The following is a 72089-nucleotide window of genomic DNA, read 5'->3' as shown; positions in this document are numbered from 1 at the left end:
AGGCAAGGGATTATTGTCTGACTGTATGTAAGACAAGTAACTATCGTCTGATTGTATTTGAGGCAAGCACTCATTTTCTGAGTAGGCGAGCATTTATTGTCTGACAGTATGTGGCTATATGTAAAAAAAAAGCATTTATTGTCTGACAGTATGCGAGGTAAGCATTCATTGTGTCATGATGTAAATTTTGAATTTACCCGGTGGCAGTAAATACAAAATTTACAACATGTCAACTAGTTGTCATGTTGTAAATTTTGTATTTACTGCCGTCCGGTAAATTCAAATATTTTGAATTTACCGGGTGGCAGTAAATAGAAAATTTACAACATGACAACTTGTTGTCATGAGTTGTCTTGTTGTAAATTTTGTATTTACTGCCACCCGGTAAATTCAAAATTTACAACATGACAATTGTCTTACTGTATGTGAGGTAAGCATTCATTGTTTTACTATATGTGAGGTAAGCATTCATTGTCTGACTGTATGTGAGATAAGCATTTAATTGCCTGACTGTATGTGGGGTTAACATACATTGTCTGACTGTATGTGAGTAAAGAATTCATTATCTAACTGTATGTAAGTTAAATATTCACTGTCTGACTGTATGTGACTGCATGTGGGGTAAGCATTCATTATTTAACTGTATGTGAGTAAAGCATTCATTATCTTACTTAATGAGTTAAGCATTTATTATCTTATCTAACTGTATGTAAGGTAAGCATTGATGTTCGTTTTTTGCAAGGTTAGCATTCATTGTCTGACTCCATGTGGGTTAAGCATTCATTGTCTAACTGTATGTGAGGTACACTCTGAGCATTCATTTTCTTACTGTATGTGACTGTATGTGAGGTAAGCATTCATTGTCTGACTGTATGTGAGGTAAGCATTCCTTTTCTGACTGTATGTGAGGTAAGCATTCACTGTCTAACTGTATGTTAGTTCAGCATTCATAGCCTGAATGTATGAAGTTCAGCATTCATTTTATTACTACGTGTATATGTAAGATAACTAAAGCATTGATATCTGTCTTTATGTGAGGTAAGAATTCATTATCTGACTGTATGGGAGGTAAACCTTCATAGCCTAACAATATGCAAGGTAAAAATTCAGTGTCTGACCGTATGTGAGGTAAGCATTCAGGTAGCAATGGACAGTTTCGAATAAAGTACCCGTCAATATTTTTGTAAAATTGAGAGTTGCTGTACTTGAAGGCTTATGAGTGTTGCTAAAATTCATGAAATGATTTTTAATGATTATCAATAGTTAGAGGGGTGTCTCTTGTTGAAATTGATATGCAATATGTAGGCCCCTTATGTTAGGTACATGAGAATTAGAAGTAAAATGCGAAACCTGCGGCTATGACTGTTGTGCTGACTTTACACAGTGAAATTGCAAGTTACAGACGGGAGGTAAAATAGCACGAAAAGTAGGTGGATGGGACATTGTAAACTATAATACACCAGTAAGTTTCTGACATGTGATAGTGCAACATGCACGCGGTACGGAAGGTCAACCCTCTGCAGGGAATTAGCGGGGGGGGGAGGTCTAAAAAGCTGAAAAATCATGAAAAATTAGCAAAATATGAAAGGGTCAGAATCTCATAAAAACCAGTATGTAGAGAATTTTACAGGTTTTGATTAGTAATTTTCTTCAGAAATTGGTGATTGGCCTTATAAAGAGTGAATTAAAGGTATTTGTGCTGAATGGGAACTGAGGAAATTCTAGTTACAGAGTTCCGAAGACATGCATCCCTTGGCTACAATGAATTGTATAAAAAAACTGTCCCCTGCCACCTCAGTGTCTGACCGTATGTGAGGTAAACATTCATTGTCTGACTGTATGTGAGGTAAGCATTCATTGTCTGACTGTATGTGAGGTAAGCATTCATTGTCTGAGGTAAACATTCATTGTCTGACCGTATGTGAGGTAAGCATTCATTGTCTGACTGTGTGTGAGGTAAACATTCATTGTCTGACCGTATGTGAGGTAAGCATTCATTGTCTGACTGTATGTGAGGTAAGAATTCATTGTCCGACTGTATGTGAGGTAAGCATACATTGAGTGACTTTATGTCAGGTATGCATTCATTATCTGACTGCATGTAAGGTAATCCTTCATAGCCTAACAATATGCAAGGTAAGCATTCAGTGTCTGACTGTTTGTGAGGTAAGCATTCATTGTGTAACGGTACATGTACAGTATGCAAGATAAATGGATTTGTGTTTGCCATTTTATACTATTTGTTTTAGAAAATCACTATACAAATATTTTCAACAACCATCACTGATTTGTCTGTTCACGTAGTTTAGAATAATGGATGATGATGAAAATGAATGAGACACATCTCGTTAAAATAGGTCATCTAGAAACAATATATTCCATTGTTTATTATGAAAATAAAATTAAAGATTTTTATTCCTTGGGATTCGTGACAAGTTTATTGTTTTCTCTCTTATCATAATCAATCTGCTTATTGCTGTAACTGGGGCTCCTCTGACGTTCTACTGAAGTCTGCTATGGCCTGTAAAAACTCATTGCTTCCCCAGAGTGCTTCGATCACCGCCTCGTATGACTGTCAATCGTATGTCATGCAAAAGCAAATTTTCGCTTAAGACATTTTTATTAGTTACAGGAAGCGTGATGTACCAATTTCAAAGACTCTTAAGTTTTGAAGAAGTCTCCTATGAAGTAAAATTTTGTATAAGTATTACGAATTTAAGTTCTCGCAATATCTATATAATCAGATTTTTATGCTAAAACTAGATAACCATCAAGGGGGTGGGATAAATCGAATGAATCCCCCTTCAGGCCTCTAGGGGCCTGTAAGTTGTGTTTGTGTAATCCATCAAACACTGACGGGTTAATGACGAGACGTTATCGTACATGTATATCAGCCACTAAGATAGCAATGTGTGAATGTTGTCCCTACAATTCTTAAGGTTTGTGCATAACTGTCTTTGATAAGAATCATCCAATTATTAATATGTAAAATATCTCAGATAAATTACTTGGTTCGCAATTTATAGCACAATGTAAACATGCAACGACATTATCTGTTGTTTTCTTCTTTTGTGGTATGTAAGTGTCAATCTTTATATGTCCTGTAACGTGTAATTTTAGTCCCATAAAAATACTCTTCCTGTTTTAAGGCGGTTAAAAATATAACACAGACTGCTGCATTTGTCATCGGTCAATGTAAATAGGCTTTCAAACATAATTTATAAAAATCACTTTGGAGTGTGTATGTTGCATACAAATCTGAATTAATCAATCCATACAATCGGGGAATGAAACCAAATGTTTTCTTGTTTGTTTACACTTCCAGAACGTATGTGTAATCCAACAGATATTATTTCCTTCGACTTTCTCTATCTTTCAGAAGTGACCGGTTATCATTTGCAGATGTAACTTGTTGAAAGTTTAATAACAACTTTCCAATTGTTGAAAATGATTAATATTCAATACATTTAAAACGGTATATCAAAAACGGATCAAAACGAATACGGCATGTGCTCATAGACAATTGTATGTTGAAATCATTGCACCGTTTTCCAACATCGACTTCGCCTGAAACTAGCGGTTTGTGAATGGAAAAGTGTAAACTGTGAATCGAACCCCCATCCATTCCCTTTCGAGATCGAATATGAGGAGTGTCATTTTTTTTTACACTCATGCACTTTTTATATAAACTGTAAAAGGGATAGATTATTAAGGATAGTTTTATACAGCGGTAAATTACATTTACTGATTTTTGAGAAATTTCCATTCGAAAAAATGATAGTAATTATGCAACATGTGAATATCCATCCGAAAACCAAGCTCTGAAAATTTGTGTGATCTGTTGATATCAAATTGTTATCATAACTGAATTGTGTGAATAAAACTTTTGTTGTATTCAAGGTTAGTTACAAAAAGGAAGCGTTCTGATTTAATCATATTAAGCAAATCCGTCTAAAGCGTTTTTCCCTTTGAAATTCCAAAATGTGAGACAAAAGAATTAGTTCACTTCGCACCATATGCAGTGTCAATTGGTTTAATAGTCCATCTTCTCGAGTTTTTTGTTATTTAATAAGTCATATAAAAATTTTCTTGCATTATATCCCCTTCAATGCTACCAGTTTTACCTATATGAACTGTGATGAAACGAAATAAGATCATATATATTTATATATTTCCCAGTATATTGATTTGTTGACTTCAAAACACTAATAACTAAAACAGTAAAGTTGCGTAAATGAAAATGTAAACTAAAATAATCTATGAAAAATGTAATCTCTTCCAAAGTTAGATCATTAAACATGAAAAACAGTGATATTACCGTGACACGGGGACTCGGTTCTAACACGATATTTTAAGTTCAATTTTCTCGTTAATACGATCTGAGAATCAAATTTTCCCCCAAAAGACTTTTTTTGGCAATTATTCAACGTAGATTCCACGATAAACTTATTTCATTGCTCTATCTGTTCATAAATCAATGCTGTCATGTCTTTTGATGTTCTTGCAGTATTGGAAAAAAAAAAAATGAAAATCGTCGATGGACCAACCGTGAAATTTTGCCATCACTTTTTTATTTCTCAGGATTCGTGAGGAATTATCATTTTATATCACATTCATTTTACCTCATATGTGTTCTGATTTAAAAAACTCATTTTTAAAAAGACCGCAATATTCATAAGAATTCTAAAGACTCAATCAATAAAGTAAAAAAATAGTAGGGCTAATTAGTAAAAAAGAGGAAGAACATATTGCAAAAGAATTCTTGTATTTGTTTAAACTGTTTTGGTTAAATTATTTTATTTAGTTTCTAAAATGTTTTTCAGGTTTCATAAAAAATCAATTTTTGTGAAATGAATTAATCCAACAAAACATACTTACTTGATATAATCCATTGCGTCCCATGGGGGACATAAGTCGACAATGTGTAAATGTGTAAATCTATATCAAGAAAAAGTATATACCGACACTATAAAAATCATTGCATTATTCAACACTATGAAGAACAATCCGATTCCTAATTTACGTAACTTTAAAACGTATGATGATGTTAAATTGAAAAAAAAGAAAGATTTGATTGATAAAATAATTAACTCTTTTTTCACCTTTTAGAAAACCTAACAGAAATCGACATGAAGATGTACAATGTAATAAGTAAATGAACTCTATATTAAGCTTCACACTGTCTTCAAAGAGAGTGGTCAAAAGAAGGACGTTAACGTTGTTAATGTTTGTTTAATGCAATCAGAAAACAAGGTCTTCCATTTTCATGGAGTAGCAATGGTCGAAAGAGAAAAATGAGGTGCTTGATGTAGTAAATATAAAGAAGATTGAGACACTTGGTGCTTCACTCTTAATCTGAATTAAGCCCTATACTCTGTCGAGATATCCCCGATTCACATTTTGCCTAATTACTCGATATTTATAAATATCTCAGGGTTCAAACGATGTTCATTCTAAAGTATGAAGATTTCTCAGTTAAAACTCCCCGTTAGCTTAAACCGTTTCAATACACGGTTAAAAATGCGATGTCTACGGGGATTTTATATTGCAGCAAGCCCGGATGATAACGTTGAAAAATTGCGCGAGATGTTTCGAGTGATTTCCGAATGAAGTAAAGATGTAAATATTCTCAATTATAAATCTCAGTAAGAAATCGTTTTCGTTCCTATGGATTTTTCGGAGTGAAAAATGATAATGTGTGAATGAAATCATCTTGGAAAATTTCCCTTTCATCTATTTCAAATGTACTTCTTTCACACGTATGCGTATTTTTATTAAAAATTGTCCAAACGTATTCGTACTGCATAAATATCACGGGACAGACTATAGATATTTTTACCTCGCAAATTTAGGAGAAAAAACAAATACATTTACGGTCTAATCAATTTTATGCTCATCGAGAGATTTTACTCAGGCTGCTTTGCATAAAACCGCTGCTAATTTTTTTTTTTTTTTATAAAACCAATCAACTTTGGTTATTGTAATTGGTAGTCTTATAACACTGACTTTAGTCGTGATAGTTGCAGATGAGTACATAGGATGTACCGCGTTAGCGGGTTATGTTAATTTTTCCTGCAATGATCGCTACCTTCAAAACCCGCATGAATCATCAAAGAAAGCATTTTATTGTTTATATTATAACATCTTTCTTTAACTAATTAATAAATTGATTATGAAAAGTTAGTAAAATTCACTAAATTACTTTTAATGTACATAAGTACGTTAGCTAAAAGATACTTTGAGTCTGGCATCATCATGATTATTTCGTGCAGTCCGTGAGTTTACTTAGGTCGCTGTAGGTTCAGACAATCGATAAACAGGGCATGTGAATTTTAGTCCTGTCAGTTTCAGCCGCTGTAGATTTCGACCAATCGATAAATGGGGCGTGTAAATTTCAGCCTGGCTGTTTCTATAACAGGATGAACGAAAGTAAGTTATTTTAGGAACTATGTAATTTGTAAGGTATCATAAAAACTCGATCTATTGCTTTTCACTCGACATCAGATGGAATAGTGGAGAGAAACCTTAACAACAGTGCCGACTGCCTATGTCTTCTGACCACCAGTATGGTTTTGATAAATATTTGTCATACGTTCTCATGGCATACATGTATCGGTCTTCAATGCACACCACAAATGATACTCCAACTGTGCTATGTTTGGACGTTAAGTAATAAATATGTATGAATTACCAAGTGACATAAAACCAAACTAAGTCGTCAACTGCGCCAAATATAAATAAGAAATGGATGTACATGTATTATGTAAGTAAGATTAATAAGCAATCTATGCATATGCAAAAATAGGCAAAAACAAAAGAAACATATAATAATGATGTATGAATTGGAACTTTTCTAATGTCAATGAGTCTTTGGTGTTGTCATTTTGTTGTGGAAAAATTCACCGAAACCACAATAAAAATAATGATGATGATGATGATAAACCCTCGTAGAGCGTATTTAGTTTGATAGATTACGTTCTTATGAGACGCAGGTCCAAAGGATAAATATAAACATCTGATTGATGCAATATAAGAATCTAAATGGCGAACAAAAAAAGTAAGGAAATGAAAAATAGATTTTCTGAAAATCTTTAAACTTTGTGAATAAGTAATGACATGTACCAATCGCAGATATCACTGAAGCCAAAACAAAGGACTATGTGCGGTATGGTCAAATATCTGCCCCGATTTCAACCAATTTTTAAATAGTATCGTATAAAAATCAAATCTTCACAAATCATTGTATAGAGGATGCCTATAACTTTATTCTTGATTTGAGTCATCATTGCTCATTCGCTGTTTATCTATGATGTCACCTATATGACCTAAATCCTGTAAGTTTGCAAATAAATGAAAATATTGTCATTTTTTGATTATATTTTGCATTCGGAAGTATAGAGCGCAGGTCTGCTCAAGTACGATTTGAACATATGTTTTTCTCGCATTATCACCGGTGTGAGATCGGTTTGTCCAGTGTGAGATAGCAGTGTGAGATTTTTCTGTCTTACACTGTGTATTACTACGCCGCTTTAAAACGAAAACAAACGTTTTTTGCTGTATGGAAATGCAAAATCATTGTTTGAGATTATTCATTTAGAAATTGTTTTGCTTAGTTAATTACAATTTATTATATTTTTATTAATAAAACTGTCGGGTGGTCTTATTTTGACTTGCACTATTTGAAGCACGCGGAGGGATAAATCGAAAGTAATCTTTTGAACGTCATGACAGAGAGTTGTCAGACATGGTTTTTTAATGTAAAATAATGCGAGAAAAATAATCATTCATTATATAAAAGCCTCGTCCTAGACCGTGAATCTTGGCCCCGAGGTGGAATTCCACTATCTCACACGAGTATATATATAATGAATGATTATTTTCGGGGCCAAGATTCACAGTCTAGGACTCGGCAAAGCCTCGTCCTAGACCGTGAATCTTGTCCCCTCGGTGGAATTTCACTATCCCACACTCGTAATAATGAATGATTCTATTATTCTTCAGATAGTTTTACACATTATACTAAAAATGGTACTTGAGCAAGCCTGCGCTCGATGTTTCCCAGTCGAAAAACCACCGGAAAACACCCATATTTTGTTACAAAACATCAATTTATCAAAAGAATGCAATCTTCATGACGTCACATCTACATTATGACGTCAGTGTGGTGATAACCTTTTACACCTTTATTTCCAATATGATTTTAACTATTTTTCATCTTATCTTTATAAAACTTTGATTTTGGGGGCAAAAATGCATAATACCCCACATAGTCCTTTCTTATGAGTATTATTGCACTCCTTAAGTTTTATTGCACTTTTGTAATGAAAGAAAATATTAAATGTAAAACAATGAGACAATTTAATTTATTTAATTTGTAGGATAGAACTAGGCATCGTTGAGATAACAAATATTGGACATTATGATGAAAATTTTACTTTGTACTTAAGCTATGCCCTAAGAAATTTTCCAGTTGGCATAAAAATGTGAATTCATGTCTACTACAAACCCCTTATCTAAACCATTCTTTTGGTTTAATATGAGCAAAAATTAGACCATCGTTACACATATCTGTTTCCTCTAACCCGACCCAAAACTGTAAAGATGGGTAGGTACATGTAAGAAGTTAATTTTTTTCCGCCAATTAGAATTAAAAAAACAATGAACATAGCAATCCCTTATTAATTACAAAACTAAGAAACATGACCGATTGTAAACAATTGTTATACTTTTACCAATGGAATGTTAAACAGATATAATATCAAATTTACAATTGAATATTGGTTGTTTTACATTTAGACATTTCAGTTTGAGTGACCAGATGTACATGAATAGATTCATTATTATTTCAATATTGATGTACATGTTAACCTATATTTTAATATCGTTTTAATAATAATGTACACGACTACAAAATATCAATTAATTTCTCAAATTTTGGTTTATAAATGTCTAAAAGTATATAAAAACAATTACAATATTTGATAAAGGTTAATGTAATATATGTAAATGATTTTTAAGTCATTTTTACGATTCTACAATATCAAGTTTACACAAAATCACTTCATGCATCTTCATACACTTTCAGAGAATATCTTTCTCTGACAAGGAAATATGTGTCTACACAAAGATATATGAAAGGTCAAATAAGATAAGATTACGCCAAAGAATAAAAAAAAATGTTTAGAAAATAAAGTTTTTGTTAATTTACCCAATTTCACTTCAAGTATAGTCATTACCAAAACCAACTCCTTCGTTTCGGTCTACTTAAAATTTGATGAATTCAAGAGAACTGTTATAAATTCTTCTCAACGCAATAAGTCCTTCATATCACAGGGACCAACCTAGGGCAAAATTTTAGGCAGACTTCACTTCTACCTAACGGAATAATAAGGAGAAGTTTGAGAAATCAGGGAGACTTCCATTATTTGACAATGACATAACGGTTACGTACTAGAATGATGATATGCCCAAATTCAACAAGCAAGTCAATAAAAACAAAAAACAAAAAAATTAACCTCTAAAAATTTTAAAAACTTATCCAATTTGTTAAATTCAATTTATTTCATTTCATTACAACCGTTATAAAGGGGATCTTTTTTATTTTGAAGAACTGTAGACAAACGCTTTTTTTATTTTTTTTAAACATTGATTTGTTGACATCAATTTTACAGAGTAATAAACTAATTACAAGATACCAAATATTAGTAATATTAACACCGAAAGTAATAAAGTTAACATGGTTGTAATTTTCAATGCACAGTATGTGATTGCATCACCCGTATTTGTAACCCCTTAAACAGCTAAAGATAAGACAATCGAGAGTTATTCAAAGTTGGATTAACTGAGACCGTGACAATGTCTTTTGAATGTAGATAATTTTTATATTATTGTCTTCTGGGTTTATTTACACGATCGTGAACTCAGAATACATGTATATGGCGACTTCAAATTCTCTCTCGGAGGAAATTCCGGCGAAATTATCAATCAGAAAGTGAGTATTTCGCCCATGTTGATGATCAAGGCTTACAAAAAAGATTATTGTATAAGACAAAACAAACAGATGTTGTTATGCTAAAAACGGATTCGGGTAAAATTAAGTTTTAGTAAAAAAAAAGAAATTGCCCCTTTTCAATCTGGTAAAAAAAATTCAGTCGACGGATTTAATAGAGTCGGTAATAGTCCAATCTACACTTTGCAAAAGTTGTTTCCCTTTGCGGGGTCAACCCAAATGTCAAAAGGGAAAAACCACACTTTTTCCTTCTTTATGCTACCAAATATTTGGGCGACCTGTGATAAAATCTCTTTGAATTTATTTTAATCCTTTGGTGTGTGGGTTGTCCCATCCTGCAATCAAATTTCAAAAAGGACACGGAATTTTATTGCAAAATGACAAAGTAACAAACCCCTAAACTTCAAAGGCTTCTGTGAGACACCTATGGGTCCCCCACCCCCAAGATGGCGGCCAAAGGACAAAACTTTTGTAAAGTGTGGATTGGTCTGTAGGAGAAACAAAGGTAGTTTTTATTTTGGCCTTAGTCAATGGAAAAGAATTTGTGGTCCAAAACTGAATATAATAAAGATCACTGCACATCAAATAGGGAAAGCATTTACCAAATAGGGATAAAAGGAAAGAATATAATAGTATGGATATGTTTGCATGCAGTTGACTGGAAAAAAACCTTTTTTGTTGTATTTATTTAAAACAAGTGAATAGGTATTTAGTGTATTTTTCTGTAAATTTGGTTCTTTAGGTCAATTTCAAATATAATTTCTATTACTCTCCCAAATAAGAATTTCAGATTAAAGACTGTTTTGATAAAAAATCTGGAATAAGTTATCAGTTTAAATCCAATTATACCTTACTGACAATATCTAATATGTGTTGAAATACCAAAGGTGTAAGCAAGTACTCTGGTGCAGGCATTTTGTAGTTTATTTGTAAAATGCCTTAATTTATAAGTAAAGATACTCAATCCATTTGTCTAAAGGCACTAAGTACGTGAAGTTCGCGCCAGATTGGATAAAGGAAAGAGAAAAAAATTATATGATCCGAACAAGAATATTCAACATTTTTTTGCTATGACCGAAAAACTTGGTGTTCAAGGCACTGCACACCCTTTACACAAAGGCACTCTTTGGGTGAAGTATGGAACGCCATGGCTGCCTTATAGCATAATACTATAGGTACATTATGTCAAATTATCATTACATTATGTCAAAGTCCATTACGTGGTGTGAATATATCTTTACGCTAGGTCAAATCGTTATTACGTGATGTCAAAAGCACGTTAGGTGAAGTAAACATGTCTTTTCATGATGTCAATTTTTTACGTTGTGATGTAAAATCATCCTTACGTTATGCCAACATTGTACAACCAAAGGTCAATACATCATGACATTATTTCGACACTGTATTACATGGGGCGAATGTATCCTTACATTATGTCAACATTTTATTACATGATATCAATATATCCTTACATTATATCAACACCGCAGTACGTATCGCGATTCTATCCTTACATTATGTCAACATTTTATTACATGATATCAATGCGTTTTTACATTTTATCAACACCTTAATACATGGTGTTAACTCATCCTTTCATTATGTCAACACTTTATCACTTTATGTCAAAAGTACATAACTTGATACGAAAATGTCTTGACTTTTTGTCTAAACTTTATTACGTGATGTAAATAAGTCTTTACATTAGGCAAATTCTCTATTCCGTGATGTATACGCTCTATTACTTTAAGTGGAAACATCATTCCGTTATACAAACACGAAATCCTTGGTCTTTGTATATTTGTCATGTTTTAAATACAAAATTTACTATATAGAAACGGTACGCCGATTTACCCAAATGGACCCAGAAAAACCCCAACAGTAGATACTAGTAAGAAGCAGTGATTTAATCATACAAGAATGAAAATATATATAGGCCTATATATAGGTCTTCTGAAAGCTGTAAAAGACTGAGTTGCTGACAATTTAATTTCTCGAGAGTGAATGAACATTTACGTATTTAAACATTGAATTTATAGTTTAGATAGACCTAAGTTATAAGAATAAGACTTAAAATCCAAGTTTTCTCGTGCTCATCGGCCCTTGAATATTTAAAATGAAATGGATATAAAATCTAAAAATAACCCCTTCATTGGTTTTTTTTTTTGGGGGGGGGTTAAAATTTTATTTTTGATTTATACTTTTTTTACTTCAATAATATTCAAATTACGTTCGTTACTACACACTCAGTCATTTAGCAGTCAGGGTTCTTTATCGTTCCAAAGCCTGTATGTCGTGGCGCAGACACCCAGTGCATATTTGATTTTCTAAAATTTAGTCTCAAAGTATTTAGTAGTTAAAATAAAGTATTTAGTAGTTAAAAGTAAACGTTGCTATTGCTATCTTAAATTAAGGATACTGACCCTAACTACACATGTAGGTATGACCGTTCTGCTACAAAATTATTATGCTATGAAAATGATTTTTTTTCTTATTGCTGCAGAGGGGGTGGGAATGGTGTTTGTGGAGGGGGTACGCTACGTTCCTCTGAATAAATTTTCTCCTTTTCATCCAAGAGGGCACTTGATAACTTATATGAAATAAAATCTACAAATAAATTACAAGAGATCTTTAACCCCTTTAAAGACCTTCTCCATCTTGATATAGATGTTTTTATGAAATGTTTGTTTTAGGTAATTGTTCAGACAGAGGGTATAAATCAGAAATATGTCATAATAAAAACGCACACAAATAAGAGAGGGGAACTGTATTCGCCGATTTCAGAATTATTATAAAGAAAGGCAAACACTTTTGGTAGAATCGGTACTGTCTTCAGGGTTTGCCCCATACATGTAACTTACTAATTTTTAATTAAATGAAATAATTCGACAGCATGAGTGTTGGTTTTTGTAAACAATTAAATGTATGATCATGTTACATATATTTTCGTTGTAAGTATAGATTAGGCGTGAAAATAGGTTGAGAAGGAAATTTACGCTCATTCCGTTCTGTTCCATTGAATACCAATATCCACAGGGGTAATAATATATTGCGGAACGTAACGGAACCAGAATCTTACAAATAAGTCAAGTACTGCTGACATTGTAATTTTAAAGATGGTATGCTTTGGAATGCGTTTCGTTTGTTTTAAATCTCTAACTAATAGAGAATATTTTTTGCTAGCTTAAACTAGATAGTAAGTTCTGCCGTGAAAATACTGTAATATGTTAATATTAGAGTAGTAAGTAATATAATTATGTATATTTTTCTTTAAACAACGAATTTAAACAATAAAGTTAAAGATCAATCTTATTTTGAAATGAAATGAATAAAAACAAAATAAATCATTATTTTTAAATTTCTATTTTCCCATTGGATGACCCTTTACTGGTTCCGTTCTGTTCCACAAAGTTTCAATAAACCCTGGATACATTTGGGTAAGCTTACCGTTTCCTTGTATATAGAAAGGCCGATGTATCCGTGTTCGCGTAACGAAATGATGTTTCACCTTAAAGTAATGGAGCATGTACATCATGAAATAGAGAACTGACCTACATCAAAGACTTATTCACATCACGTTATTAAGTTTAGACATAACGTCATAAACTTATGACATCAAGTTATAAAGGTTTGACATAATAAAACGATATATTTACACCATGTTATAAAGTGTTGATAAAATGTAAAAATGCATTGATATCATGTAATAAAATGTTGACATAATGTAAGGATAGAATCGCGATACGTACTGCGGTGTTGATATAATGTAAGGATATATTGATATCATGTAATAAAATGTTGACATAATGTAAGGATACATTCGCCCCATGTAATACAGTGTCGAAATAATGTCATGATGTATTGACCTTTGGTTGTACAATGTTGGCATAACGTAAGGGTGATTTTACATCACAACTTAAAAAGTTGACATAATGTAAAGACATGTTTACTTCACCTAACGTGCTTTTGACATCACGTAATAACGATTTGACCTAGCGTAAAGATATATTCACACCACGTAATGGACTTTGACATAATGTAATGATAATTTGACATAATGTACCTATAGTCTAATGCTATAAGGCAGCCATGGCGTTCCATAGTGAAGTATGAACTTGATTGGGTCAAGAGGAGAGAAAATTATCACCGGGGAAGTGATCTCGGACGGACGGACACGACGACTGAAGGCTGTCAAATGCATTACGTCACCTAAATGAATAAGGTGGCCTTAAAATGTTGTGTTTTTTTTTGTAGTTGTTGATTTATAATTCTTAAGTTCACAGACTTTAATGCATGATAATATACAAGATTAATTATTTACTTTAAGGACATTCATGATACTGCTAAAAATAAAAGAAATGGCAGTGACAAATTGGGTTACGGTCAATTAGCAATAACTTAATATGAAAGCAAACATAGCGCTTTGACTCGACCCAAATTGGTAGCACCGTGTTTCTTATTGATATTGGCGCTAACTGTAAGCGATCAATCTTTGTGGCTTTTTCCCATGATCAAAACTCCCTGCAAAGTAAGCAATCAGCTCCAAATTGATCATAAAAACTCTGATTGTCCTCCTTGGGAATACCCAGAGAGTTTAACAGGGAAACTCCCGATCAAGGTTATTAAGCTATAAAAAGGAGTTGGCATGACATTTTACAGAGAAATACATAATCGAAGTCAATTCCTATTTACATGCATGATCATGAATTGACAGCCAAGCCCATTGTTTTAGATTATGGCCTTAAGGGAGTAACCTTGATTTGTTTAATGCTATTGTTTCTAATTATACAGTTTTTATGCTAGCAATGATCCGTCAACATGGGGCATTTTACTTTATTCTTTGATTTTTTTTTTTATTTTGATACAGTTAGAAACGATTAAGAGAAGGTTAGCCCTTACAACCAATCCACAAACTGTAGACTTCCTTAACCAGGTCCAGGGCGGGTATTGCTAACAACGGCCCGGATAAAAGCTTGTTCAGCTATCAAGAAGACAATAATCATGGGTCTCCTCTAAGAGGAAAGCATTTTTTATTTATAAAAATATTGCTAATAACGACCCGGATGGAAGCTTGGTCAGCTATCAAGAAGACATCATGGATCTTCTCTAAGAGGAAAACATTTTTTTTTATAAAAATAAATGCCGGTCACACTTCAACCACCAATAGATAAAGATGAAACAGATTTCATACCTTTCTATAACTACGTAGCAATGCTTAATGTATCCGTTTTAAAACAATTTCTGTAACATTTACTATATTTATTTTACATGCAGTGTTTTCAGAAAATTCACCCTAAGTTTGGTCATTGAACTCATTTGTGTACCTCTAGGAGTCACCTGGGGATATTACTTATAAAAAAAACAGTTTCCCTAAAAATCCAAATTCGTTTTACAAAGTACACAATTTCATACCTTCATAAATATCAATTTAAAATAATCAAACATTGAAAAATGTCAAATTCGGGCAACAGAAAAAAAATATTCCTTTGAATGTTTGGAATTTATTTCGTTTATGCATATAATTTGATTTCGCATGTAATGTAACATGAAATGTGTATGCAAGATATAACCTCATACATATAACTATGTAATATATAGAAAAATACTCTGTTATGTACAGAAGTGATACATGATTGTTACTACACTATGTGTCATAGAGTGTGGAGAGTCATAATAACTGTAGCCTTTTATAGTTATGAAAAAGATCGCAAGATCACATTACTCAGTTTAACTTCGAACCCGAGGGGTTTTTCTATAAGCAGTGACCAGACTGCACGGCTCCTGAGTTCCTATAGTGCATTTTCACAAACGTAGTACGACCTTTTCTGTTTGCAAGAATAGATCACTTTCAAGGTTACAGATATGTAGAGACAACGAAATTGTCATATACCAAATTTGCCATACACTAGTATTTTTAATTTTTTTCTGGACGCAATCCAACTCCCTGAATTGTTCTTGTTTTCATGTACGTTTCATGCCTTGATCCGATTGACCATTTCGCACTTTTATAAATGGAATCTTTCGTGGCAAAGCTTTTACTTTTATTTATTTAAGGAATGAATTCAATATTTATTTGTTTTGTACGATATAAAATGGTTTAAGGCAGTTTCAAACCATATTAATCGTATAAAACTAATAAATATTGAATTCATTGCTTATAATTTAATTTTTTTACTCTTCATTGTAGATAAAATCGGTCATTTGAACTATAAAATGACGTGAAATTGTACAAAATTCAAACGTAACGTCAGGCGTATTGACACTTTTTTTTTACGTCAGTCTTACTATGACGTAGGCACCATTCTTTATACGATATAAAATAATTTTTTAGCCAATCAGAAAGCGCGTTAAAACCAGAATTAAATTATTAGTTTTTAGGTCACCTGAGTAAACTCAGGTGACCTATTGCTATCCGTTTTCGTCCGTCGCGGTGCGTCGTCCGTCGTGCGTTAACAGTTTAACATTTTTAACTTCTTCTAAAAATGAACAAGGTTAATTGTTACCATTTTTGGTGTGAGACATCTCTATGGTAAGAGGAATCTAATTTGTGAAATTCATGGCTTTACCACCCCCGGGGCACCACAGAATGATGGGTCCAAATATGCAAAAAAAAAGCAAAATTTTTCAAAAATCTTCTTCTCTACTCCCATACATGTGTGGATAAAACTCGTTGCATGGTCATGATGTCCGATGAAATTCATGGCCCCTTGGTCAGGGGTTCAGGCTATAGGGTGGGGCCAAATTGTACACAGTACATTATGCATAAGTAACGTACGTATTATATACGTATTATATATAATAAAACGCAAGGAATAAATATCCGCCTAAAATCTCTAGAAGCACATCTCGGAAACCTTAAAATCTCGCTTTTATTTTTCGGATACATATGTTAATTATAAGAAAATATGATAATAATTTGGCATTTGCGATTTTTTGTTCTCGCGATTTGATGGAAAGCGGTTGAAGTGCGGAATTAAGTCCTCGCGTAAAATAAGGAATTTACAGTAGTTAACATGTGTCTTCCTTAGACTTTGGTTAAAACCTAGTTTCATGTCGGCCGTTTTGACAAAATGTTAGCAGAAACGAAATTCTGTTTTGAACACTATCAAAAATACTAAACTTAATTTGTTTTTTTTAAGACGTGGTCGACAGACGTCAGTCATTACCAATGATCTATGACGTCACCATATGTAGGAGTAAGTGCGAGCAAGTGCGAGATTCGATCCCGTTGGTTGCACCATCGATACATGTATTGATGCGAGTGTTACAGATGCCATAACGATTTCAATCATTACACGTCAGTTTAATGATAAATGGTTATAATCTGAAAGTCATTTGGATGTAACTTTCCTATTTTTCTCAGTTTTGTGACATTACTACACTGAAAATCAATTACCTCTTTGCGCTCATCTCCTTTTTAATGAAACAGTTGATAGATTTGTTTTCAGCGTTTCGCTATAATAACTGATGTACAGCTGTTGCTTTACTATGCTATACGGATTTCTATGTTTATCATCATTTCCATATACCAAAACAATCTTTCATAATGAGACGTTGTCCTCTCTATAATCACTGAAGACCATCCTAACCAAGCGCTGACGCAGGAAGCTGGGGTCACATGCACTTTGGGTAACAATAAATGGTTTGGCCAGATCATGGCTTGACGCGTACGTTTACAACTTTCTTGTCATTGTTTTGACCATGTTTTATTGATTAGTTCAACAGAATTAGAAACAAGTTCTCTTGTATTTCGATTTTCGAATCATTCCTAAATCGGATCCAAAATATACGAAATGAATATAGGTCATACATGTTGAGCAAAGTTAGATTAACATACTACGCCTACATTTGTTGTTTAAAAAAGGTTTCATTTAAGGTTTTCATTTATACATTTATGGACTGCAGCAAAAATACTGTAACAGGTGTATTTGTGAAGGCACAATAGACATCATTTTCCGTTTAATTCATAGCATTTATTTGTATTTAATTGTGGATTTATTGTCCTATTTAGAACATTCATCACTATCTGTGTTCTCACCTTATGGTCATAACTTTTGTAGGGAGTGATCTGTATATGAACATCTACATTATATTTAAGTATCGAATGTATAAATCAAACAAATACTATAAATGTAGGTATATGTATACATTTATGTACATCGCAATTATATATACTTATGTTTATGTGCTATGCTTATACTCTGATGTCTGAATATGTGAAAGAAAGAAAAGAAAATGATGTCATTTAGAAATTGTCTTAAACTCCGTATTTGTTTGGGTTTAAATTAAAATAATTTAATTATGGTTATAACGCGGCATTTGATTGGATAGAAAAATTTAGTTAAATTTGTATTACCTGGTTTGCACGTCACAAGACACGTCACAATGCACCAACGTACTAATTCATTTGACGTTACGTTTGAATTTTGAACAGATTTATATCATTTTTAAAAGTAAAACGGACTCAATTTGTACAGCAAATTCCAGAAAATTAAATTATAAGGAATGAACTCAATATCTACCCAAGTTATACTCGTATAACCTGGGTTGGAGCAATTTACGCTTTTTTATAATCCGCTTCGCGGATTATAAAGCGTAAATTGCCCCAACCCAGGTTATACGAGTATAACTTGGGTAGACATTGAGTTCATTTCTTAAATATTTTGGTCTGTGAAATAATATATAATGTAATTATAATAACACATAAAACGTGTTTTAACGTAAGAATGTCTAATATATAATACTTTGTTCATGTTTGCTAGTTTGTTTACATGATCACTCGGGTCTGTCATTGTGACAAATACAAGGTTAATTTATTCTAACCGCTCACTCCTTATCTGGTTCGTCAATTCCATAAGCTAAAGACTCGTTATCTTAGGACTGCGATTGTTCTATGTCCTCTTCTCTTGTGTGATTGTGCCGTTATATTTTTGCGTCAATTATACACTGGCTTTTTTTTCAACCAAAATTATTCAAAATATAAGTAAATGTATAGAGCAACACACAAGGCTTAACATAAATAACTTTGCAAGGCGTTGTGCTTTGTTGCTACGGGTGATTATAATAATTAAAAAATCCCAAATCGGTCCAAGTTTTGCAATTACAATTTAACAAACGATTTTGGTTAAGGTTGTTAAATTAATGAACCAAATTTGTTATTGATTTATTTACATATTTATCTAAACTTTCTTTAAAGAGGCATGGTCACGACTTTGGTCAAATTCTATTTTTTCTGTTTTATTACTTACAATGTTTTAGGAATGCATATCTAATGATCAAATTAAATTTGAAGTCAGTCGTAGAGTTATAAGCAAGATACAGGGCTCACAATTCTTTGTCATGTAAACAAGGCTCGTGTTCTGTTTTTGTTTACATAGGTTCATTTATACATGTCCAGTACAAATCTTTTTAAAGCTGATTTGTCTACCTTCTTATTTTTTTAAGCATAAAAAACGGTTACTAAGTTTAACATATTCATTATAGGTCTAAAACTGGAATCATTACTTCAACATTCAAAATGTAAACAAAAAACACTGTGTCGGATAATTATGCCAGTGCCAAGGTGGCATTTTTGCACCCGCTTAGGATGCAGTTTCGGAAAAATCCATTTATATCTTATAATAGACTATTGTCTAGAGAGTATATAACCACTTTTGTTTTTAGTGTGTTTCACCTTACAGGTGAGATATTAACCTTTAGAAATTAATATCCCATAGGAAAATGATAATCCCCATAGGAGAATTGATTCTCTTACAGAAATTATTGACAGTCCTATAGGATTGTTTGAAAGTCCTTAGGAATTATTTCTCCTATAGGAGAATGATATTTCCTGTAGGAATATGATTCAGACATGTAATTTTCCTAAAGGATATTGAGATTTTCCATCGGATTTTATCAAATTCTATCGGAATTAAAACTCCTATAGGAAGTTCTTGTATTCCAATAGGAAATTTCAAATTACCTATAGGAATATTGTTTTTCCTATGGGAAAACTTATTTTATTATAGGAATTTATTGTTGAAAGGTAAATATCTCACCTGACAGGTGATATGCAATGATAACAAAGGTGGTTTGTAACTCTTAAAGCAATGGTCTATCATATGGCTCATTTGAATTTTTCGATATATGCAGCTTAGACGGGTGCAAAAATGCCACCTTGGCACTGGCATGATTATCCGGCACAATCTTATGTTAAAAGCTTTGTTTACATAGGAAAGAAATTGTAAGCTCTGGAACTCGCATATAACTCAACAAATGACACTCAAATTTTGGTTGCCAATTAAATTTGCCTTACTAAAGCATTGTACACATAAAAATCGGAAAAATAATTTTTGCCTAAAATCGGGACCATGCCTCTTTAATTGTCCAGAACAAGTTGGTCAAATGCAAAATACGTGAATTGACGATCAGCCGTAACAAGCCCATGCTCTCAATGTATTTAAACGTTTCGATTGATCACGAAATAGCCCACAATGCTGAAAGTAAATGAGCTTAACAGTACATTTGAAAACTTTTTTGAAGTTTCATTCGGACTTATAAGGTAGCGATAATTGCATTGAATACTTACATGCAGTGGATGCAAACATACATTTTATTGACAAAAATCCTCACCATGCCCCTTTAATAAAGAAAATTTCTGTTGTGGAACACAGAATATCAAATGCATTAAAATCTTTCGTCCCCCAATTGACTGTCTTTCTTCAACCCACATTTGATGCGTTGATTGTAAACATATTAAACTTGCAGTACTACTCCCAAAACTGTATCATTTCCTATAGATGTTCTGGAAAGGCATGATTTTTTACGTGCCACCTGTCTTGAGTAACACAGAGTGAATTATTCTTGTCCTCAAACAAAGCGTGCTTACAATAAGGTATAGTTCCGGTTGGTTCCTTTTACATGTGGTGAAGTCTTTAATTAAAAGGAAAAGGTGCATTTAAGGGAAGATATGGACAGGCAAATGCAACAGTTTATGCTCGGCACGATGTTTTTTCGTGGCACCTGTCTCGAGTAACACAGAGTGAATGATTTTTGTCCTCAAATTAAGCGTGCTTGCAGGGTATGGTTCCGGTTGGTTCCTTTTACATGTAGTTACATGTAATTATATACTTTTCCCATATTTCATTCGAAGAGCAAATGTGCATCTAAGGGATAATGTTGAAGTTAAATATTCAGAATGCACAATTTTGCATAAAAGAAAATAAAACGGTGATTATAATTGCCGTCAATTTTAAAGAAGAAAATGTACATGTGTGCCTCCAGATGGAATCGAACCAAGGCACAAAAACATCATATGTGACAGCCAGCGGCTTAACAGAGCTATCCAGAACTTACTATAGTGCACATCTTGGTGGAATATAGACCAGTATGATAGAAATCAGTTTTCGAAATTTGTGTCTTTTTTGTGCAAGATTCGACCCCAGGGCCGAGGTGCGCCTTAGAATTTATTATAATTTATTACTTAAAAAAAACCTTTCAAACTATCAAATAGTTTGTGGGTCCTGGAGAATATAGAGGTCAAAAACCATGCAGAAATATACCATTTTACTGAGAAAATGCTGTTTAAGCAAACTTTGAAGATAAATAATAAAATTGCAAGAGCAATATGAGGTTCAAAATGCAAAATTTTAATTAATTCGAAAAATTTAGAAATATATAGAAAAATAACCAAAAACACTTCGGTTTTCAAAAGTGATTTTTTCTGGGAAATGCCTCTATAGGTCAGTTCTTTTTATATTTGCAATACGTCCATTGTTTATGCTGAATGTCACTAAATGAAACTAAATTACTAAAGCATAAGTGTTTTGTTTATCTAAGAAAAGGGGGAGTGTACAGCCACGTAAATATACAGCACCCACCCAACAATGTATACATCAAACTGCTTGGATACTGCTTGGGGATAGGGACAAATGAGGTTTCATTAATTCGAAGTGGTTTTAAGAAGATAAATACTTGTGTCATGTTTACTCTGATTTAAGTTACATGTATATATGCATAATATACATGTACATGTATGCCCTGATTCTCCACAAAACAATATGGTCAATTAGATGTATATTCTTAAAAATTGCACCCCCCCCCCCCCCCCAAATATTTCATGTCGCGATTTCCCTTTGACCCAAATACATGTACACTGACTACGAAAATGATTTAACAAGACTGTATAATTATATTAGTTAATGTATTAATTCATTAAATGGTACATATATGTGTCCAGCCTATTGCAGTCACTTCCATGGGAGATCTTTATATATGGAAAACAATTATAAGCCTTAGGGTCAAGTTCAGATTCAAGTTCATTTATTTCACTCATAACATAAAATGTTACATGATGCGCAGAAGAATTATATACCAAAGTATAAGAAAAGCAGGATTTACAAAAAAGAAACAGAATAAAGTAAACGATGAATTTGTTATTAATAGTTGTTACGTAGGATGACCGACCAAATCAAATATTTTTCCAATTAAAGTACACATTTTCATAAGTATTACATGATTTGAAGATGACATAAGTGTTTTATTTAAGATGATAATTACTAAACAATTTTTTTTTACATGTGACAGTGCACTACATTCTAAAACATAATGAAATTCATAGCCAATTTGATTGTGACAGAACATTGTTTTAGACGCAATGGTACAATGTACTGTACTTTTATTTGATTATCTTCTTTTAAAATAAATCCAAAAAGACAGAATAAGGTTAATCATAAGAAGCTGATTACACGTCCTTCGCACACAAAAGAGTCTTCAAAGACTATTGATTATTGCTAAACTCATTAATGACATAAGGTTGAATTCTATCGGACTTTGGAAGATGTTGTCGGCTTTTATGAGTTCCAGCATAAAAAATAGTCGTCATTTATTTGACCAAGTTTTTGTCTGAGAGCGTATTTCAATACTATTAATCAAAATTGTGATTAATCAGAACATGAAGATAAGATAAAAAAAAAACCGACAATGCAAATTGCGGCTTTGTGTATTTCCAAATTAATCATACTGCTAAACATCTACGTTTGTGATCACCAATTTTCATCCAATGAATAAAGTAATTTACTAAACTATTTTATATGTGTAAGATTTGAGCCATATTCTTTTGGATTGACGTCTTTCTAAGAAAGAGTATATTAGAGCTAAAGTGTGGATACATGTATAGCTAACAAATTTAAATAAATTATAATCGATAAAATCAACTCCTGTCAGTACTTCAGTACTTTGATTATTATTTGCATTGCTTAAAGATTACATTTGTAATGATTACCTAACATTTTAGAGTCGGTTGTAAAGTTATAAGCAAGATACTATGTCCAGAAGTCTTTGTCATGTAAACAAGACTCGTGCCCTGTTTTTGTTTACATATGTTCAATATACTACTAAAAATCTTTTTCAACCTGATATATCTATCTTACTATTCATTTTAAGCGTGAATTAACAGTTTCTAACGTTTAAAACAATCATTTTATGTCTAAAACTGGAATTTTCTCTTCAACGGTCAAATTTAAACAAAAGCTTTGATTACATTGCAAAGAATTGTAAGCTCTGTAACTTGATTATGACTCAACAAATGGCACTCAAATTTTAGCTGCTTATTAAGAATGCCTTACTGAAGCATTGTTAACAATAAAATGGGAAAAATAATTTTTGACCAAAATCGTAACCATGTCCCTTTAAGGTATCCGATCCATAATAGCCCCAGATTTAATGAATATGAATGCATAGCAGATTTTCATGGACTATTTGAGTATCAGCATGTGAGAGCGGAGTACATGTATGTGTCCTTTTGATTTAATTCTATCAAAATCCTTCCTTAAAAATCTCTAACCGGGATTTTATTCTATCAAAATCCATCCTTGAAAATCTCTAACCGGAATAAAATTTGTTCTAAAAGTTTTTCTATTCCTTTTGATTAAATACAATGTCATCTTTCCACCAAGCATTTATTGATATTCTATAATTTACTTTTTCATTTTTAAAAATGTGCTTGGAATGTAGGCCTTAATGCAGTGTTTATTACTAGTAGTTAATTCCTGCTTAGGTAATAACATTTTTGAGAATTTTTCTTGGTAAATCCTTTTCTACTCTAAATTGGTTTGAATTAATAGAGTACCTATTATTTAATGCATAACGGATTTTAAAGGTTTAGATACCTTAATTTGCACTAAATATAATTTGTTACTGCTGTAAAACATTTTATTTCGATTGAATATGGTTCGTGGGATTGATATTTTATAGCTTCGCTTTTTGGTTCTAGGTCTATGAATACTAATTCTTAATTTGTTTGGAATGACAAAAGATTTCAAAGATACCCACCTAATCCACGAAGATGAACCACTGCACATTTAATTCATTCTACACCATCCGTGTTAACATTTTACTCTACATATGACCCCAACAAAAGTCGATACCTTACCTCTTTGCCATTAATTTAAAATTCATTTTAAAGTATTTGTATTGCATTGGACGGATGATGTAAATATTGATTTTTTTTTAAATAGACCATTAATTGCTTCCCTATTTATGTTATTCATGGGCTCTGGAATAAAGTTGCCTGGTCAATCTTATTATATTTGTCGTTGATATAAGGTGACCTCACGATAAGTCTCTGTCGCGCCATGCCAGTCCCATAAGTATTCTTGAAATTAATTCTGTAATAATTGCCTGAATATAATCAGATGTCTTCTCGTGGATTTAGTATTGATTTACACCATCTACCATTGTTCTATATTTCCTTCCTTACCACAGCTGGTGGTTTCAGTTCATTTTATTTTCTTCCAAATGACGGTGATCTATATATATGTATTGACTTTCTATCAAAAGTTATAACGTTTATGTATCATCATAAGCTGGTGTTCGTCCGCTCTTTCCGTCTTTTTGTCTCATTGGTATTCCGCCCAAATAAAACTAGCTTTGATGGGGTTTTTTCACCCATTTTCTATCAACTTATTACTTCGATTCATGTTTTGTTTCTATATTGGAAGCAATATGAAACGATTTTTTATTAGTTTATCCAGCCCCCCCCCCCTTTTTTTTTAAATCATGGCGTGAATCAAGTTAGAAAGCTTCTGATCTAGAAAAAAGTTTAAGAATCATGTGATGAATGTTGCAAGGATTCTGATCGTAAACAGGTCATGATTCCTTTGGGTAAAAATTGGTGTCATACTGCCAGTATTGACCACCCCCTTCTTCAGCTTAATAATACCCATTATTATTGTATATGGTTTTCGGGTCCGGAAAGCAATTACGTAGCTATCAGATCAAGCATGATAGCCTTGTAATTCAGGAACACTCAATTCTCTAGAGTTCTCCGCAAAATGCTTTCAATCAACCAATGACATCATCCACAAGATCACCACTGCGAGAGATTGGCGTGTGTGATGCTTGTGAAATATCACAACTTGCCGCGTAAACGAGTTTGTTGTCAATTTCTCGAAAACATTAAGTGTAATTTCGTTTGAAAAATAATACAACCGCTTCAGAATAAATCTATGTCATATTTCTAGTTAATATATTTCCCATTTTCCCTGAATTCGTGAAATTGACAAAATAGCGTATTCTTGTTAAAACAGAACTAGTATTTTTTTTTAATTTTAGATAAAAGGCAGTATCACAGAATACAACAAAGGCAAAGTCTATATTTCCCAGTGTATCAGTGTTTTGTTTTTTGTTTATGTAGACAATGGGTTACGCAATTTATTATTTCAAACTATACAAACACATATTGTACTGTCAACAAGAGATTTCAACAAATAATCATGCGTTGGATGAAATAGTCATCTGCAGTTGGTAACGATGCAATAACAGTCAATTATCCTTAGAATTCTCGAAAGATTGATTCTTTGTCATATGTTTATACCATATCCTGCATTGGCTGTCTGATCATAAGAAGAACTATAAATGGCCGTGTGGAGAATGCCAAATACAAAGTAAGTTGAGTTATAGTGTCGTCATTTTTAAAACCAATAAAGTTTTCAATAAAATTTTGCAGTGTAGTCAGTGAATCGACACACATGATGCTACGTGCCTGTTAAGAACACAAGAAGACGTTTTATTTTTTAAATAATATCACTGCGAAAAGTGTGAATGTAACAAAATATTTTGTTAAAAAAAATTGTTATTAACAAATAAATAAGAATACAGAAAAGGCTGAGTGATCTCCAAACCACCGGCTTATTTAAAGATGAGGTAATAATTCTGGTCGGGGCGCGGTCAAATCCATTGCAGCCGGAAGGATTTTTATAATAGATTTGATCACACCCCGACCGAATTTTTTACCTCATAATATTCAAAGAATGATTTTTTATTACTTATTTGTATATAATTTTCAGCAATACGATTAAATATTAGAATAGTAATTCATGTATGTGATTTTCATTTCTTTTGATAATGAAACCCCGCTTGTGCCCCAACAACACGTCATTTGAATTAATTGGATTGTACATTTTAAAATCAATTCGTAATGTTATCACAGACAAAGACACTAAAAACGTAAACATATACTAAGCATTGTTCGGTTGGTTTTAATTTTCTCTCTTGTGCGTTTTTAAATTCCAGAGATTTTTTTTCTGTTACTGTTTTGATTGCTGTTCAAAACCAGATGAAAATAAAATCTGTTTTAATCAGTAAATCATCAATTAAAATGGTGCATTCTAGTTTTTAGACTTCATAAATCTCTGCTAAGTGGTTTATGTTAACGCTTCGGCGATGATGAGTGGTTAAATCCATCAGCAAACGTTTTGGTTTGAAGCACCAGTTCAGCTGTTTCATTCCAATATGTCATTGTGCTCTAAATATTAGATCTACCAACTAACTATTGATCTATGAGTCGAAACGTTTTACAACCAAATCGAACTCATCGACAGAATTCAAAGAATGTCGTAAATGTTTTATTACAATTAAAAAAAAATCAGTAAACGTCACCGACAAAACAGTACATAAAACTCGGCTTATAAATCTATAGTGTTTATATTTTGTCTTGAGTTGTTGTTATGATTTATTTAGTCCAATGCATACAAATGCCCTGACCTCAGGATGTATAATGGAAGTGGTACAAATATATGTATACCTATGTAATCCTTTAAGTCGGAAAGCGTGGGAGAGCAACGAAACATGCTAAAGCAATATTTATTACTATTGTAATGATCCTGACCCCTAGTTTACTTCTGTGCATGTTGCGTAGAAAACAGACATCTGATTCATTTAGATTAGCATTTATTTATTTATTTATACGAACAAAGGATGGAAGTGTCCAATATTACATAGCAAAAACATAGGAAAGACCAGTTCCGTTGCAAATCAAAGTACTGAAACACTAAAAAGCACTACGCTTTACCGCCGTCATCTTCATCGTTGTTTTACAATTCTACGAAATAAATGTTGATCCTTTAAGTATAGTGATGTAAGTATTACATAATTTATTTCCTTAATAAATGAAACGAGTATTCATTTATCAGTGCAATATGCTCCGAGAATTTTCAAAATTGTAAACCTTGTTAAGAACAAATTCATTTTCTCATATGAAATGATTTTAATTGGGATATTCTCTGAAATTTTCAGTTACACATAGAGCCAAATACATTTACGATAACACAAAACTTTTGCTATTGTTTGGTCTACAATGAACATTTTATTTCAATTTAAAACTTATGACATATTGTGTTTATATTGTGTTTAATAAAAATGCCAAAAGTATTGAAAAATGCAATAAACAATGGTCACACTTGTCTTAAGGAAGCTGGGTGGTCAACAAATTAACCATCAATTCTGCCTTAAACTTTCTGCCACAAACTTGTAGATCTACATATGACATTTTGGACATTACTATTATTTTGTATTAATGTTTTAGTTTTAATAAATTTTGAACATTTTCCTATATATATATATCTTTGTCTAAAGGAAGAAAATATACCCTAAAAATTGTCTTCTATGGTATACCAATCTATCTTTGTCAACATAATGGATATGAAAGCATATAAACATATAATTGACTAGAAATTGCACAAAAGACATACAATTATCTTTTTTAAAAGTGCGGAGCACAACCATAACTACATGATCAGTAATTGACTAATTGGTTTGGTAGGGTACTATTAACTATAGCCTTTGAGAAAAAAAATAGCTGTTTATAAATTCACCTGAGAATGTATTTCAAGATAACTTTGAAATGGATATACTTCATGTATGTCAATGGTGTTTTGTTCACCTTCAAGTCTTTGAACTGTCAATCTGTATTGTATTTAATTATTGTTATTAATACATGTATGAACGGTGCTCCAAAGAAACTTGTCATCCACAGCGCAAAGCAATCATGACATTCAAACATGTTTTTATTAGAATTGTTTTTCTATAGAATCATTACAATAGAATACTAGTACTGAACGACCAGATGGTAGAGAAGTAGCCGTGGTTCAATATACTATTGGACAATTGAACACAGTGGAGGGTAGGTATATGACCGTGAACAGTGCATATTTGTTGCGCTATGCAGTCCACATATACATACATTGTACATGAATACACACGCATTTACTGGATATGCCAGGAATGCCAAGTTTATCGTTCTCAAAAATATTACATTAAAATAATAAAACGTTCTTTAGCATATACCGTATTTTAATTGAGGATGACATATTTACTAAGCGTAACATATTTGACGCTTGAATATCTATAAAAACTTTTAGATTTCAATCGGGGCCAAGTTTGAAAATATAAACACTTTTTGTACTAAAAATAAAGATAATATCATTGTACTGTTAAAAATATCATTTTAGTCGTTTTAAAAACACAACATACATGTAGTGTTTTCCATTAATAAGACACAAAAACAGTGTTTAAAAGGAAAACACTCTATTATCTTCCAGTCGTTTGTATATTATAATAGTATAACTACCGGTATATGATTTGTACAGTTTGATTGATACTTGCAATTTAAACCCACAGAGTTACGTATTAACCGGAAATCTGCAGGTTACTTTACATACAACCTTTTCAATGTTGCGAAAGGTGGATCGAGATCTAATTTATTGAGGGGTTTTCATCACTTCCCGACTGAGTGCATATGGGGCAAGCGTAGGAATTACAAATGTGCAATTGTTTATTTAATTTCACAACATTTAATTTCGCAACAAGATTGATAATATGCAATTTATCCTTTTAATGCATTACCTTTAATTCTGATAATATGTACAAAAACATCATATTCGTCTATAAATGATTAAATCACTTTGTGAAAAAAAAAATTACGTGTGAATTTATAAACTTGAATTCTTAAGTTCTTTTCACGATAAAAATATATTCAATATTTAAATATCGCTTTAACCCTTAACGTCAATTCTAAAATTTGATGGATGTTGTTTATGTCTCCGCGCTTAAATGATAATTAGCAAAGTCTGTGAGCCACAGAGCGTATAGATTGTTATGTGAGAATGAATCGTCAAACCCTGGCGTAAATACTGCCGATAGTGGTAGATCCTCTCAGTGTGCGATCGTTCATCTCCTTGCCTAAGCAGCTACTACTGGCTTAGGATTCAGATAGTCACTTGTCATCAAATCGTATAAATCGGAGCTTGAAGTGATGTCCGTGTTGTCCGACTTCAGAGAAACCTTAATTTGATGAACTTTACATGCAACCAGATTTATGCATTACTCTCAGGTAATCTTTATATTATAATTATATAAATCAGAATTCTGAACTTAAAAAAATAATTAATTCATTTTCATGGTTATGACAAGTAAAATGTCTAATTTTTTCTACCAAGATTTTCTTAAATAAAGGAGTAATTAAAGATTAATATACAATGGAACAGAATTATACTTGCTAAAAATGTTTACAAACATTTGTCTTAATTCAACGCCCATGAAGTTTATTATATGAGTGCGTTATTTCAATTTGTTGACAGTCACTCGGGGATGGCAATAATGCATATCAACTAGGAATTTGATTTGCTCTAAAAAAAATTACCCAACTCTTAAAATGTCAAAATTGATAGACCATATCAAAGCATGTATTTTGATTAAGTATTGAAACAAATTTTATTTCAGCTATTAGGCGTTAAAACATGACATTTATATTTTGTTGTATGACTTCCCCTGTTGAAAGTAAACAATATTTATTAAACATTGCCATGTTTTGTTGCATTAATATTTGAACGGATGTAAATATTTCCGTTCAGAGTACATGTCCCAAATAATATATATGTATATTCAAATGCAAGCTTTTTTCAGAATCGACACCATTTCCTATACATGTGGCTAAAGAGGATGTCTGAGACGGACGTTTCCTGAAATTCCACCAAGATGTACCTAATCACAGTAAAAGTTATTTTATCAGAACCAAAAATCATGAAGTCGTTTTCTGAAAGCCTTTGATTACCTTCATAGTAGAGTTCAAAGAAGAAGTAATTCCCTCATAATGAATGGATCTATAAACAATACAACGGAAGTTCGGGAAGATTTGTGTCCGCGCGTCGGCGTTGTTTCATGGTATTCTTGTATCTTTGAGTTGTATGCTCCTTCGGCTTTTTTTGTTGATAAATATGTTAGTCCGATCCTATACTTCATTGGTCTCGTTGGAAATCTTTTGACAATTAAAATATGGAGTCGAAGAATACGCAAGACGAACACTTCGGCATTGTACCTTACAGTTCTTGCAGTTTCGGACCTTGTGTTGCTGGCATTGCACAGCGTGATGGAACTACAGTTCACATGGAATGTGAGTACGTTGAACAAACCTGTCTGGTGTCCGACTTTCTTTGTGTTTTACATGTTTGCGCAGTATATGAGTCCACTACTTATAATGGGATTCACTCTAGAACGATTCATATCTATAGCAATCCCATTCAAAGGTGAGCGCTTTTCAAGGAGAAATCGGGGAGCTTTGGAGATTATTGCAATAATCATTCTCTCCCTCTTGCTAGCAGTGCCTCAGGTCTTTGGATGGACAGTGTTTCCAGATGGAGAATGCCAGGGCACAGGGATAAAGTTTTTTGAAATTTGGATCTGGGTCAGTGATATTCTGGTATTTGGCGCATTTCCGTTGGCGTCGTTGATACTGAATGTCTTAGTTATAAACGCAGTGTCACGCTCGATTAGGCTGCGAAGAGATACAGCTCCATCGTTCGAATTAAAGGGCTTCAGTAGAAAACTTTTGAAAACGAGGCCAAACGAACACACTAACCAACGAAGTTTACGAGTTTCCACGGTAACACTTTTATGTGTCTCTTTCTACAGACTCTTTACTGTTATTCCAGTTGCTATAATTTTTGCGCTACAATACAGAATCCCAACCGGCGACGAAACTCTATCCGTCAGTGAAATTGGGAAAGATTCCACATGGAAGACATTTTTTGACTATCTCATTGCAAAAAAGATAATTGACGAGGTCGGGCTATCACAATACTCCCTTAATTTTTTTCTCTATTATCTGACAGCAAATTATTTTCGGAACGAAGTATGTCGTCTTTTTCGGTCATTAACTGAATGCAGAGTTGGGATAACGGAGTTTCGAGGGCGAAGACGCGGTACGGAGAGTTCTACAAAAGGGACACTACTCAGTACGCGGAAGTCTTTCTACGACTAAACTGGCATTTGATTAGTGACGACATTTTTACTGGAGAGTTCTGTGATAATATGGAAATATTTTGTTGTCAATAATTGGCATTAATAACCATAAATGTTTTGTTCATATTTTGTTAATAATTTAAACGCCGATGTTGAAGGTAAAACTGTTTATTTATGAAAATATTTTGCTGTCAATAATTGGCATAAATAATTATGAATGTTTTGTTCGTATTTTGCTAATAATTTAAACGCCAATGTTGAAGGTTAAACTTTATCAACGGACTAATAAAGTAACACAAGTTGCTGTCCTTTAAAAAAGGACTACAATACGTGGACCATTTGCATGTGTTTCCAACGAAACGTGAAAGCCTTAAGATTATCAGAGATTCCACCGACTCTAGCCCTCTGCTTTTAACCACTAAATTTGTGCGTTGTATTACGTATACATGTATGTATAGCCCTGACTTTTTATCTCAGAATATAGAGGATTCATACTTCTAAAATAATTATGATCTATCTATGAATGAAGTTTGTGTGTATAGTATCAGGCATTCGGTGAATTCTAATATTTGTGCGCACATTACGATTCGCACTTCTTTGTTAACAATGCAGTGACAGCTTTGTGAAAATTAAAAATTTCATATTTTGATGCGTTTGTCTTGAGATTTAAATTTTCATATAGTGACATATTTATTCAATCATACTTAAATGCTTACAAAAATTTAATCGGGAAGTTTTCTAGTCTCGCCTACTATAAAAGTAAAGTTAAGTTACACGTGTATTCGGAAAACAACAAAACATTGCAAATTATGCTATTTGATGCATGTTGTAGTTTCGGCATAACATTAACTTATTTCATAATACTGATAGTCCATATCACATGTCAATCATTTCTTTAAAAGGAATACTTTGTTTCTGTACTGTTTACCGACAACTTTACAATTACAGCGCCTTTGAACTTATGTGTGCATACGGCACGGAATCCCGATCCCGATTCAGATAAACGTGTGCTAGCCTGGTTCCCTGAGCTACCCATTACGCACAGGAACCAGGCTAGCTCATGCGCAGGCTGAATTTTCCCCATAGCATCCGGTTTAACCTCGCTTATATATTTTCTGCGTGGACCTCAGGGTCCACGCAATAACCTCGCTTATATATTTTCTGCGTGGACCTCAGGGTCCACGCAATTACATTAGTTATCACATGTTCAGGTATACAATGTTATTTTCTCTTTTCTTTTATTTATCTATCAGAGCTGAAAGGTCAACAATTGAGCGAAATAAGCACATGTAAAATGAGTTTGCAAGCGAAAATAATTGCTGTAAAAGGGTGAAAGTCTATAACTTTTTTTAGATAATTTGTTTGTATGAAAAAATATTTGATACCGTAATAACCATAAATCGAACCAAGCAGCTTGAAACATTAGTTCCAATTGAATGCACCTCTATATAGGTATTGACATCATTGTTACCCACTACATTAATTAACCAATTACACATGTACCAGTCAACTTGTGAAGGGGATTGTACACCCCATACCTTGCCTTCCAGTGATCTCACAATTTTTAATTACTTCAAAAATGCTATCTAACTGCTTGGTATGATATTTATCAATAGGCTCACAATTGGAGGACATGGTGACGAGTAAGTACTACTAATATATAGTTACACCTACAGTCTTTAAATCGTTTGATTTTAAATAAGACCAAATTAAAACTGAACTTAATTCACATTGACATCGTCTGTAAAATGCCACTGTGCTGTACTTATTCCCATAACAACAGGTAAGCTAAAGGAATGAGATACATATTGTCACGTACATGTAAACCTTGTATAATGTAGGTGTGAATACGAGCATAAATTAGCACTCAATAACTAACTGTGTGGCATGACAGAAGTGATCAGTAACGTACAAATGAGCACTTCAGGAACACGGTGCCGAATAATAGTTCCTGTGCCACTGTTGTTTTTAGGCAGGCTTAATTTCCAAAAAAGATTATATATTTTTGCACATACCATTCTAAAAGAAATTTATCTCCCTGGAATATATCAGCCGGTAGACCTAAAGTTGCCAAGCCCATATCTTAGATCTAAACTAGATCAAACTTGAAACACTGAAAATTCTAAAATTAATGTCTCAGGTTTACTACCAATCTGTCATGGTATAAAGATGTATGAAGTTAAAAACGAAGGCATATTTAGTTGCATATTTTAAACCAAGGTTGTCAGATCAAAAGTATCTACTTGATGGTTACATGTAACTCGCTCTACACTTTCCGCCATGACGTTTATAAGTCAACCCGCGTACCTGGAGCATCCCGTTCTGAAGTGTTTTTTTTTTTTAAATCAAAACTGAAATTGCATCAAATTATTCTTTTTTATTTATTAACTTTTTTTCTATTAACCAGAGATTTCCAATCAGGCAGACTTTGTGTAGTTTATTCGCAAAATGTCTTAATTCATAAGTAAAGATGTAACCAGAAAGGTGGCTGGAGCTTTGTTTACATATGTTTAAATATGAGCTATATATTTCTTTAACAACGGATCTTTTTTAAAAAAAGATTAAGCATTTAAAATACCTTAGTACATGTACAGCAATTTAAACATTGAAATTAGAAAAAAAAAGTTAAATTTGGTCCTATATTTTACCCCATTTGAAAAAAAAGTGCGTTGTAAGACTGCACAGCGTTGTAAGACTGCACTGCGTTGTAAGTCTGCACTTTTTGTCAATATTTAAAGACCGGATGTGATCTGTCACATGTTAACAGGTCTATGCATTTGATAATGCAGTGATTGTAGAATCAAGGACCGGGAGTTGATTCCACTTATGACCGATCAATTCAGTAAATATTGGTAAGCATCATGATTGCTCGTCGTAGGAAAGTATAAAAAATATCAATAAGGCGAATTAATGCTCTTACAGAAACAAATTAATTAGTCAAATGAATAGACTGTGTTGCTTGTCTCTAAATCTAAATCAATTCTTGTCGTCCAGATATATATATATATATATATATATATATATATATATATATATATATATATATATATATATATATATATATATATATATATATATATATATGTGTGTGTGTATATATATATATATATATATATATATATATATATATATATATATATATATATATATATATATATATATATATATATATATATATATTGCTATATTTATCGAGAAAGTGATGATGTGTACCGTTTAGATAGTCCCTTTCACCTCGTATCTTGTGGTTTTCAGCATATGTCAATTACTATCAATCAAACCCACGTTGCCAAATAAACGATATAAGATTAATTAGCCAAGGTATGTGAACGGGATTTTTATATATTTCAACTACGATACAATATAGGTAAAGTGAAGTTATTCTCACAGATGTTTTTAGCTGCACTGTCTCTATAAGTTGATGAATGTAACAGGTTATTTTCATAGAAACCTTATGTTAGGCATACTAAGTCTTGTATTCTGTAGATTTTATTTTCAAATAATCATTTTTATAAGTTACTTACCCTTTTTATTTTTTACATGTAACTTTAAGCTCACGGTATGGCTAGTCGAAGATTTCGCTTGCCAATTATCAGGGTTTTTTCTGCTAATTATATCTAACATTGTCAGGAAATAATACTAATTAACCTGAAATAGCGCATTTATTGTTATACAACCTCTGGGTTATGCTATCCACAACAATGGGAATACAAAATCTATCTAAATTTTGTATATAAGATATCACCGCTTTGTGTGCCTTGACATACATTTATTACAGTGCCCAATGCCTACTTTAATTGTATAGTCGTGTGTACGGCATTACTGGACATTTTGTATTGAATAGTATGCCTCATAATTAAGTCAGTGCCAAGATAGCATTTTTGCACCCGTCGAATGATAGAACATTTTGTTATTTGGGTATCATTTAATATTTCTTAGTTTGAACGGATACTGACGCTTCTGATTGGTCGAAAGTTTCTTTGATACCTGCACTGCATCAATAAAATTTCCAAAATAAACACTGTCAACAAAATGTTAAGATGTGTCTGTTTAATTGTTAGTAAACAAAATAAAACTTAAAATGATGGACATTACACAATTATTAAGGTCTTCCATTTCCAACGGAAGACCTTGTTGTTATTGCTTCGTTTCTTTTCCTCTATTATTGTTTTTTTTCTGTAACGTTTTCTCAAAAACGATTCAGCCGATTTTGATTAAACTTTCATATCCTATTTATGACACAATTTGTAAGAAAATAACACGAGTTTGTTTTTGGTCGTCACTTCCGGTCCCGAGATATTCAAGGAAATGAAAAACTTTAATTTTTAAATTTTTTGACTTGAATTTTTTATAATGTTTCTATTCGATAGAAATGCTCTCAAAACTTCAGATTATGAAATTTGTTTTAAAATCGCTCCACGCATTCTCAAATAATAGAAAAGAACAACTATCCCTATAGTCTACTTTATGGTGCACTCAAACGAAAGACCTTTCGTTGCTCGCAACGAGCGTCTAGTTATTCAAGAAATAGAAAATTAAGTGTCCTTTCACGATTTCGTCTACTTGAGGCAACGATCAACATTTACGGTGAGGCTGGCTATTCCAAGAATAATTTTAATGAACTTAAAGGCATAAACACTTTCAAGGTAACACTGTTGTTCAAATTTGCTGACGATGAAATTTAAATTAACACACGTACATAATTCGTCATGAGAATAAAGCGCTGTAAAGCAAACTTTAAGCTCCTTCAGCGTATACCTAGCGGCAGATGTATCATTTAAGTACCTCACTCTAGATACAACAACATTTACAAAAGTCGAACGTGTATTACATATATTTTATTCTTTGTTGACGTATCAACTATTTTCGTCCACGATCGCGTCTCCTTGCATTATGGTTATGCCTAGTTTAATATTCCAGCGATCTAACTCGCATTAAATCATTTTTAACGAATGTTGCTTCAAAATGAAAAATATTACAACCCATTGCATGTGTTTCACTTTAGTTTTCAATTAAGCCTGTTCAGATTTCAAGTGTCTATTTGTGTTTTAAATTAATCCATGAAATTCAGCTTAATAGCTCTCCATCAGCTGGAGGCGCATCCATTTTGAATATTGTTTGATGGAGTTGTTGTGTATTCAAACGCGACGCTTCAGTTACATTATTTACGTTTTTGATGAGAGACATTTCATTTTTTCGATAGAAGATGTTTTATCGAATGATAAGAAATGAATTCAATAATTTTCTTTTGGTACACATATCAAAGTAAATTAGCCGGAAAACTTCGTGCGTAGCGCATTGATGAATAAGTGTATATCGTTAATAAGTAATAAGTAATGAATAATACTATTTATTATATGTCAATTTACATACGTATATTAAACGTTCTAGACATTTCTACTCAGCTAAAATATTAAATTGATATAAATATTGGTTTGAATTATTTGAAATCCAACACGTTTGCCTATTAGCTATAAGCTATCTCCATTTATTATTGTAGTTATAGTTAAAAGGGCACACAGTACTCGTATCAAAGCATGCCAAATATCCGCTTCAAATACTAATGCGATGAATGGAATTAATTCGGTTAAAACTAAATCAGCTTCAAAGTGCTAACACCAAAGACACTTGAATTATGAACATTATATTTTCCTTTTTATATTTTTTACTGTGTGGATATGTTTATCAAATCCATACTTGCGCATCGAAGCAATGATTCCCCTGTACGGTCGTATATTATAGCGGGAGGAGGTAATTATAAAACAAAATAGAAGTGAAAAAAGATTACATCAATTTAAATGTATATGGGACAAAAATTTTAAAAAAAATATTCACGCTTAAAAAGGAGAAAGTGTTGAAGTAGCATTCATGGTTCAACTGCCTAATACGAAATGTTTTAAAAAGGATATTTTAGGTTTTATGTATCGAACTGTAGCTCTATGGCCTGCCAACCCCTATTTCTGTAGATCTTAAGTTCTAAAGCCAAATTTAATATGAGACATCTTAGGGTCATTCTTCACTCTATTTAGATTTAATGAACCAGGTCTATTACTGTTCTTATTAAATTGAAAATTTGAAGAAAAAAAACCTCGAACAATTGATACTCTGCATTGGATCATTAGGTTCCTTTTTTGATAAATTTGACTGATTACTAGTATCTATGCTATAACACGATAGCTATCACTCCACTCCCTAATTAATAGTGAAAGGAGCTGAGAAGACATATAATCAGGTAATCAATATCTACAGAGATCTTACTCTCTTATTGATTGTTTAGAGATTTCTCACCTCACTTCATTAAATATCCCTACACGTCCAAGGAAATGGCCCTTGCTTTCTTTGTATTAGATTCTTTCTCCATAGCGAGCCGTTTGCTGATTTTTTTTCTGCAAACAAAACAGTTGTCTTACTAGCATTTCAAATAAGAGGGCATACTGTACTTTTTTTTATTTTATATGCCACCGAAAACAATGAGACATCTTTCTTTTATGTTGCGCATTTTCGAAACACAAAATATCCATCTAGTATATAAATGAAATATTCAAATCAAATTATTTTTTTCATAAATATCCGTCTTAATTGCATAGTATAGCATTCTCATAATAGTTGAGGACGAATTTGAAATTATGTTGAAAGGAGATTGTAAATATTTTTTTTCATCTATGAAAGAAACAAGCAATTATTCTTCTTTTTTCGTTTTGAAGAAAGCCAAAAAAGTTTAACTGATATTTTCTTTCAAATTTCTTAACATTTGAGTATCTTTGGTAACCCTAAAAATAGATAAATTTTACAATATAATACCTGTAAAGTTTAGCCTGTACTACAGTAACTTGTATATCGCAGCAAGTAACATGTTTGTGTATAACATGAGCTATGTCTTTTTAAGTTTAACCCATTTATAAAAGCGATTGAACACATTGTACCGACAGAAGAGCTAGCTTCAAGAGAACTACACATTTGAAACTTCCCCAACATGCTTTCGATCTGTTAACGAGGTGATATGGGCAGAGAAGCATAAGAAGATAGTTAGAACTGGAACTGACATGGTAGACACGTGCGATACGTACGTGACTATGGGTGCTTTCCATAAACGTTGCCTCGCCGGCGACGTTATATGGAAGCGGTGATCGTTAATCGAACGGTTTGAACTCACAATGCTCAGGACGATTGCAGTTTTTAAAACTGATATTTATCTCAAACTTTGGTCCAGACATTTCGGCTATTTGCAGTCTTAATGTTTTTCGATGTAGTAGGGCAAACTTTAGTTACAGACATCCAGTTTTGTAAAATATGGTAACCTAGAGGCCATATTGTTTCCTAATCGGCAATGATAAAATGCGTTGCCATTATCGCTCGCCGGCGACGCGCGTTCCAGCGATCGGCGACGAAAGCAACACCGGCAAATCCGGCGATGCCAGTTAAATGGAAAGCACCCTAAATAAGGAATCGGTCAAATTACTGTTGTGATTTTAATCAGGATATGTACGAGTTTAATGGATGTGTTTGCTCCTTTGACATATTTGAGATTATAAAGTTAGTAACGTACAGTATATAAATAGTGCCTGTTTGGGAGGGTAACTGTTGAAATTGACACCCCGAGGAAACCATTGTCAACCGACGCGAAGCGGAAGTTGACAATGGTTTTCGAGGGGTGTCAATTTCAACTGTTATCCTCCCAAACAGGCACTATTTTTTTTATTATACTGAATGTCTTAATTTTTTGGATTTTTTTACTGCTTTTATATAGAAATGACGTGAATTCCACGGGGAACCGTACGCGCATAATTTACGCGCATGTAACAATTCGTTGCTAAGTGTGTTGCTAACGGTGAGGGTAATAGAACAGATTATCAACTGCGTCTAAACCAATCAGATTTCAGTATTTGACATGAAAGTATAATAACAGGTGTTGTCGACTCAAAGGCATGATTTTTGTCTTTTATCTCTATGCTAAATCATTATGATTTTTGGGGGGGAATGAATAAAAGCTTAAGTTTATATAACATAGAAAAAGTCCTGATTAGTCCATGATTTCGAATTCATTTTAATATTTTTTTTCTTTAATTCATTCAGTTATAATTCATTTGTATAGGTAATTCAAAGCTACCAGAGAAAACTATGAATTCATACGGGCTACTACTGTGACCTCTTAAATTTGGACCAAACCTTCTGTCATGAAAAATGTTTTAAGTATGGAAAAAATGTAAGGTTGTGTGAAATGTTACTGAACAAATTATTGGTTTTTTTTTTTATTCCGAAAAAAAGAACAACTTTATAATTCAGTGGTTACGTATTTTAGTAAGTCATTACACGGAATTCGATTTTTTCGTAAATTTTATTTACGTAACATGTTTGTTTATGATGACAATCTCCCTTAAACCTGGCAGTAATGCGTATTTTATAATTCAAAAGCGGCTTTTAAACTACAACCATGCATTAAACCATGAAATAAACATCGATATGGAATTCAATATCAAATTGTAAAATTCACTTTCCATTTTTGATCAAAGAACTCTACTTACTCTGATCACTACGCTGATAATAAACATTACTGGTAGACAGGGAAAAATAGAAGGTTACACGTTCTGCCTCTACCCCTGCCTGTCTGATGCAGACAAGGTACAGAAAATTATGCTACTAAGAATATATCTATCCTGTTTTGAAAACATCAAAAGCAATTTGATATTATAAGCGGTTCACAGTTGCATAAATTCCCACCCATTTTTAATAAACATTTTACCTCCATGTTAACTACAAAGTTAGATGATTATATTTTGATTCTTAAATTGCATTGATTTATATAGGCTACATGTACTTGTACCTCATATAATATTCAGGAAAAGTAAACGCATGAATATATATTTTTTGTATTTCCTTGTTTCTTTTGCAATTAATTATGATACTACATGTATGCTAACAGGACACCTTGGCAACACTTTACATAATACCGGTATTTCTCGGTTGTAAACGGTTAGCTTATACGCTAAACGGTTTACGTCATGTAACCAAAACTATTATGTTACCCGGAAGCTTTGCCAAAGTGCTACCTATGATGAATCAAAGTATTGAAAGTACTGAAAGCCGATCTCCATTTAACGTAATTGTACACTTTTTTTGGAACAAAAATGACAAATTCACATTTTCTTTTATGAATCTGATATAATGGTTGTTCTTTTCTAATAAAGCAAGCAGTTTCTGAGTTTTGACAAGTTGTTAGAAAAAAAACACCATAATCCGGTATTACAGGAAGGGAAAGATATTAGCCAGTCATATTGTAAATAGCCTGGTTCTCGAGGCCTTCCGAAGAGGAATCATTACCCTTTGTGCTGCTTGCACTTTAGAAAGCATTGGGACCCTGGCTAATACCGTAAAATGTTGATTTTTTTCAGTTTTATGAAATTTTAATTGCAATTTCATGTATTCCAAACAAGCTTGCTATCCGCTTTCAAGTACTATTAGTACTTTGATTCAATGTCTTTCCTGAGTAGTTCCAGAGGAGTTAAGTTAGATATCTTGGGTTGGATTGATTGACTTGAACGCCATGCCAATTAATGATAAATAAATGACAGCTGAAGACGGTTTTGTGGCAAGCCTCTGTCCTTTGAAAAAGTCGCCAGTGACTGCAAACTAATTAGTGTCTGAAAAAAATAATCTTAGAAAAAACATATCTAATTTCCTTTGTGTATTATTGTAGAATATAATCATAGTTAAATTCATAGAAAAAACTTGCACCTGAGACCTTAACCGTAAAAAAGAAAGACGGGTTTCATATTAATACATTGAATCAAAATTGATTCAGTCACCACATAATAAGATTTTATAAAAGGGTTTCTTTTTATTAAAACTGAACGGTCACGATATTACTATACATTTTCTATTTATCGTGTTAATTTCCTCGAATGTCTGGGTTTTTGTACTTAAAAAGAATCACGTTTATCCTACCCTGGGCGAATTATGAGCCACCGCGATTTGTTTTGTCCTTGTCTTGAAAGTTTTGGAATTTTTCGCTTATTTTTTTTCTACACTATTAAGCATAAATTTGGTGCATATAATCTGTAATGCATGGTTATACAATCATGTACATCGTAGCCAGAATGACACAGATAAATTACATTAATTGTATAAAAATGTTCTAGTAGGCATCAATCAGACAAACTAGCTTTATGATTGTTGTGACCAAGAATAAAATTCATGGACCCAGAGTTAAAGTTCCTTGTAATAGAATGGGGTTCCATTGGCCACAGAGAGGTTTTCCTATCCCTTGTTGTGAGTGTATCAAAGCATACAAACTAATCAAATGGTTGGGATGAGCAAGAGTTCATCTTCCAAATGTATGACATTCATGGTCCCAAAATCATTTGTTCTGGCTTTAAAGCGTATACTAATGGCCATATTACGAGTTTGTAAATATATTGAACTATTTAATTTACTAGATTAAACAAATATGTTGACTTTTTTCAATTTTAATTTTTTTTTATATAACAAAGTTTTTCCGTGCATAAAAACTTTAACATTTTACCTTTCTATTTATCGTCTTTTTATCAATCTTTAATTACGCAATAATAATATTATTTGGTCATTTTCTACAAAACTTTTCCCCAGCAGTAAGCCAAAAAGCACTGTTTTGTTGACTTAAACGTCGAAAATTAAACTTCTTTGTTCACGTAAAAAAGAAGTTCAACACAAACAACTCAGTTCCAGGTTTTCGTATAATGTACGCTTCGCCTTTGTCATATGCCGCAATACCTTCAATTCAGAATGCTTGCTCAAGTTGCTTGTCACTTAGAGTATTCTGAAACACTAAAAAAGTATTCTGGGTCCCAGTAGTTTTCATACATGAATTTCTTGCTTCATCAAGTAAAAGAAATTACTTTTAATCTTTATCAAAGTGAACATATGGTAAAATAAGTTATTTTTTTAAAGATCATACCTGTATGTAAACTCACCCATGAACAATGTTATCTACCTTTGTTTATAATATTTTGGTAGTTTGCGTAAGACTTCTTTACAGAAAATAGCATTTACATATCACATTCAACCATTTAGTGTAAATTATTTTTGATATATTTCAACCTTTGCCAGTTAATCAGTTTCAATTCACATTTTTATTGTGTCTAAATTAAATATGAAACTGTCGCTTCATTGTTGCCATAAAAAATTGTACAAAGGTATTGTACTTTGATTTGTGAATTAGTTACAAATATGAGTTATATGACAGACAGATAGACACAGGAATTAACAATTTAAACCTTAAGAAAATATATTCGCTTTTGAGAATATATTGATTGTACCAATTGCATATGTTGAGTTTGACTGAGCTCCTACAAATCATACATTAATCGAGTACCCTATTCATCCATTTAAATGTGTTTTATGTAAATGTCACATGCCATCTTTTGGAAATATAGGTCCCCAAACAAAAACATTAAAATTGATAATTTGAAGAAATCAAACAAATATTTATAATTTGAACTATTATTTAGTTATGATTTTAATACGGTATGAAGTTGAACACATGCAGAGACTTTAAACATAGGTGTCGGAACGGGGGGGGGGGGGGGGGGGGGCTAAGCCACTTTTTGCAAAGTTAGACCTAACCATTAGGCACATAGCATCAGAGGGTTCACCACCCCCCCCCCCCCCCCCTTTTTCTCGCAGCAAAGATAATTGTTCCTAAATTTCCCTTGAAAAGATGGAAATAATGAGAAGTTGGAGTCATAGGTATACTACCAGCAACCCCCCACCCCCAGCCCCGGATAAGGATTTTCATTATTTTGGGAATAAGGTTTTTGGGTTTGTTTTTTTTGCTAGTCAAGATTTCAGAGGATTAGTCTAGCCCCCGCACTTTCAGTCTTTCAATTTGCTTCCGACGCTACTGCTATAAAAGTAAAATCTAGGTCAAAGTTTAAAAATTCTTGCTTTACTGGTGGCTTCAAAGGCCAGTACCTAATGAACACATAAACATATGTTACAAAATTTTGGATTTATAAAATTATAACGCAAATAAAAAAAATTATAGTAATGTCATCTTTTCAAAACTTTACATACAAATAGACATACATTTAATGTCTCATTTAAAAGTAAAACAAGTAGGAGTCACATCTCAAAAATTTAAGATAAAGCATGAAATAAGATGATTTTAGGCCAAAATAGGAGTTAATTGTTTTTAACTTCAATGAAATATAAGCTAAATATGCTAAAATATATCGATAGAAATATCAAAATAGTGTTTAAATGTGTTTAAAGAACATCGTGAATATTTTAGAAATAAACCCAATATCTATTCAAGTTATACTCGTATAACCTGGGTTGGGGCAGTATACGCTTTATGATCTGCGAAGCGGATTATAAAAAAGCGTAAATTGCTTCAACCCAGGTTATACGAGTATAATTTGGGTAGATATTGAGTTCATTCCTTATAATTTAATTTTCTATTATTTACCGTACACATTGAGTGCGTTTTAACTTTATGAATGATATTTATCTGTTCAAAATTCAAACGTTACGTCAGGCAGATTAGTACGTTTTTGACGTTAGTGCATTGTGACGTGTCCTGTGAAGTGCAAACCAGTTTATACAAATCTAATTAAATTTTTCTACCCAATCAGATGCTGCATTACAACCAGAATTAAATTATATCGTAATACACAAACTATCTAGAAGTTTGGTCTGCGCTGAAAATTAGAAAGCGAAATAAACAGTACTCTAAAACTAGTGAGTTTTGTAAATTGGTTTTTTTTTTCCTTCTTGAAAACCTTCCGCCACAAAATATAACCCTTCATTAAACTCTGTAGAAATGTAATTTGTTTTAAACAATTTATCCAGTAAAGTTTATTTGGCATAGTAAAATATAAATATACTACTAGAATCAATATGTGATGCAGAATTTCAGACTAGAGGTGGCCCAAAAGGGCTACCCAAAACCTAAGTAGCGAACCTCTTTAAGTGTGGTCCACAAAAGCTTTTTTGTATTTTAAAGGGGCATGGTCACGATTTTGGACAAAAATTATTTTTCCAATTTTAATACTTACAATGCTTCAGAAAGGCATTTTCAATAAGCAACCGAAATTTGAGTGTCATTTGTTGAGTTATAAGCGAGTTACAGAGCTTGAAATTCTTCGCTATTTAAACAAAGTGTTTGTTTACGTATATATTTTGAACGTTGAAGTAAAATTTATAGTTTTAAACCTAAAATGAATGTGTTAAACGTTAGAAAATGTATATGCTTTATATAAATGAAAAGATAGACAAATAAGCTAGAAAAATATTTTTTACTAGTATATTGAACCTATGTAAACAAAAACAGGGCACGAGCCTTGTTTACATGACAAAGGATTGTGAGCCCTGTATCTTGCTTATAACTTTACGAATGACTTCAAATTTAATTTGATAATTAGATATGCATTTCTAAAGCATAGTAAATAATAAAATCATAAAAATAAAAATTGACCAAAATCGTGACCATGCCCCTTTAATTGTCTAGACAACCCAACCGTGTCTAAAGGCGTATGATTGTAAGTCTTTGTGTTTTCATTACTAGCATACAGGTGGTTGATTTTTCTGTCCTTCTGATTTACAAATACTTAATAACAGCTGTGTACTCGAGGTGTAAATTTAAGATGTGAATACATGTATATGTTTATGAAGTATTGGACAGATAGAGTAACTTGTTGTATTTCTAAAAATGAAATGACTGAATGCTAAACCTTTGGTCAAGATGATTTTCAAAGAATCATAACAATACACACTAAATACATGTAAGAAATATTAATGACATCCATTTTTGTTTCACCATAACCATGATTTTATGGGAGTGACAGCTCACCAAGGGGTTTAAGACTAGCAATATATTTAAACCATTCCTGTGCGTGACAAGTGTGTATCCAGAACCTTATTATAGCTTAATTGGTATTATCTAAACATTGGTTTGAACTCTATTTTTAAATGACTACTAGTAGTTCTAGATCTAGTTAGCTGTAAACTTTTCCTAACCCATGCTACAACCTGCCTAGCCTTTTACTTTGACTATAGAAAATTTAAAATTCATTAGTCTAAAAACATTAAGTCCTGTGCGTTTTTAACATCTGATATTATAGTCTCTAAAATGAGAAGTATACATGTATTTAACTGATGTTGGTTTGTCTCAGGTGGATTGTGTGTGATACAGCTAAATGTATACGCAATAGGACTTTTAATAACGAACATATACAAACAATCATAGCACAACTTAAATATTCCAAATAAAAGTTTTACGATGGACAGGTTAACGAAGACATTCCTCATTTACCTTTATATTAGAATAGCGTAAAAGTTGTCACTGACAGGAGATTGAGATGGTAGGTTTGAGGGGATTTGGACAAAAAAGTGAGGGTATGATTTATCTCATACATTGTATACTTTCAGCTTTCGTTTCGAAGACGAAAATGTAAAAGTTGCCTTTAGGGACAATTTTGGCTTATCTGCTTTAACTAGCTTACGAAAGGAATGTGTTCGTCCGAAACATTTTCGAAATAATACGATGTATTAGTTTTTAACGCTGTTCATAGGTCATTGTCTTACATTTACTGTATCGCGTTACATTAGCCTAAAAAAATTAAGAAATACATTTTAAAGAAAACAATTACAGCTAGTATACAGGTGGAAAAAATCCAATGAACCACAAAACAATAAAGACTGAAGTCAAGGCACATATATGTAAAGTTCAAAATTTCTCGTTACAGAACGTCCATATGTATCACCTAGTTGTGTACATTTTGTATATCGCCGTACAAGCGAAAACCCTATACTAGTAGACATGACCGATAGAATCTGTGTTTGTTTTGAGAAACTTATTAAAAATGACCACACCTTATTAATATAGTACTTACTTGGACATGTTTTCGCTTATTTATTATATTGGATCGATTGTTAGGGACTACAAGAAATGCAAAGGTTTATGCACAGTGCAAAAATTGTACATGTGTTGGACGTGAATGCGAAGTAAGTCAATCGTTATTGAAATACTTCAGTTGTGAGAGTAATGAATTAATTCCACATGTATATTGTCTACCATTGACACTATCAGATGCAGCTCTTTGTTTCAAAGAAACTTAACTGTGCGTAAATCTCTATTTCCAAGTGTTAACCATCACAAATCAATTTGTTTTAATAGATAATTAATGTAACTCCCTTATCCACTGACCGGAAAGAAATTTGAAAACATTAATTATTTTAATATACTAGAAAAAATCTATCTTTCTTCAAATGCTCTTTATCCCATGTTTTCAAATTTGTTGAAATTCGCAAATAACACGGTGCCAGATAATTATGCCAGTGCCAAGGTGGCATTTTTGAACACGCTTAAGCAGCATATATCGAAAAATTCAAATATGCCATATGATAGACCATTGCTTAAAGAGTTATCAACCACCTTTGTTATCATTGTATCTCACCTTTCAGGTGAGATATTTACCTTTCGAAAATAAATTCCTTGGGAATTTCCTTAGAAAATCAATATTCCTATAGGTAATTTGAAATTTCCCTTCGGAATACAAGAATTTCTTATAGGGATTTCAATTCCGATAAAATCCGATAGGAAAACTTAATATCCTATAGGAAAACTACATGTCTGAATCAATTCCTACAGGAAATACCATTCTCCTATAGGAAATAAAATTCCTATCGGACATTTTAAAAAATACTATAGGATTGCCAATATTTCCTGTAGGAGAATCAATTGTCCTATGGGAATTATCATTTTCCGATGGGATATTAATTTTTAAAGGTAAATATCTCACCTGTCAGGTGAAAAACACTAAAAACAAAAGTGGTTATATACCTTCTAGACAATGGTCTATCATTTGGTATACATGGATTTTTCCGAAACTGCATCTTAAGCGGGTGCAAAAATGCCACCTTGGCACTGGCAAAATTATCCGGCACAGTGTTAAATGCACAAGCACGGTAGGGTCTTCTGGCAAAGAGAGGGGAATTGTTTTCTTCCTTTTTGTTGGGTTTAAGTGCTTGATCAGAACAAGATACATGTATAATGATGGGCGAATGGTTATTTTGTTGTTCTTTGCGAAAAAAAAAATATCAGGTACATACTGGCGCTGCACATATATGACATTTTATATTAAAATTGTATCTAACAATTAAAAAGATGTACAGCGTACATGAATACCGGAAACACTCACCTCTGAAAAAAATTATTGCAAATTTTATAATTCTAATTATAGGGTCTCAGTGTATTTGATGAATTTTTTTATTCCATTTGTCCATATTGCCTAAGGACAACAATTTGACCAGAGCTGTGCTACTAATTGCTTGATTTGTTACGGATCTCGGAAGTAGATGCAGAACCGCAATTTGAATGATAAGGTGAAAATAGGGCCAGGAATTAAAGAGAACTATCTCAATGGAATCGTCCCTATTTTTGATGTGTAAAGATAAGGTCTGATATATAAAATGAAGTTTAATTATGTCAACAATGTCAAGGAATCAAAATTTTATGTTGACAACAGAAATGTTGTTGTTAATGATGACATGTGGTGATAAAACCTGTTTAAATTCGAAAGTCCAAATAAAAAAATACAAAACAGGAGCAGAGCAAACACATAAAACATAATATTGATTGTACATAATATACATGTATAATTATGATTAAAAAAAAACCAAACAAAAAAACCCCCCAAAAACCCCCAAAAAACATTTACAGCATTACTGTAGAGTGGTTATTTACGCGTGGGGGAAATTTACACTAGTTACGCGGTTAGCTTAAATCCGCGTATAATAACCCTGCGCGTAAAAAAGTTAAAAGTTGCGTGTGGTATAATTCATGCATCCACGTATTTAATTCCCACGTGTATTGTTTGACTTCAGAAAACGCGTACTTTACCACCAGCGTAAATAACCACTTTTACTTATAGAAAACCAAAACAATCCAAACAAAGTTTACAGAACCTCTAGAAACAAGGGGCTGTTACATGTATAATCAGTGCTTTAATTCTCATTTTTGGAATAAATATTCTTATGAAAGAAGACCACTCCGAATTGGTTGCAATATATTATGCGCATTATTTCTTCTTTCGTCGGAACAATACATACGAATTTTCACGCTTTTTTTCTATCCGGACGAGATAGAATTAAAGACTTTTCCTTTTTACTTAGGATCACATCTGTATTGTAACCCCGGGGAGGCCATCATTTAATCACATATGTCGGAACAAAGGGATGTGTTATTGACATAATATTTCATAGTGAATCAAAATATTCTCTAGAACATAACATTATTAGATACAATGTAATCACTCATGGTATGGCAATTTGTCAAAGCTTGTTAACCAGATGGGAGACCCAATTTAACTCAATCAGAGATACCAATTAACCATATAATGATGCATTTTAGTTTCACAGTTAGTACGTAATTTTATACCTATAGAAATATATTAAACAGAAATTATATGCCCTCTAACATAGAATGTAATGTTGCGATTACATTACAGATTAAAGGTGGAATGTTTTAAAGTGATTATAGGGCATACTAATCAGAATGAGTGTAAACGAAACAAGCCAAAAATCATAAATCTGCATTTGTATTTTGTTGTTTTTTTTCATTTCTTAATTTTTTTTCGTCAAAAGATTTCGGGTCATCAACCGACAGAGTGCAAGCCTAGGAATTATAAATTATTTCATTTTACTACATTAATTTTTCTTTCCTCACAAGACCGATAATATGTAATTTATCCTTTTAAAGTTATATCTTTATCTGTAATAATATTTGTAACCAACATCCAATACATAATAAAAATCATTTTGAAAAACATTACCTGTCAATTCAGAAACTAAAAATCTGAACAAAATTTTCACGCTTTACAACTATCGAAATGTAGCTTTTAACTCAATATGTCAGTTCCTAAATCTAATGGATGGGGTGTATGCCTCTGCGCTTAAATGATAATTAGCATAGTCTGTGAACCACAGAGCGTATAGCTATATAGATTGTTATGTGAGAATGAATCGTCAAACCCTGGCGTAAATACTACTGTTAGTGGTAGATCCTCTCAGTGTGCGATCGTTCATCTCCTTGGCTAAGCAGCTACTACTGGCTTAGGATTCAGAGAGTCACTTGTCATCAAATCGTATTAATCGGAGCTTCAAGTGCTGTCCGTGTTGTCCGACTTCAGAGAAACATTAATTTGATGAGCCTTACTTGCAACCTGATTTATGAATACCGTTCAGGTAATTTTGTCGATCTTTACAAATTCAATTTCATATAGAGAGGTGTACATTACATTATTAGGTATGATAAGTATAATGTCTAAAAAGATACATTATTGGATTTTTATAATTAGGATTTTTTCTGTAAGGTACTTATATTTTTCAGTTTTGTTGTCTCATATGATAATGGCATTTCAATAAAAAAACTATTGACTTGCTATTCAGAACTTTTTCGATAACTGTGTAGTAAAGGCGTAAAATTAGATATACATTAATGATTCTCGCTGATGTATCTATAAAAACCCCTGTATTACGCACGCCTTACCGGTTTTTATAAGAGAGTATACATGTTTTAATTTGTTGACAGTAACTCGGGGAAAATACTTGTATAATGTATACTTGCATAATGCGTAACAACTTTAATTCAATTTGTTCTAAACCATTATCCAATCGTAACTTTCATTTTTTTAAATTTCAATATTAATAGACAATAAAAAATGTTTCAATTCACGTTTTTCTGGGGTCAATCAGACAGTAAAACAGTATTTTGTTGTATGACTTCCCCTGCTTGAGGTTAACAATATTTATAAAACACATCATTTCATTGTTACATTAATATTTCAAAGGGATGTAAATATTTCCGTTCAGAGTGCATGGATTTTTTATTTATACATTCAATTGAATTATATTTTGTTTTTCAGAATCGACGCATTTTCTTAAACATGTAGCTAAAGAAGTGTCTGAATCGGACAAGTTTTCTAAAATTCCACCCGCACATATCTGTTTATCGTAAAATCGTCAAAAGAACTGTATCAGAACCAAAACGCAGAAAGCTCATTTTGTGAGAGCCATTAATTACCTGCATAGTAGTGTTCGGAAAGGGAGCAATTTCCTCATAATGAATGGATCTATAAACAATACAACGGAAGTTCGGGGCGATTTGTGTCCGCGCGTTGGTGTGGTTTCATGGTATTCTTGCATCTTTGAGTTGTATGCTCCTTCGGCTTTTTTTGTTGATAAATATGTTAGTCCGATCCTATACTTCATTGGTCTCGTTGGAAATCTTTTGACAATTAAAATATGGAGTCGAAGAATACGCAAGACGAACACTTCGGCATTGTACCTTACAGTTCTTGCAGTTTCGGACCTTGTGTTGCTGGCATTGCACAGCGTGATGGAACTACAGTTCACGTGGAATGTGAGTACGTTGAACAAACTTGTCTGGTGTCCGACTTTCTTTGTGTTTTACATGTTTGCTCAGTATATGAGTCCACTACTTATAATGGGGTTCACTCTAGAACGATTCATATCTATCGCCATCCCATTCAAAGGTGAGCGCTTTTCAAGGAGAAATCGGGGAGCTTTGGAGATTGTTGCAATAATCATTCTCTCCCTCTTGCTAGCAGTGCCTCAGGTCTTTGGATGGACAGTGTTTCCAGATGGAGAATGCCAGGGCACAGGGATAAAGTTTTTCGAAATTTGGATCTGGGTCAGTGATATTCTTGTTTTTTGTGCATTTCCGTTGGCGTCGTTGATACTGAATATCCTGGTTATAAATGCTCTGTCCCGCTCCTTTAGGCTGCGAAGAGATACAGTTCCATCGTTCAAACTGAATAGTTTCAGTAGCAAACTTTTAAAAACGAGACGAAAGGAACAGACTAAGGTAGCAAGGGACAGTTTCGAATAAAGTACCCGTCAAAATTTTTGTAAAATTGAGAGTTGCTGCACTTGAAGGCTTATGATTGTTGCTAAAATTCATGAAATGATTTTTAATGATTATCATTAGTTAGAGGGGTGTCTGTTGTTGAAATTGATATGCAATATGTAGGCCCCTTATGTTAGGTACATGAGAATCAGAAGTAAAATGCGAAACCTGCGGCTATGACTGTTGTGCTGACTTTACACAGTGAAATTGCAAGTTACAGACGGGAGGTAAAATAACACGAAAAGTAGGTGGATGGGACATTGTAAACTATACACTGGTAAGTTTCTGACATGTGATAGTGCAACATGCACGCGGTACGGAAGGTCAACCCTCTGCAGGGAATTAGCTGGGGGAGGTCTAAAAAGGTGAAAAATCATGAAAAATAAGCAAAATATTAAAGGGTCAAAATCTCATAAAAACCAGTATGTAGAGAATTTTACAGGTTTTGACTAGTAATTTTCTTCAGAAATTGGTGATTGGCCTTATAAAGAGTGAATTAAAGGTATTTGTGCTGAATGGGAACTGAGGAAATTCTAGTTACAGAGTTCCGAAGACATGCATCTCTCGGCTACAGTGAATTGTATCAAAAAAACTGTCCCCTGCCACCTTCAAGACTACATGGTATTTTCATATTTCTCCTTTAACTGTAATTTTGAGGGGATTTTGTACCATAAGTAATACATTTTGTAAAAATGGATGATTTTCTTGGCTATAGATGTCAATACATGATTTATTAGCTAAAATATTGAAGGGGAGTAACTCCCTCTTAAATGTGTAGAATGACCACCACTAGAGTAAATTGGCTAAGAGAGTAGGTATTTCCTATCCTGATGACAATTAATAGGCTTAAGTTAATTACTGAGATAAGAATAGATACTTTAAAACAGTTTTTATCAATTAAATCATTAAATTTATGAATTTGCAGCCATTTTGCTGTCTGATTTTACGAAATAACATTAAGCCATTTGACTTATATCACCCAATTTTTTTAAAACAGCATATTTTTATTTTAAATGAACTTTACATGTAGACAAATGCAGTTATCAAAGTATACAATATGTCAAAAAACTCAAGTTTTTGCTCCTTCCTATCAAAAAATGGTATTTTTGATGTATTTTCAGAATTGAAAAAGCCACCCCCTCTTTCCAATGGACTTCATTACCATTACATGTAGGATATGTAAATGTACATTTGACCTTGAAATAACATCTGCTATGATAATTTCTCTTGAGATGAATAAAAAACAACATATTTTTACCCTTTTATTATATATATGCATCAAAAATGTAGAAAAACATGTAAAATTTGAATATTTTTCATGGAATTATCATCCGTCCCCAGGTACCCGGGTGTGTTTGAATTTCATTTTAATTAAACGCACACATCACACTTGTAGGTCTTACTAATTTAGCAAAGTTAAAAGGAGACTAGAAACCAGAATATGTAAGATATCCACTAAATATGATTATAGGCTTAGTTTTTCATGAAAACAAGAAATCACATGTAGTGCAACATGACTTTTTCTGAATAAAAATGCTACAAATCATCCATTTACCATAAAAGATCAATTTTAGATATCAGTGATGGTTGTTTTCAAATATGTGTAAGAAATGATTTAAGGAAACTGCCAAAAGTTTCATAATATTAGGTTAAAATGTTCAAACTAATCCTTCTTGTGAAAATCAAAAGATGGGGGGAGGGTATACATGTAGAGGGATTTCTAAGTGATGTGATGCTTTTATCATGATAATATCAAGCAAATGTATGTAGTATTGAATAAGGTTTCTTATTTAAGGAGGTTGGACAACAGTTGACCTCTAAAAGATTAGGTAAAGATGCTTTTTTATGGAGAGCCCTATGAATCTGTGTTAAATAGAGGAAAGTGGAAATGGTGGGTTTACTTAAATGGCCATATTTTTCTTAAACCTCAATGGAATTGTCAAAATGTGGTGTACTTTTTCTCAGAATAGCATAAACCTTTTAATTTTAAGACAAGATGACTTTTCAGAGAATGTTAGTGTATGTTAAAGGTAGCAAGGGACAGTTTCGAATAAAGTACCCGTCAAAATTTTTGTAAAATTGAGAGTTGCTGCACTTGAAGGCTTATGATTGTTGCTAAAATTCATGAAATGATTTTTAATGATTATCATTAGTTAGAGGGGTGTCTGTTGTTGAAATTGATATGCAATATGTAGGCCCCTTATGTTAGGTACATGAGAATCAGAAGTAAAATGCGAAACCTGCGGCTATGACTGTTGTGCTGACTTTACACAGTGAAATTGCAAGTTACAGACGGGAGGTAAAATAACACGAAAAGTAGGTGGATGGGACATTGTAAACTATACACTGGTAAGTTTCTGACATGTGATAGTGCAACATGCACGCGGTACGGAAGGTCAACCCTCTGCAGGGAATTAGCTGGGGGAGGTCTAAAAAGGTGAAAAATCATGAAAAATAAGCAAAATATTAAAGGGTCAAAATCTCATAAAAACCAGTATGTAGAGAATTTTACAGGTTTTGACTAGTAATTTTCTTCAGAAATTGGTGATTGGCCTTATAAAGAGTGAATTAAAGGTATTTGTGCTGAATGGGAACTGAGGAAATTCTAGTTACAGAGTTCCGAAGACATGCATCTCTCGGCTACAGTGAATTGTATCAAAAAAACTGTCCCCTGCCACCTAAACAACGAAGTTTACGAGTCTCCACGGTAACACTTTTATGTGTCTCTTTCTACAGACTTTTTACTGTTATTCCAGTTGCTATAATTTTTGCGCTACAATACAGGATCCCAACCGGCGACGAAACTCTATCCGTCAGTGAAATTGGGAAAGATTCCACATGGAAGACATTTTTTGACTATCTTATTGCGAAGAAGATAATTGACGAGATCGGGCTATCACAATATTCACTTAATTGTTTTCTCTATTATCTGACAGCAAATTATTTTCGGAACGAAGTATGTCGTCTTTTTCGGTCATTAACTGAATGCAGAGTTGGGATAACGGAGTTTCGAGGGCGAAGACGCGGCACGGAGAGTTCTAGTAAAGGGACACTTCTCAGTACGCAGAAGTCTTTCTATGACTGAGAGAGCATTTAATGAAAGTGACGACATTTTGTTTGGGGAAGTCTGTGATAATACGACTGCAACATATTTCGGTTCTAAATGTCAAGATAAATCGAATTATTTTCAATCAAACAGTTCATCGTTTGAAAACGTTTTCTTATTTGACATGGATATGATTTTTTAATATATTTTTTGTACATAAAAATTGTACTTTTAACGCCAATGTAAGTTCATCTTTGTTGACAGTAAAACTTGTTATATACATGAGTTGAAAGATCAACAAGTAAGCGGAATGAGCACAAATCAACTTTTTAACAGGGCTTTTAAATAAGTTCTATTGTACGGTAAAGATCCCTTTCAAGTGGAGAAAATTATATATGTGTGTGTGTGTGTGTGTGTGTGTGTGTGTGTGTGGATATATTAAAAATAGAAAATAGTTAAACGTGTATTTATTCCCGAAACCTTTGTAAGCTATGATAATGGAATACATGGGTGGCGTAAGATCAATGTAAACACGAGTATTAGCGCTCAATTTCTTTCTGTTTGGCGGAAGTGATCAATACCATTCATATGACCTTTACGATAACGCTGTGATAATAATTATGTCAGTGCCGTTGTTGCCTAGTTTCCAAAAATCCAGATATGCTACAAATTATTTTCAAATCAAATTCAAATTTTACTGGGAAAATTTAATTTTCCATATGGAACACTTTAAAAAATTCATGTCTAATTTTCTAAATTTCTTTTAGGAATCTTATTTGCAAAAGTACGAGGGTTGATCCTAGAGTAATGTCACAGATGCAATAAAATCACGAAAAATTGACGTAAAATGACAACAATTTGTGCTTTGAGATATCTTAACCTTTTTCAATTCAGATATGAAAATTTTAATGCATATGAAAATTATTTCTGAAGATGATATATTTCAAAGAGCGTAAGGTAAGGATAGACGCCGCACGCCAGTGACGTCATTTCTGAATCCTTGGGCGTTCTGGTAGAACTTCATTATTTAGTCCTATATAAGAATTGGCCATGGTGCTCTATTCACATATTATTTTTCAGTAAGTAAATAATTACTCTTTTTGTAATTGAAGGAGTAGTATATTGGATTATTTAATGTGCGATCAGTTTTATCGATGGCTCTTCAAAATGTCATGAACGTAATTTTAAAATATAGCTGATACCAGAAGAACCTAGCTTAAATTTTCCTTCAAAGCGTATGTTTTCTGACTATCTAATTTAGTTATTAACATAATATATGCTCATATTGGAACCATGTTAAGGGTACCGTGTTCACTCGCACTCACCTTTAGGTTCATATATGAATTCCAGTATATTTTCTAATAATTTTTATCTTTCGAAGCAAAAAATAGCATCATATCACTATTCACATGTCCGGCTTTTTTATTCTGTGGTCGAGAGACAAAAGGCACTGCGTAGTTAACCGAAATGGACGGTAAAGTTTCCTAATGGTTTAAAACAGTTAGAAAAAGTCTGTGTCATATCTGTTTTAAAATATAGTGTTGCTTGAATCTTTTTTCAAATGTTGAGCCATGTTATTAAATCTGAATTAAAAACCTAAAAAAAGACATAATTTTATGACACGGCGATGTCACGTATATATCATGTTATAAACATTCATATCTTTTTAATTATTCAGCGAGGCTATCAAATTTTTCATTTGATTAAAATTTTGATTGGGATAATTTTAATGTATCATTTTATACAATACAGCTCCCATGAGAAGCGCTGTGCATAGTGTGACATTACTTTTGGATCAACCCTTGTATAAAGATATCTGTTAAAGGAATATACCAGAACGAAGGTGGCAGTTTTGCACTAGACTAAGGTGCATGTATCGTAAATTCAGATATGTCATATGATAGACCATTGCAGAAAGAATTAATAACCACATATATTATTAATGTATCTCACCTGTCAGGTAAGATAAAGGTTCATAGTAAATTTCATGGACGGGTTCGACTGATTGATGTCTTTTTACACAGCTTGAATCAAATTCCTACAGGAACTACTTTTCTCCTGTAGGAAATTTAATTCCTGTGAGAGTTTTAGAAAACCCTTTAGGATTTTAAAAATTTCCTGTAGGAAAAATATTTTTCCTAAGGAAATGTTAATTTCTGTGTGAAATATTAATTTTTAAAGGTAAATATTTCACCTGTCATGTGAGACGCGCTAAAAACAAAAGTTGTTATATACTCTCTAGGCAATAGTATATCAATAGATATGTAGGCATGTTTACGAAACTGCATACATGTATTAAGCGGGTGCAAAAATTCCATCTTGGTATTGGCAAAAGTATCCAGAAACAATAGAAAATAAGCATTCCTAAAGCACTATAAACATTGTAAAATGACGGGGGAAAAATCAGCTCAAATTGAGACCATGTCGCTCTAAGATGTGGTAACAGTTGTGGATTTTGGGATCATGAGCATTAGAGTCAAGGTTAAACTACTCTGAATACATGAATACATGGTCTTCCCAAGGTTCAAACTACTCTTGGTACTTTTATAATCATGAATGTTTTTGTACTAACACTGCAATCATTCAGTGAAACAGAAAAACAGTTCAGATTGTCTGTTTTGAATCACCCCTCTATCGCTTTAGTTTTCAATACACATCTAATTGTAAAAAGTCTACAAGGATTTTCCATTTACAAACTATTTATACATATAATCAAAGGCGTTTCAGGCAGCATCATCCCTTTCAATTTGCGGATTAATGGGTTTTTATACATTGGTTTGTCTAAAATTGGAACGGGTTCCTTGTTTTACCAACAGTTTATAAAATAAAAACAATCTTGATCACACATAACAGGTAATACTTACTGTGCATACTTTTGAAAAAACCTTATTTTCAACGAATTATGCAGTTTTCTTTTAACTACCACTAGGTTTTTTGTGTGTACTTAAGCTCATGGTATAGCTTGTCTAAGAGTTCACTTGCCAATTATCAGTTTTTTCACATAATTACATTTAACGATGTCAGGAAATAGTACTAATTTGCCTAAAGCAGCACATTTATTGTTGTACAAAGTTTTGGTTACATGTATACTATCTACAACAAATTGAATACAATTTTTTGTATATAAGATATCACTTCTTTGTATGCTTTGACATATATCTAACACGGTACTCAATGCGAGGCCTTGATTGTCCCTCGGATTATTCAGCATTACAGAATATTCTGTATCGGCTTATGGTGTATTGGAGGGTTATAGGTGCAAGAAATCAAATTAATGAAGAACGCGTTGTTCCTCGTATAGAAACACTTGCTACATAATTTGCTTTTTTTAATTACAAATAGTCGTGAGAAATATTTCCTGTAAATCTGTATATTGTATGCTTGGTTAAAAATTAACTGTTGAATAACAGGGCAACTTTTTAACGTTTGCAAAACGTCCGTTGCATCTCAGCTACAGTGTAAAACTTGTATAAATTATGGTTAATATAACTAGTTTTAACTACTCGAATTCTAACATTTGCCTGTTAAATATATTTTACCAGAAAACGTTATCAAAGTTTTAAGTTATAATGGCACATAATACTCTTTTCAAAACACACTTAATATCAGCTTAATCTAAATGTTAATTTGGTTAAAACTAAAGCTCCATACTTCAAGTGCCTAATATATGAAACAGCGTATGGAGAGTCTTAGTTATGCATAAATTTAATGAACGCAGTTCTATCACTACCTCGAAAGTTTGAAATAAACCTTAATTGCTATTCTGCATTAACTCGATAAGTTTTTCTGATGTTTTTGCAGTGTTTACTGATAACTTATAACTAGTATGCTACCACTCAATACATGTAGCTATCATCTCACTCGCTCAATAATAGTGTTAATTAAACGCTAATTTAAATAAAATGAGAAGACAATTAATTAGGAATTGTCTAAGGAGATCTTTGTTAGACATCCCCTACACGTCCATGGAACTGACCCTTGTTTTCTTTTTAGTAGATTCTTTTTCCAAAGCCAACCGTTTGCCGATTTTTTCCTGCAAAAAGAATAGTGCTGTTACTATCTTTTTAAATTAGAGACTATTATGTACAAAGCTTTTAAAGTTACAAAAATTTATGAGATATTTTTCCTATACGTTCTAGAAAACAAAATGATCATCAAGCTTACGATATGCAAATAAAACTATCTCTTTTATAAATACTCGTTGTGATCAATAGCATAGCATTGATAGTTCAAGACGAAGTGAAATAATCTTATCAGTTATATTTAGACATTTTTTGACATTGCAAGAAAGAGTCTACCTGATATTTTCTTTCAATTTTCTTAACATTTGAGTATCTTTGGTAACCCTAAAAATAAATAAATATTACAATTAAAAAAAAAGAAAACTGATTAAGTCGGTTGAAGTCAAACCCTTTTTAAAACAGCGAATGAAGAGAGAATTATTTATATATTTTCCGAGGACAGTGTACCGATAATGAAGAATTTTCTTTAAAACTTCTAAGTCTATTAACGGAGTAGTACATACAGAGAGAGAGAGAGAGAGAGAGAGAGAGAGAGAGAGAGAGAGAGAGAGAGAGAGCTGGATTTGACATGTATGCTAAATACACTTGTGAAAAATCGGTCAAATTACTATAATTGTGATTTTAATCAGAACATATTCGAACTTACTGGGTGTGTTTGCTGTTTTGACATTATGAAGTTAGTGACGTGCAGTGAGCGTTACCACGTTGTCCATTCATATACATGACTTTTGCTCAATTCTATCTATGACCTATTATTTGTTTTCGGTAAAATGCCTTGAACAACGGTATAATTCACGTGTTTTGGTCAGTCAGTGCATAGAGTTGTTATTTGGTACAATTTCAAATTGTATTTGAAAACATGTTTGTTTATGATGACACTCTACCCTACACCTGGCACAAATACGTTACTTATTACCGAAGCTGTTTTAACTTATCACCATGCATTAGACCATGAAATGAACACAGATAAGGAATTCCTTATTTAAAAATAAATTTCACTTTCCATTTTAAGTAAAGAACTCTACTTACGCTGATGACAACGCTGATAATGAACATAACTTGAAGACAAGCAAAGCTGGAAGCGAACACAATGAAGGCATCACGGTCTGCCTCTGCCCCTGCCGCCGCGCCCTCTATCAAGGTCACCACACCGTGCCAGATACAGACAAGGTACAGAAAAATCATGCTACCCAGGATGTACCTATCCTGTTTTGAAAACATCAAAGCAAATTTATATTATAAGTAGTTCACGGTTGCATAAATTTCAATCCACCTAATACCCCCATGTTGACAACTTTGGAAATACAGGAGCGCTCAATGGCTCGAAGTCCGACCTCTCGGAGTTTTTAATCTCTCGAAGTAACCTGGGTACCGTCATACATATTTCATTGTTTCATTGTAGTTAACGGCTGGGGCTAGCGTGGTTTGTTAATTAGTTGATTACATTAGTAACACTACCCTATTTATTCCTTCAAAGGGTAAATTGTTGATTTGCAAATGACCATTTACAAAAAAATGTGAAATTAAGCAAAAGATGTGTATTTTTGTAATTTTTTTGCTTACACAAGTAAAACTGTACTATTTGTACCTTCAAAGGGTAAATTGTTAATTTGTAAAGGATCAATTTCAACAACTTGTTACATTAGGCAAAAGATGTGTATTTTTGTATTATTTTGCTGCTATTGCAATATATAATGATACAAGAATTAATAATTCCATGCATGGCTACATTTTTATAATACTGGTATTTCTCGGTTCACAATATTTTCATGAATACTCACCAGATGAGTTAAGTAAGATATCTTGGGTATGGATTGGTTGGCGACAAACTTGAACGCCACGCCAGTTAGAACCAATGTAAAGGACAGCTGGAGACGGTTTTGTGGCAAGCCCCTGTCCACAGCAAAAGTCGCCAATGACAGGGAACTAATCAATGTCTGAAATAAATAAAATAATCTTAGAAAAAACCTTATTTCCTCTGTATATTATTATAAAATAGAATCATAATTAAATCCATCGAATAAACTTGCGCCTGAGACCTTAATCAAAAATTAGAAAGACGGGTTTTATATTAATCCGTGTAATCAAAATTCATTAAAAAACCATATTATAAGATTTCCAAAAAGGACTTTGTAACTTAAAACTGCACGGTCGTAATGAAACTTGATCTTATTGTTTCTTTGTATTAATTTCCTTCAATCTCCGGCTTCTGGTACCCAATGTGATTACAATTGTCTCGACATTTGCGAAAGATTGAAGTACATGTATACTTGTTGTTTAAAACCTACTAAGTACACGGCAACAAACTAGCCAAAACTTTAACACGTGGTTGTTTTTCGAATTAATTTTCATATTATGAGTTTGTTTGAATTATTTTGAAATCTTCTATACTTTATTTTATACTCATCGACGCCTAGCTAGCATACTAAGTAAATGACTAAGCTAGGCAAGAACGTCTATTATAAGTGATTAGGTTTGTTACTGGCTGACTATAGAAATATATCGGGTTGATCAGGCGGCGATGCGAGGCCAAGTCATCTATGAGACATCAATGCGATATATTTCTGTAGTCAGACAGTAACAAACTAATACGTTTTACGGAAGACAATCGAGTGTGACAATAGTTTCATAAGAAGCGATGATCCTCAAAAATCCATACATAAAAGTGGCTGACATTTCGTCCAATTTAACACAATCGATCTCTTAAAAATTTCATCCTCACCGTTTAAAAAGTCTTTAAAAATCTTTGCTGCGCCCTCGTTCTTTTGTTATGTTTTGTTGTTGTTTAATTTTTAACTTTTTCTCCCTTCCCTACACAGAGGTTTGAGCAAATCTCGACGCTATCGTTTTATTCTGCTCCATACACAACAATGTAACGTCATTTCAAAAGGCAACTACTTAAATTCAAAAGTAATTTTAAAGGGAAACTACTCCAAGAACATACTGAGTGTGGTTTTTTATTTAAAAATTATGAAGTGGCGGGATGAGTTGGCGAAGCGTCGGCCATATTGCCGAATATTAATTCTCACCAGACTGATATAGATATATATCTAGCAGTAACGTGTCATGTTTAAACCAATGAAGTTTGACATTTCAGTCAGAGGAAAATTAATGAAAATAATTAAATTGGAATTATTTAAAGGGCTGTATTATTCTCAGGTGACCGTTTAGGCCCTTAGCTCTGGTCTTTTAACGTCTTGTTAGAAATGTGCATACCTTAATGCTTATTTTTTTTCAGTTTGTTTTCATAGTTAACCTATTTGTTCTTTGAATATAAATGGCAATAACTGTAATTTAATCGTACAATATTTCTATAGTACAGGGTATAAATTCTAAAGAAAATTCTAAGGAAAGGTTGAGTAAATAAATATCACATGTATCTTGAAAATATATTTTTCCAAAAACGTGAAATTTGTTCAAAACATCAAATCTAGGGACGTCTTTGTATCTCAAATCAATACTTATATAATTTTGTATATGGGATTAATGGACGTAGATTTATGGTACTTGAACAATATTGATTTTAAAGCATTTCATATATATGTACATAAAAATTACCATGATAAGCATCACATTCCAGATGAAGAATCCGGCCCGCCTTCCTGCAAAACACCCGGCAACGACGGTTGGGTTTTTGAATTTTGGATTCGTATAAGCTTTGGTTGTAACTTTTGGTGTAAAAGAAACGCATTCGTGGAGAGTCCACTCTTGTTCTTTTGCAAAACTGTCAATTTGTACACTGGACATCTCTTCAAGATCCTCCTCCAGCTCAACTTCCGCTTCCGATAGTTCTGTGCTGATGATCAAGGTCAAGTCCTTTGAAAAAAAAAAAAACTACACGTATTGAATGATGATATTCGACATCAGATGTTATGCATTATTTTATGTTTTAATTTTCTAAAGTATAGCAGTGAACATGTGTTTATAACCATATTCATAATATCAAGCACACGTGCAAGTACTTAAATTGAGATTTATACATCAAGAATTGAGATCAAATTATTTTACCAGATTAATCAAAAATGGTTACCCTTTCGTTAAATGTATGGTATATTTGTATATAAATGTAATCATTTTTTTTGTCTCCGTGCACAGATTCTCTTCATCAATCCTTTAATCATTTATTTATTTTAATATTCAGTCATTTTCTGCAAAAATATTCTTTAGAAACATTGCTCTGCTATTTGGATTGCTACATTGTACACATAGAAAACATTCTTGTTCATGTAAACAGAGGAATAACTTCAAGACCAACGACAAATCTGAATGTCAAAAGAGATTAATGCTTTTGAAAACATTCTTGCTCATGTAAAAAGAGGAATAACTTCAAGACCAACGACAAATCAAAATGTCAAAAGAGTATAATGCTTTAGAAAACATTCTTGTTCGGGTAAAAAGAGGAATAACTTCAAGACCAACGACAAATCTGAATGTCAAAAGAGTATAATGCTTTAGAAAACATTCTTGCTCATGTAAAAAGAGGAATAACTTCAAGACCAACGACAAATCTGAATGTCAAAAGAGAATAATGCTTTTGTAGAAAACATTCTTGTTCGGGTAAAAAGAGGAATAACTTCCAAGACCAGCTACAAACCTGAATGTCGAAAGGGAATAATGCTAGTTCCAGATTTTCGGAAAAGGTTGCTTTCAGCCTGTGTTTTTGTACAATGTACGCCTCGCCTTCGTCATAGTGCCGCATTACTTTCCATTCGGAATGTTTGCTTTCACTCAGAACATTTTGGAACACTATCTTTGGGTCCCAGTAGTTTTCATACTGGAATTTCTTGCTCTATTAAGTTTACGATATTCCATTTAAGCATCAACATAGTCAACACAAATTAAATACATACACAATGAACAAATAACTTTTATATTTCTGTTTTAAAGAAAATAAGTAAGATTAACCATGAGCATTGCGACCTACCTTTGTTTTTGATATTTCTATGTAGTTTTGCGTAAGACTTTTCTACAGGAAAAAAAATTCATACATCTCGTTAATACATTGAAGAGTAAATATTTTGTTTTAATTTCAACATTTATACAATTGCTAGTTGAGTTTTATTCACATTTCTATTGGGACACTCTCAAATGTTTAGCCATATATCTACATATTATGGATAAGTAAGCTTTCGCTTCATAACTGCCAAACTTCTAATATAGATGGTTTTTAACCATGGTATTAATTACATGTATATTATATTGATTGCACTAATTGTTTATGTGAAGTTTGATTAAGCTCTTACAAGAGATACGTTAGTGACTCACCAGGGCTCCGGTGAGCACCTGCTTCATTCGTTGACCCTCCGTTGCTGGCTTGTCCAGGCTGGGCTCTCTCCATCTTATCTGTACAAACACATCCGCAACAAAAAACTCCTTCAGTGTATCTATTTCTCCCACCTTCAGGAAAACCACTTTAATGTACGCTTTTCTCTGAAATCATATACATGTAGACACGAATAAATTTATGATGATAAAGCAAGTATTATTGTAACAATAGTGTAACTAAAATTATAAACAGTTCATGCAACAAATATATATATATTTTAAATTGTTAGTAGGTTGTTTTAACCCTACAGCAAATTAAGCAAATTTATTCCGGAGTTTGGTCATTTGAGGTGGCTCTACACCTTTACAGTATTTTTTACAAATAAGGGATGATACTAGGTCTTATTGAATTAACTAATGAAAAACTACCCCAAATAGATTGTATAAGAAATTAAGGATCATGTATCTGTCTTCTTTTTTTATAAAATCAAATTTCATTTTGGTGTGTAGATCCACCTTGTAGTACCGTTACGTTGAATTCTAACTTTAAACAAGATGGATGGCAAGTCAGGTTTCCAAACGAAGGGTTCGATAAACTAATCGAATATATGAATTGGAATAAAATCGGAATAAGCAATGATGTCAATTTTTGGCGCTAAGGTTTATTTAATATTAGGATTGATGAAATTTGTATCGATCATTTATTGAATACTCGGCCTCCTTAATCCTGCTCTGTAACTCTGTGACTAGTATTGGTAAAACTAAACTTCCATTAAAAAGTAAGATTGGTTCTTTATTGCATATACATGTATATACCTATTAGTCTAAATCTGATAAAACTAACCTTGACTGCAAGATATTCCCACGTTTATATCAGAACTCAGAGTTTTATTTCTGGATGTATGCCCTTAAAGGAGCATGGTCACGATTTTGGTTCCAGTCTTAATGTTTATAATGCTTTGGTAAGACATATCTAATGGTCAAGCAAAATTTGAGTGTCAGTCATCGAGTTATAAACAAAATAGAGAGCTTGCGATTCTTTGTAATGTTTTTGTTTACGTTTTAAATAATAAAAAGAAAACTAGACACGATCTCGTTGCGAGCAACGAGGAGGTCTTCCGTCTGATTTTAGAAATTGAGATTTATGTTCGATCTTGATTTTGCTATTTAACAGCTATACATGATTTAAAACAGGAAAAGAGGATCTTCATTTTAAGTGCCTGATACTATTTTGTTTCAGGTGTTTAGAAATTCGTCACCGTTCTTGAGATATTTCAGAAAGAATATTTTAGGGGCCGCACCTTATCTCCTTATTGGGGCCGCCGAACAAAAATTGTAAGGTTGCATGTTATTAGGTACATTATTTTGAGCATCTTTTCTTTTATACTGCATTTCAAAATATTTTTTCTTTTTGAGATATAGGTTATCAAATTTTTCGACTTTTGCCCCTAAAAATCCTTAATTACGTAACACATGAGAAAAATCATTATAATATTAGGCTACATAACTGTTAGATAAACATATTTGCTTCTATAATCTATTACGAAATACCCCTCGGTAAAGAACTATAGGAAAAAGACTTTAGAGCCCTCTAGGTCCCTAATATTAGGGGCCAGCCCCTTTTTCATGGTATCAAATGAAAGGTCATTTGATTATAAAGACATTTTGTTCAACAAGTGTTCAGAAATCCGTTACCATTCTTGAGATATCTCAGAAAGAATATTTTAGGGGCCGGTCCCTTATCTCCTTATTGGGGCCGCTGAACCAAATTTTTTAGGCTGCATGTTGTTAAGGACATCATTTTGAGCATCTTTTCTTTTATACTGCATTTCAAAATATTTTTTCTTTTGGAGATATAGGTGAGCAAAGTTTTGGACTTTTGACCCCAAAAAATCCTTAATTACGTAACACATGAGAAAATCGTTATACTGCTTGGCTTCATAACTGTAAGATAAACATATTTGCTTCTATAATTTATTACAAAATATCCCTCAGTAAAGAACTATAGTAAAAAGACTATAGAGCCCTCTAGGTCCCTAATATTAGGGGCCAGCCCCTTTTTCTTGGTATCAAATGAAAGGTCATTTGATTATAAAGACATTTTGTTCAACAAGTGTTCAGAAATTCGTTACCATTCTTGAGATATCTCAGAAAGAATGTTTTAGGGGCCGGTCCCTTATCTCCTTATTGGGGCCGCTGAACCTAATTTTTTAGGTTGCATGGTGTTAAGTACATCATTTTGAGCATCTTTTCTTTTATACTGCATTTCAAAATATTTTTCCGTTTTGAGATATAGGTGGTCAAAGTTTTGGACTTCTGACCCCTAAAAACCCCTAATTACGTAACATATGAGAAAATCGTTACACTGCTTGGCTTCATATATGTAAGATAAACATATTTGCTTATATAATTTATTACAAAATATCCCTCGGTAAAGAGTTATGGGTAAAAGACTTTAGAGCCCTTTAGGTCCCTTATTTGAGGGGCCAGCCCCTTTTTCCTGATATCAGCAGAAAGGTCTTGTAAATATAAACTTTTTTTACATTACATGTTTTAACAAAATATTTTCCAGAAAAGAGATAAAGAGAGAAAAGCACAAAAAATTACGACGCTTTTTTAATGTCAATTTTCGAGCCATAGCGAGCTTTGGCGCCAGTAGTGCTAAACATACAAAACAACAATCATGCAAAACTTCAATCTTTCGTTTACCAACCGTAGAAATTTGAGCTCAAAATCTCTTATAGTTTAGGAGAACGGCCGCAGACAAAATACCCATATAAAAAATAGAAAAATCTCAATATCTCCAAAACGGATGTGACGTCATCAGTGCAAAAAATTTGCTATCAACTTCAGACCACTATCTATCACATCTGAAAATTTGATGGAGATCGGTTGAGCCGTTTCTGAGAAATCGCGTGCACAAAAATGGGAAGAAAAAAAAAGAATAAAAATAATAGGGAAAAAGAAACCGAAGAATAACAATAAGGTCTTCCGTTGGAAACGGAAGACCTTAATTACATGTTTAGATCTAAAATGAATGTGACAACGCTGTAAAGTGTTTATTTATGATCAAAACGAACAAGCAGTTAGGCAAATTGGCTTATAAAGAAACTTTTATTATTACATGTATATTGAACAAATGTAAACAAACGCACAGCAAGAGTCGTGTTTACATAACAAAGAATTGTAAGCTCTGTATTTTGGACTGAAACTTAATTTTTGGTTGTTTGATCATTGCATTATACAGTTCTTACGCAAATGGATTACTTATATAAGATTGTAACCAATGAAAATAGAAAAAATAGTTTGACCATAATCGTGACCATTAATTTTTTGATGTTGTTGTTGCTGAAATACATTTATAAGTAAAATACTAGTACATTGGAAATCTGTTTATAAAAGATTAAACTTGTATAAGAGTAATTTAAGCAGCCATAACAGTCATAATAACCTTATTTGAACTGGTTATATGCTACCGATACTGTTTTATGATTTTGTGGGTTAAATTTACGCTCAATAATATGTAAGTTATTAAGTTACCAACAACATAACGTATTAGAACCATTTTAACAAGGCCTTGGACTTTCAATAGGACGTACATGTAACTATATATTTTTGCGTCAAAACAAGTTAAAAATGACGCTGATTTCTAGTGAAATATACACCGATTGCGTAGTCTTAGTTCACAAAGCCAGAAAAATCTTGTTGATTTCAAAGAGCCATATCTGAGTGGCCAGCAATGAAATAGAAACGCCTACGTCACAACGCTGCTTAACACAACTACCCAAAGTCCAAGCTCTTGTTAAAATGGAACAATAATTCTATTATGACAAATCGTACCATATACTTACTACAATGTTGGCTCCGGTACAGGTTTTGGTCTTACATAGACAATCCATATAATATAAGCTGGTTATTATGGCTTTTATCAAATTTTCATTTTGTATATATTCATTAATGAAAGATTAGAAATATTGTGTGAACAAGATCCATGAAAACATCATAATTAAAATGCTTTATTGAAATTGCCAAAGATTTCTCTTACATTTTCAATGTAGTCGATGAGAAAATCCGTTAATTAACACAATTTTGCTTCTTTCAAAGTTACCTTGGTAACTTATTTTTTTATGAAACAATGCATGGTGTATCTTATTCTTTCATGCTAAACTCTTTTAAAACTTTTCCCTTTTTTGATTAAGTGTAAAAACTTACCTTACTTTTTTAGTTCGAGTTGAAAATAGAAATCTATTTAGTGGACATACTTGTATACAGTATACATACCAAAAATTGCAGAACTTTCGATAAAATAAAAACGTGTTTAGCTTGATCATTTAGTGATTTAAATGTTGATTTTTTTCTTACCTTTTCCACTTTTTCCTGGATATCTTCACTCGAACTTGCGCCATTTTCTTGTTCCATATTCTGTACGGATGTTAGCAATCAAGGATTTGATGTCTGCTTGTGGACTAGTAGCCGGATATTTTATTTACAGACCTAACACCTTTATTCAGTTCTCAGCTAACATGCAACTTTATGTTTACATTAAGGTTAGTGGCTTTAAAATTTAATCAATCAATACTATCTATTTTTCTAATTGTTCAGCCCTGGGTAACTTTACTGTTAACCCGCCGATCAATGCTTATTTTTGTATTAAATATAAAGCTTGCTTCGTGAACGTTTTAGAATTATCCTTGTGGTGTTAAGCCAGCTCATCTCCAACCTGTGCTTTGTAGTTTTTCATCCAATCTGCTTCCTTTTTTAGTGTTAATTTGTACACTTGTATTGATCCAGATATTGATCTAGCTGGTGTAATTTCTAAATCCGACAATTGTTGATATAAATGTATTGAATTACGGCAATTGTTCTAATGAGGAGAAAACTCATTAAGGGAGAAGTGTCCTGTTCCAATATAAAGAATAAATGCGAGTTAAAGTAATGACAATTCTCACTTTGTAATTATCTTTCTTTTATTTCAACCAGTATTCATGTATCATTGCTTGATTTCTAAAAGCTTCCTAGGTCTGAGGTATGCATTACCATTTTCAATTCCCATAAAAATCTATCAGCAAATCTTTTTTTAATACATTGTAAATATCGGATTCTTTTACATTGTTACATTGTTAAGCAAACATTCTCAGAAAAGAAAAATCCCGTTCCGACGGTAGCTATTACTTTCACCTGTATTGGCAAAATGATTAAAATGTTTGCTTCTTTCCGTGATTTTCTAATTAGTAATACATATTCAAATGGAATGCAATTCATCGACTATGTAGTTTTGTTGCTGTCAAGAGCAGTAAACCGATGATGTTTTTGTGCATTAAAATAAAAGAGGGACTGATATTGTTTTCTACTGTAATGATCTTGGTACCTTTGTCAATGAACAGTCTACAGTTCAATTATTATGAAACCATTTCATGTACGTAAGAAATTAAATAATAAGTAAGTTTGAAATTTCTTTTTTTATTTATTGACACAAAGATTCTTTAAAAAAACAAATCTAAAAAAGAAATTCTTTTCTTTTATATTCTGCTACGAAGAGAAAATATGCCGCGCACTGGTACATTGATTTATTTTCAGAAAAGATTAGATAATGTTATGTAATCTTTAATTATATTTCCTAACTTGTGGTCCAGTTATCCTAATGCAAGCTTTCTTAAACCAAATTAGAGCAGGCTGTGGTCAACACTCAATTTTAATAAGGAGAACACTTGATTTCACATTATACAGAAGTACTTCTTGTTGTATATTAGTTGATTATCCATACTCGTGATTTCAAGAAAAAAAACGTATGGGTCAATATTTCTGGCAACAATGATGATGACAATAAATACCGAAAAAGACATAGAAGGATCAAAAGTGAAAAAAGGTATTTCGTTACACATGGATGTTACATATTATAAAAATTATTCAGAAAATATGCAGTAAAATTAGACATATTCTTAATTTGTATACACTTATCCAATGGCTTTGAATTGGATAGCTCTATTATTAAACCTTAGACAAGAATAATTGCCTGACGGCTTGCCCGAGGAGATACATTCCTGTCAACCCCGGGGATTGATGAAAGTGTTTTCCTCTCATAAACATTGAATGTGTTAATATAAGTCTAAAAATGGCCACGAGCATCGCATCTTCTATATACTGTATTTTTTATAGCACAGGAAATACATACTGTTAGTTAGAAATGGAGCTCCACTTGATATTTTATATCCGTTACACACAAATTAATTATCGTACAAAAGAAAATCAATATGTTTTACTTGTTGTAAATCGGATAGCAATTAGAAAATGCTTTTACCCAATCTGTTATTGAAATGATTGCATTAACAATTGTAAATGATGTGGCCATTATTATGACAGTATTTTTGTTTATAAATTTGTATTTCTTACCAATGAAGAATTTTTTTAGACAAATGGTACATGTATATATTTAGTTATAACAAGAGGATTTTATTATCATTAGTATAATGTACATTGTCAAGTTTTATTTCGTAATATGAACCAGTTGTTGACCAGACAACATTGTTCATAACAGCTGAAAAACTGATAGTTTCCGAACGAGTATGAGATCAAATTTCAATTACCACAAACGATGGGCGGATTAAGGAAGCGTTATTGTGGGGTATCGATTGCCTCAACAAAATGTATATGACGCTCTCTTGTTAATTTCTCAGGAAGGTATCACTCACCTCATGACGTTCGGATGTTAACTGAGAGATCATATCCGATTAAACGGTATCTGATAATTTCAACAAAAACAACACGCAAAGGTCATTTTATATCTATTCCAAGTTTAATTGCGTCGTCTTTCTATATTTCAAAATGGTGTTGTTTTTTGTTTTGTTTTGTTTTTTGCATTTCAAACAGTGTATATTGAAAGCAGCTTTGATAGAAACACTTTTTTAGTGTTATACATACAGTAAATTTTATCTAAAAATATATATCTATATTTTCTTTTGCTTTTACGAAAGGATCCTTTTCACTCGCGCGATAAGATATTTTTACCTGCCCACGTCTTCGTCTTTCCTGAAAACTTCCGATTGAAACTTTATTTTTGCAATAAACCTCTTAAGTTTCACCTAACGTCAATAATTGACCATTCGAGAGTTAACACGGGTGGTATAAGACAGTGCGAGGCTGGTGGTAGACCAGTATTCCTGACGACTCTCCCTGACGTTTCTCTCCAGTCAAGACGATGGGTGTATCCGGGAAGCTTGCCCTTCTGTTCCTTATCGTGGTTGTCCTGCATCAAGCCAGCAGTTATCCTTTCGATAGTGACGTTTACTTTGAACTAGACGATGAAGGTACCGTTCTTCCTCCTCTTTTATATCTTTTTCATCTTCTTTTGCATTTTCAAGATATTAAGTCAATTTTAACAAGATTTTGAAAACTTCTGGCGAGTTTAAATTGTCTAAAGCTGAGAAATATTTCATCTTAAACTGTAGTTTATCTACTTGGGCATTTACATATCATCAAGTCATTATTTAATACTTGTTTCATTGGAATCGATTTTCCAGTTTCGTCCTTAATTTAATATTGAAAACGAGTAATGATTATTACACAAGTACTCAATATTTCAATTAATTTCATATACTGTGGAGTCATTATTATTCGTGGGGGGGGGGGTAAATGTGTGTGGGTAGCCAACTTTTTCCTGGTTCGTAGGGACGTAATTTCGTTGGCAGAAAGTTCGGGATAATTTTAATTAAGGGTTGCCCACAAAGGCCATGAACGTTGGTCCCCCACGAGCAATGATGATTACATAGTACAGTGTAGATAACAAACTTTAGCATTTCTTAAGAAAGAATATACTATTTTGAACCCGATTCCATGTAGATCATTGCTATACAGAAAACCATTTTATCTTAATACAAACAATTAGCCATCGAATCCTCTTTGATTTGTCGGATTGCATCGAAATCTAATGAAATATCAACAACTTATTTGAAATTTAGTAATTTTTATTTTAAATATTGCTTTGCTTCATAATGCTTTTTTGACGTGAAATTCAGAGTCAGAGAGAGAAATATTCGTTACATACAGATTAGTGTTCCTGTAAAGATTATACATGTATCAACTTGCATTAACGATATTTTAAATCTTAAATAATACAAACTGCATCGTGTAAACAAAACCCACGGTATTTGAGAAAGTTAAAAAAAATATATCTATTGAAGAATATATTAGGCTAGGCCAAGGGGTTGAAAAAAATGTCACTTTAAGGTTGTTTTTTTTTTGGGGGGGGGGGGGGGTGCAGACTAATACACTTAAAACAATAAACTACTTTTC

At 32.7% G+C, this 72089-nt stretch overlaps 3 protein-coding genes across 3 annotated transcripts; 2 read left to right on the top strand and 1 right to left on the bottom strand.

The window, feature by feature from the left end:
* The first annotated feature begins 29441 nt into the window (after positions 1–29441).
* On the top strand, positions 29442–32702 carry LOC128177071 (rhodopsin, GQ-coupled-like). Its single transcript, XM_052843593.1, has 2 exons — positions 29442–29657; positions 30230–32702. Exon 2 carries the CDS (start codon positions 30417–30419, stop codon positions 31581–31583), a length of 1167 nt encoding a protein of 388 aa, XP_052699553.1. The 5' UTR covers positions 29442–29657; positions 30230–30416; the 3' UTR covers positions 31584–32702.
* A 16900-nt stretch (positions 32703–49602) lies between these two features.
* LOC128175271 (CX3C chemokine receptor 1-like) lies at positions 49603–55033 on the top strand. The gene is made up of 3 exons (XM_052840771.1): positions 49603–49783; positions 50464–51420; positions 54146–55033. The coding sequence occupies exons 2-3, from the start codon at positions 50661–50663 to the stop codon at positions 54550–54552; spliced, it is 1167 nt and encodes a 388-aa protein (XP_052696731.1). The 5' UTR covers positions 49603–49783; positions 50464–50660; the 3' UTR covers positions 54553–55033.
* Positions 55034–57278: 2245 nt separating this feature from the next.
* Positions 57279–68347, bottom strand: LOC128175760 (cys-loop ligand-gated ion channel-like). The gene is made up of 9 exons (XM_052841600.1): positions 68163–68347; positions 63801–63965; positions 63460–63501; positions 63130–63324; positions 62094–62351; positions 60317–60472; positions 59565–59741; positions 58812–58859; positions 57279–58546 (listed from the first exon to the last, which is right to left on the bottom strand). The coding sequence occupies exons 1-9, from the start codon at positions 68217–68219 to the stop codon at positions 58469–58471; spliced, it is 1176 nt and encodes a 391-aa protein (XP_052697560.1). The 5' UTR covers positions 68220–68347; the 3' UTR covers positions 57279–58468.
* Between the last annotated feature and the right edge of the window lie 3742 nt (positions 68348–72089).

Source organism: Crassostrea angulata, chromosome 3, assembly GCF_025612915.1.
Source record: "Crassostrea angulata isolate pt1a10 chromosome 3, ASM2561291v2, whole genome shotgun sequence".
Taxonomy (NCBI): Eukaryota; Metazoa; Mollusca; class Bivalvia; order Ostreida; family Ostreidae; genus Magallana; species Magallana angulata.
Note: the sequence above shows the minus strand (reverse complement) of the source record. Positions and strands in the feature narration are given on the sequence as shown.

Excerpts from the sequence above, each read along its gene's own strand:
- LOC128175271 (XM_052840771.1), top strand. The coding sequence starts at position 50,661 with ATGAATGGATCTATAAACAATACAACGGAAGTTCGGGGCGATTTGTGT. Across the intron at positions 51,421-54,145 it reads AACGAGACGAAAGGAACAGA|CTAAACAACGAAGTTTACGA; the intron begins CTAAGGTAGCAA and ends GTCCCCTGCCAC.
- LOC128175760 (XM_052841600.1), bottom strand. The coding sequence starts at position 68,219 with ATGGAACAAGAAAATGGCGCAAGTTCGAGTGAAGATATCCAGGAAAAA. Across the intron at positions 63,966-68,162 it reads TCCAGGAAAAAGTGGAAAAG|AGAAAAGCGTACATTAAAGT; the intron begins GTAAGAAAAAAA and ends ATATGATTTCAG. Across the intron at positions 59,742-60,316 it reads TATCTTACTTAACTCATCTG|GATAGGTACATCCTGGGTAG; the intron begins GTGAGTATTCAT and ends TTTTCAAAACAG.
- LOC128177071 (XM_052843593.1), top strand. The coding sequence starts at position 30,417 with ATGAATGGATCTATAAACAATACAACGGAAGTTCGGGAAGATTTGTGT.